A 72,089-nucleotide genomic window follows, 5' to 3' on the forward strand; every position below is an offset into this window, starting at 1 on the left:
GCTTCCAGGAAACAGTACAGGCTGTAACGTGAAGTACGGATGGATTGCAGGACAATGTTATCTAGCAAACTTGCAGGCTGTGATGTGGGGTATGGATTGATGGCATAAACTGTTACCTAGTAACCGTGCAGACTGTGATGTAAGATATGGATGGAGGGCCGTAAAATGTCACTTGGCAAACAATAAGGATGTGATTTTAACTATGGGTTGATGGCCAGACATAGTTATCAGTAACTGCGCAGGCTGTGATGTGAAGTATGTTTGGATGGCCAGGTGATTTTACCCTGTAACAATTCTTGCTGTGATGTAAGGTATGGATGCATGGCCAGGAAGTATTACCTACAAAATTGAAGGTTGTGATGTGAAGTATGCGTTGATGGCCCGAGAATGTAACGTGGTAACCGCGGAAGCTATGGTATGAAGGATGGACGAATGGCCAGAAATTGTTACCTACAAGACATGAAAGCTATGATATGAAGTATGGATGGATGCTCAGACAATGTTACCCAGAAATTGTTCACCACAGGGGGTGTGACCCAACCAGGCCGTTAATTCTGCTATTTGACTACTGCTATGCCAATGAATTGGCAGAAAATTTTACAGAGAAACTGTGCAGGCTGTGTTGTGAAGTATGAATGAATGGACAGACAATGTTACCCAGAAATGGTACGGGCTTTGTTGTGAAGTATGAATGCATGGACAGACAATGTTACCTAGAAATTATACAGGCTGTGTTGTGAAGTATGAATGCATGGCCAGACGATGTTACAGAGAAAGTGTACAGGCTGTGATGTGGAGTATGGTGGATGACCGGACAATGTTTCCAAACAACCGTGCACTCTGTGGTATTACGATGAATGGATGGCCAGAAAATGTTACGTAGCAAATATTAAGGCCGTGATGTGAAGTATAGGGGATGGCCAGACAATAATACCTGGCCACCATGCTGGATGTGATGTGAAGTATGGGTGGTTGGTCAGAAAAGGTTACCAAGAATCTCTACAGGCAGTGATGTGAAGTATGGATGGATGACCAGACAATGTTGTCTACTAACGGTGCAGGCTGTGATGTTAGTTATGGAAGTATGGCCAGAAAATATTACCTACCAAACGTGAAGGCTGTGATGTGGAGTATCGATGGATGGCCAAAAAATATTACCTACCAAACTCGAAGGCTATAACGTGAATTATGGTTGGTTTGCCAGACAATGTTACATAGTACCTTTGCAGGCTGCGATGTGAACTATGTATAGATGGTCAGGAAATGTTACCTAGTGTAATACAGGCTGTGTTATGAAGTATGGATGGATGGCTAGACAATGTTGCCTAACAAACGTGCAGGCTGAGAATTGATGAGCAGAAGATGTTACCTACCAAGCATTAAATCTGTGATATGAAGTATGGGTTGATCGCCCGTAACTGTGCAGGCTCTGATCTGAAGTTCGGATGGATGGCCAGAAGATGTCACGTAGTAACCGTGCAGGTTGTGATGTGAAGTATGGGTGGATAGTCAGACAATGTTACAAAGAAATTGTACAGGCTGTGATGTGAATAATTGGTGGATAGTCAGACAATGTTACAAAGAAATTGTACAGGCTGTGATGTGGAGATAAGATGGATCGTCAGACAATGTTTACATACAACCACGCAGTCTGCGAAGTAAGATTAGAATGGATGGTCGGAATATGTTACCTGTCCACAGTGCAGATGTCAATGTCAATACTGGTAAGTATGGGTTTTAAGGACCACTCTACCGCCCACACGTCGCACAATACACGGACACCTTACACACCATACCTCAATACGGTAGCATAACAGCCTTCCTCTCAGGTCTACGAGCAAGTGTTCAACGCCTCACCGCTAGAACATTGATCTTAGTCTGTCATGAGACCGATGATGGACGGCCGTGACTGAGAGACGTACAGAGCGAAACTTTGATTTTCCTACATAGAAACGTGACACCAGTTTTAAACAATTTGTAGGCGGAAAGCTCAAGACATGTGTACTTCATTACAAACTGAGCTATTATTAGTTCTGAGGAGATGTGTTGCTTGCAGAGGAATCTCGCAGAAAGTACCGTTTGCTATTTAGCGAAAAAGCAACTTTGAAAGTATTTAGGACCTGTCTGCTGTGTATACATTCTCTGTTACTGCGGCGCACAAGGTTGGATTCATAAAAATTAATTGTTTCCCTTTAAATAGAAATATGTAACAATTCATCACAGCGACACAAAGACCCCAGATGTCAGAGATTATCTTGTGAAAAACGAAAATGAATTCTAAAGATCGAGACCGCAGCCCTGAGGAGCTGCTCTGTTATCCGGCTCACCAGACCGCCACCAATAGTCGCACAGTAGATCCATGCAATTTTTCTCTCTTCAGAATATCGCAGTTGTTTCTGGGGTCGCTGTTTGCTCTTGGCTGGAAGTTGATCCTGTTGCTCCACAAAGCAAGATCATCTGCTTGTCTTCAACTAGGAGCTGGATCTAGACCTGCAATATTATAGACGATCCCGCTAGAAAACAGCTGTGTTCCACTGAGAGTAATAAAATCCTCGGTTTCCATGAGACTAATGGTTCAGGGCGTAGCGCTAATATCACCACCTGTGTCATGTGATGTGTCGTCTTTGCTGGGAATGCTGAAAACTGCACACTCGGACAAAATCGGACATTCCAGAAACTGAAAAGGCACGACGTGACTGTAAATACATTAGAAACTGCTTCCGAAAACAATGATGTGCTTCAGATAGAAGTCACTGCCTTCGGACACGTTAAGCAGATGTTAAAGTGAAATATCCGTCAGAACCGAGTTTTGTGGCTGGTTAAACCTCTGTCCGGAATGTGTCTCTGATCACAGTTCCCCGCAAAACCACCGTAAAGCTCTACTTCGGCATCTGCTCAAGATGAACCATTTCCAGAAGAGCTAAGTAACATTCAGGTTCACTAATTCTTCAGTGACAATCCGACAGAAAGTCAGTGCTGAAGTAGAAGACGTTGGTTTTACTTTTGTTACAATAACGACACACAACAATCCTCCATCTGTGCTAAGCGTGGAAACTCTGCTTCATGGGGTGGTGGTGGTAGTGGTGGTGGTGGAGGAGGAGGAGGTTGTGGTGTTGGACGTGGTGGTGGTCGTGGTGGAGGTAGTTATAATTTAACCACCCTCTATTAACACTAAACAGAAGTTAAACTGATAATGTAGAGAAATGAAGGTATCAGCGAAAGAAAGACACGGGCCACGAAGCCTTGAAAATGAAAGATACCGCTGGCTCCGATACCTAATACCTAAGGGGTCAGAAAATAACTAGTGTTGGCCAAGGAAGGTGGGTATGACAGATGAAAGTGAGGAGAGCTCCTAAAGTAAGTTGAAGCAGTGCTAGAACTCAGCTAAGTGTACAATGGTCGTCAACCAGCGATCCCAAATCAAGAACCTCTAGGGCTCCTTTTAGTCGTCTCTTACGAAAGGTAGGATTAACTTGGTTGTTATCAATCGCCTCCACCCACAGGGGGTGTGACACAACCAGGCCGTTAATTCTGCCATTTGACTATTGCTATGCCAATAAAAATTGATGAGTGTCCTTTTAGTGTCAGACGTACATTGCCCCGCAGAAGCTCAAGAGGCTGTAGCAAAGCTGCAAAGTGGAAGTCTGTCAGCTTAATGATAGAGAACCATCCTAAACCCAGCAATGTTCAACGTCAAAAAGACGGTACAAAATTATTCTAACGAGAACATTGCGAGAGTTCAGTCAGTGGAACTGTGCATCTCAGTACCGGCTTACTTAAGCCTAAACACATCAACCCAAAAAGGAAATATAATTCTCCCGCATGACCACTGTCTACCTGAAGGTCAAGGAAAGGCTTCCTCAGGTTCCTCAAGGCTCCATGGAACCAACTGAGTCAGTAAGTGGCAGGAAAACGGAACGACAAGACCAACAGTTCTAACTTAGTTTTAAGTAGAAAAGTAAAATAATTTCATCTTTTTCATCATTGAAGAGCCCTCACTTTGGGAGTCCTGCAGATTTCAGTGATGCAAGCAAATGATTAGGCAATTTGCTGAATTTAGGTTGTGCTACTTTTGACTTGAAACCTGAAGTACGTAATTCGTCTTGGATCCCCCGTAGTTACACTGGAGAACTTTCCAGTTGCGTTCTTTCTCTAGCTCTTCAATGTAACGCAAACTCAGATAACATCACCATAGCAAATGGATCGTGACCATTTGGCGATAACAAAGACAGTCCGAAGTGTCGAAACACGGCCTGCCTCATGGGAAAACTGGCCGTAATTTTCCAAACGCCAAGTGATTGCGGGTCTGTTGAAAACAACGCTGGATTTCTTACAATGGGAATTGCAACTGCGGCAGAGCAAACAAGTGTTTCATCCTCCGGCATCTCTCGCAATTAGTCAGATGACCAAACATATAGCAATTAAACACCTACGGCCTAAAGGATTCGAGATGGCAGGTATAGTATGTGTCTTCCGTGACGGCACATTCTCCATCATCGCAAGTGTGGGCAGAACTCCCGCGTATCGTCGGAGTACACAATTCACCTACTCATCTCCATCTCCCGTCACTTTCGGCAGGTATGTTGAGTTTTGGCTATAAAGCGCGAGGTTGTGGCACACCATCTCAGGCGCCCTTCATGGAGATGGACTTGAGGAGTGCAGCAAAGCGTCTCCTGGGCCGTACAAAATCATAACCATTTGAGTGACTGATCAACAGCATATGGCGTAAGGGCACTGGGATTCCAATTGCCAAGCCAGGTAAAGATTATGCCCAACAAATGGCCTCTGAAAGCTGCCTGTAGGGATGGATAATGGAAGACTTTTGCGGGCCTTCGATGAGCGAGGTTTCTTGACGTGTGTGACGGTCTGCCGTGGATCACAATTCAGGGGGCTGCTCCTCGGCAGTAGCACTTAGTCGCCGTGTTTTATTTTTACCTGGGAAGGTCTCAGAACGGTACCTGGTGGTATTTTCACCATAAAACAGGGGGGATTGCGGGGACTTCATGTCCCTCATGCGTTTTCCGGTTCGTATATTACGTTCAAAATCATGGAGATCTTTACTGAATGCCGCTCTGTTCGCAGTCGTTCCATCGCTGTACGTAAACTGTCAGCTCTACATTTGAGCTCCAGAATGATGACGGTCCCTGAGTAAAGTGTCGAACGAGTCGAGAGACAGTAGAGAAAACCGCAGTTGCACACTTCTATCAACAATGGCGTGAAACCTCAATGCCCAATACATATGCCAGATGGTCTTGTATTTTTAAAAGAAGGTAACCGATAACATGTCTCATAACTTTGTTGTTTTAAGGGAAAGCTGAACGTTACGTGTCTGATGAACTTACTGAGTTTCAGGGACGGTAGAACATCATGTGTCTGGTGACCATGTTGTTTTTAAAGGTTGGTAGAGCATTACATTTCTGATGACCTTGTTGTTTTTAAGGGAAGGTAGAAGATTACATGTCTCATAACTTTGTCGTTTTAAGGGAAGGCTAAAAATTACGTGTCTAGTGACCTTGTTGTTTTAAAGGAAGGAAGAACATTATGTGTGTGATGACCTTGTTGTTTTTAAGGGACGTAGATAATTGCATGCCTGATGACATTGTTGTATTTAAGGGATGGAAGAACTTTAGATGTCCCATGACCTTGTTGTTTCTAACATAATATAGAACATCACATGTCTGATGGCCTTTTTGTTTTTAAGCGAAGGTAGAAAATTACATGTCTCATGACATTGTTGTTTCTAACGGAATATAGAACATGTCATGTCTGGTAACCTTGTTGTTTTTAAAGGAAGGCAGAACATTACATATCTGATGACCTTGCTGTTTTTAAAGGAAGGCAGAATAGTACATGTCTGGTGACCTTGTATCTTTTGAGGGAATGTAGAACATTACATGTCCGATGACCTTGATTTTTTTAAGGAAAGGTAGATTATTTGATGTCTGATTACCTTATTGTTTTTAGAGGAACTTAGAACATACACGACTGATGACCTCGCTGTTCTGTAAAGTTTCCCTGTAGTTAGTGTTGAAACAGGGGAAAGAACTTCACGACTCATTAACAAGTATCTTTATTGTACACCAACACTGTACATGTTCACAGCGGGATCTCGCAGATGAAGGGCTGGAGTTGTGCACAATCGGTGTTCAACAGCAGACCTTTGACGTAAGCAGCGGCGCACTTCCTACCAGCACTGTTATCCGGTTCACCAGGATACCACCAACTGCTGAGAGCAGGCTCACCTGAAACACAGGACACAAGTGTCGTACACTCGATCCATAACACTTTATCTTTCTTCAGGTTATCCCATTTATTTCCGAGGTCACTGGAACACCCCAGGCTCATTTTGGTTTTCGCCTCAGATTTACGGCCAGATGGACTTCCTGACAACACGCGCATTTCTGGATGAAAATATCAACCCAGTGTAGAGCGGGATTCGAACCTCAGCCTTCAGGACCCCCAGTGGATTTGGGAGTTAAGAAGAGCATCCACGTTATCCCCTGTTTGTCGTAAGAGGACACTAAAAGGTCAACCACTGGATCTCACTTGAGACCGTGGTTTGACGACCACGGTTCCTCTAGCTGAGCCTGGCATTTTCCCCACTAAATTCTTATCAGGCTCCTCTCTCTTATCTTTCTTGTGCGACCTCTCTGGGTCAACACTTGTTCTAGTCCGACACCGATGTCCTTGGGAGTCTTTCATAATCACGACCGTCGTGGGGCTTCTCTATCTTTCCGGTACCTTCAATGTTTAGAAGTGCCGGACCGCTTCTCATTGGTGTTAATAGAGGATGGTCTCCCAGTGGTATTCCTATTAAAACAATATTCACTGATCTACTTGACTGCACTGTTAAGCCACCAGTAATCTTATTCTAAAAATAATTTCTTTTGATGGCAACAACTTACCACGTGAGCGGTTCGTCAAACTGGTATTACATATTGCTATCATGAAGTCAACCAGGTCCGTGTAAATGAGATCGGAATATGTTCACAGATCCACGAATTGGAGCAATGTCAATTTTATGTACGCTTTTCACAGGCAGCTGAAGCACTTTGTGGAAATTTATAAAGAAGTCTTGGATGTTATCTCGTGCTCCAGTTTTCAATCCGATAACTTTGATGTTACGAAGCTGGTACTTCATGTCGATACGCCGTGTGCTGCCAGTCAACTTCTTCCTGCACCTGGATTCTATTACGTGCATTTCCACATTCTGTTCCGCTCTTCTATATTGAATTGTATTCCCTATCATTACGCACCGCGGTATTTCAATTCTGATTTGATGTACTTATTCTTACAATTCTATTAATAAATAGTCTGTCCCTTATAAGACACAGTCATCGCTTTCGGTATATTTTCAACATTTTCAAGTTTCGTAATTCTTATTCGTGTGTTTTGGGGTTGCGACAACATTGTTGTTTTATTTTCCCGATAAGTACGACCCCGTGCGTAGAGACCATAGAATACATCCATGGTATTCCCTGCCAATCGTAAGGGGATAACAAAATGCGCCCAATGAGCTCTTCATTTTGGAGCGTGACTTAGTGACCGTGGGGAAGTTAGCTGAGTCCTGGCATTACTTCCACATAATTTTGTCAGGCTCCTCACTTTCATCTATCCTTGGTTAACTCTCGTTCTTGTCCGACCACGGCGTTATTACATTTTCGATACCTGAGGAGACTTTCATCTCCCCCTTCCCTTTCTTTAGCCGATACCTTCATCTCTCGAAGTGTCAGAACTTTTCATTCTTTTGCTCCATTAGTGGATGGCTGCCCAATTTTAGTTCCTCATAAAATACAAATACCACCATACCACATTCCAGTAATTAAAAATAGTAATAAGTAACAAATGCCGACATGAAATATTGATCAAGCTGCCTCAGAGACGATGAAGTCTTGTCGCTATAACGTACCACAGTGGTTCGAGTGATTGAATAGGCCAGAGAAGAAGTTGAAGTACATGCTGATGCTCCTCAAACCAAGATCAAATCCACTATGCCTGGAGCACTGTCGTCTGAAGAAGTTGTGGCAGTGCCTTGTTATACATCTGTTGACCTAAAATGTCCACTTAGTAAGAATCGCGCCGTGCTGTCAGAAACTCACAACATTATAAACTACTAGTGCTGTACGACAAGTAATTGGAAATAAGAACCACACATGTTAATGTATTTATGAAACAAAAGACAGATAGTCGTTACCCCTGGAAGTACTGAACGTTGAAAGGCATAACAGTCCATAATGATAATGTATGTATGTATGTATGTATGTATGTATGTATGTATGTATGTTAATAGTCTTTAATATATACTATGGAGATAACATGGTTTGCATAGTGCGAATGATCCATTCACTGAGAGATAGTATTTAACACTTAACAGTTCGAGATCTTGTAATGTGTAACTGGTGCCAATGATTCCCGTTTCCTCAGTAACTTTGTGTAAGGCAACAGAAGAGCCGTTCTAGCTGTGCACATCATCACACGAGGCAATCACTTCGCAGAAGTGATCGTCTGTCTATAACTGTGGAAACATTCTCATTATTTCAATATCGTCCTGAATGACAAACAAAATAAGGATTTAATACATGAAAGATCTGGTCAAGGTTCCTCACAGCCACCGATCTCTAGCACTCGGCCTGCTGGTAGCACCTGCATATCGTAACGTGCCATCCTGTGTTCCACTGAGTAACATCAGAGATAAACAAGACTCCTTCATGCGATGGTTTTCTAGGAGGTTCCTTCCCATCTGTAATTTTTCTACTTTCATTGAGCACGCCCACTGACGAAACTATGCCCATCCCGATCTGTCACCCGTAGTACACATTTTATAACAGACACAAACATATCTAAAGTCAATACAAACCAGTGAACCACCCAAAAGTCAGCCAAAGTGAAGCGATGAGAATCATAATTGCGATGAACGAAATACACAAAGGCACAATGCAAATATCACCCCAGTGGAGTGATAGTGTCCGACTGTACTTGTTGGTGGCTGCAGGGAATACAGTGATCCGAAACGTGCAAGTCGCTGACTCAAAGAGAAGCGGAAATTGTAGTAGCTGCAATAAGGAAGCTGAAAAGAGAGCAGAGTGAGATTCACAACAAATTCGAGCACTTACTTTTATTATAACTGAGAAGAAACGGGAAGGAGATGGCTTCAAATATCACAAAAAATAAGAAAATTCAAGCGCACCAGAAAGTAGAAACTGCTTCGTGAGTCGATGATGTGAAGGTGAAGAGAGCAAATACATATGTATCGATTAGTTAACCTGAGCTCAAGTGAAGACACCGCGGTTCACGGCTAGACGTCATCTGTTCAGAAGAAAACATTTCCGGGAACACATCACAGAGACTATTAGAACAGCGAAGTTGGCTTTGGTCGTCTTACTATCGACGATGGCACTACTTGGTCTGAGGTTCACGAGGTTCCGTAGTCGTTATCAAGGATATGGATGACATTGCCACACAACTTTCATATGTCTCTGAAGTGTTAGCATCTCAATTTGTAAATTACTGTTCACGTTCGAGTAGAGAGAGACACCATTGAGTTCTTGGCGATTACGACGAAGTTAGGAACACTACATATCTATTATACTTTCACGACGAGACATGTGGGCACTTTTAATTTAATTAATTAATTAATAAGAGCATACAAATGCACATAGCGAAGTGTGGGTGTTTATTCTCTGGTATAATATAGTAGTGTTCTCTTGCGATTCTTGCAACAGGAGGAGTTTTATTTGTCACACAAACTACACGAAGAGTCCTTGTTGGGTTCATTGTATTTCGTATCCTTGCATATTCTGTGGTGGTATCCACTTCTCGCCAGGCTTGTCAGTGCAGAACGCACGTCGTGGTTTCCTTTTGTCCATCCTCTATCAATCATGGCATCTGTAGAGTAGAAATTCTCTTCTACATTCGTCCGCTTGTCTCGTCGGAGGGTCAATAATTATTTTCTTGGCTGGTTAAGTGACATCTCAAGTCCTCATTGAAGGAGGTTTCTCTTGCAGGTTCATACGCAAGCCTTGAGGGCGCTTTTTTGATATTGCGAGGGCTCATTTTAGGAAGCGGACTTTTACTTTTTCTATTGTCTCTAGAAATTCCCAGATCAGTTCCAAGTCGTACGTGATAATTGGTACTATTTTAGCGCTGAACAGAGTCATAGCTCTTATCGCTCTTTCCCTGATGTGGATCCTGTATGACGTTCCTGATGTCTCTAGAGTTAGTCCTAAGTATTTGTTCCTAGTAACATCTTGTCTTCGGTCGGTAACCTGCCCCTCTTCGAAAAACCATATGTATACTTTTTCCTGGTTTATGACGAATTTGTTGTTTTCAGCTCAAATGTTCAGTTTGTTTAAGGCTTCTTTAAGGTCATTTTCGGTCTACGAACCTAGGACCATGTCATGAGGATACATATAGGGCGACACCGATTTCAGATTTTCAATGGATTTTCTGCGTCAGATGTAGCAATGCTAAACAGGAGGGGCTAACAGGGTCACCTGGAATTACTCAATTTGTTTGAAGGATTTCTTTTGATATACTTATCCCGTCGTTTATCGCTACATTGCTTTGTGATAGGAGTTTCCTATGAGTTTGACAATTGCCTTGTCTTCTATCATGGGGTCCATACTGTTCTTGTCCAACATGTCGAATGCCTTTGTAAAGTCTGTGAAAACTGTACAGTATTGGCCTTTGGGGTGTCTTAGCCGCCCAGATGTCTTCTTGTAGACATTTTATAGCCTGTGAAGGTGATCGTTTCCTTCTTAATCTGAATTGATACTCTTATATTTGATGGTCAGTGAAGTTCGTTTGTCCTTCTGATATTATACTCCAGAGCAATCCCTCGTTATGAGATTGGTTTGTCGGCTTGTCCCTTCCTTTATATCATGTCTTTATTCTAAATTTCCTCCAGTCCTCGCAGATTTTTCCGCTTTGTAGACATTTGCTGAACAAAAAGATCTATATATTTGCAAGGTGTTGTGCACTTCTTGAGACCGAGGAATCCTAATTCCGATCGTCTGAAAATATGATTGCATTATTTAAATAAATAACTTAATAAACTCAACTACAAAACACACCAAGGAGTTTCTCAGCGGAGGTTTACGAACACTTGGTCTTTGTCCACTGTGAGATGCATTCGGTACTTCTCAAAATCTGGTTTCCGTTTTGTCCTCACAAGAAAGTTTTCAGCCCACACAATAGAGAACAGCTCTCCCACAACAGGGAAGCCATCCGGCTGTAAAATTGTGTGGCCCCACCAGAGAGTAGAGATGACCTCCTATGTGTCTCAGGAGGATGTGATGACCAAACAAGTGCGGTTTTATCCCCACCGGAATTGTTCATCTTCTCTGAGTGCAAACGGTAAGGACAAGGCCACAAATTCTACCAATCAGAAATGAGAAAATCTGCGACAAAACACGGAACTGCGTTTCTGCATTTGAGACTGAGATAAATCAGCATCTTGGAGGAATATAAAGTTCTGGCTATGATGTAAATGAGACCTGGTAATCTGGCAATCTAGAAGTTGTAGCTTGCTGCTTGTGAGAACTGTTTAAGTCTGCGAGGGCTCCTCAAACATTTTCACGTGTCGAAGTAATGACATTCCTGCTCTGGCTCAGCTCAGTAATATCAATGACGCTGATAACGGTGATACGCGTATCCTTCTAGGTAATTCACGGCGATATATATCCTGAAACAGAGACAGCATTTACGTACGGTCGTCATCATTCAAAACCGTTCGTTATAATTATATAAAAATATTGTTTTCGAGATCATCTGAGCGAGTACCGAAAAGTACATTCTAGCCGTGAAAATGGAAATATGGATATTCTAAGCAAGTTTCTGGGACTTGACTCACGAATTACTTCAAGTGATTCAGAGAAAATAAGGAAATGTTTAGTAAGAAATCGGTAAAACACAACGTCAACTATAAATAGAGATCGGAGTAACTGAGAGCTGCTGGTGATTGGTAGTGTGTGTGAAAAAGAGAACAATAAAATATGACGACAGGCGGTACATTTAAACAGGAAGCTACACATTCTTATTCACTCGGGCTGTTTGTCTACGAGCTTTACCTGTAATACTTATCGTCGCACATGAGTGTGTTGGTGATCAAGAAACACCCTGTACCTGCTAGTTGGTAGTAACATTTCTCACAACGAGAACTCCATGACGAGCAAATTTTATTAAATAGGATGTGCATCACTAAAGGCAATACACTTCTCCTACGCGATGCAGGAGCATTCGCACCCGTTTCCCAGGTGATCGACCGTCTAATGGTGAGAGATATTTCGAAGGCGTTTTTGACGGCTGCTTCGTTGTTGAACCTCTTTCGTGTCCAACCATGACCCCAGGGTATTGTTGTCGTGTGAGTGACTGCAGTCACGTCCTAGTACTTGAACTATGGGCAACGACTGAGGGGACGAGTTAGTGGTACTCAGAGTCGGGAGTAGTATTGGGCACCTCGGACATATACTGAGTCATGGTCCTCCTTGAGTCGGGAGTAGTATTGGGCACCTCGGACATACTCTGAGTCATGGCCCTCCTTGAGTCGAGAGTAGTATTGGGCACCTCGGACATATTCTGACTCATGGTCCTCCTTGAGTCGGGAGTAGTATTGGGCACCTCGGACATATTCTGAGTCATGGTCCTCCTTGAGTCGAGAGTAGTATTGGGCACCTCGGGCATTCTGAGTCATGGTCCTCCTTGAGTCGGGAGTAGTATTGGGCACCTCGGACATATTCTGAGTCATGGTCCTCCTTGAGTCGGGAGTAGTATTGGGCACCTTGGATATATCCTGAGACATGGTCCTCCTTGAGTCGAGAGTAGTATTGGGCACCTCGGACATATTCTGAGTCATGGCCCTCCTTGAGTCGAGAGTAGTATTGGGCACCTCGGACATATTCTGACTCATGGTCCTCCTTGAGTCGGGAGTAGTATTGGGCACATCGGACATATTCTGAGTCATGGTCCTCCTTGAGTCGGGAGTAGTATTGGGCACCTCGGACATATTCTGAGTCATGGCCCTCCTTGAGTCGGGAGTAGTATTGGGCACATCGGACATATTCTGAGTCATGGCCCTCCTTGAGTCGAGAGTAGTATTGGGCACCTCGGACATATTCTGAGTCATGGCCCTCCTTGAGTCGGGAGTAGTATTGAGCACCTCGGACATATTCTGAGTCATTGTCTTCGTTGAGTCGAGAGTAGTATTGGGCACCTCGGACATATTCTGAGTCATGGCCCTCCTTGAGTCGGGAGTAGTATTGGGCACCTCGGACATATTCTGAGTCATGGTCCTCCTTGAGTCGGGATTAGTATTGGGCACCTCGGACATATTCTGAGTCATGGCCCTCCTTGAGTCGGGAGTAGTATTGGGCACCTCGGACATATTCTGAGTCATGGCCCTCCTTGAGTCCGGAGTAGTATTGGGCACCTCGGACATATTCTGAGTCATGGCCCTCCTTGAGTCGAGAGTAGTATTGGGCACCTCGGACATATTCTGAGTCGTGGCCCTCCTTGAGTCGGGAGTAGTATTGAGCACCTCGGACATATTCTGAGTCATGGTCTTCCTTGAGTCGAGAGTAGTATTGGGCACCTCGGACATATTCTGAGTCATGGCCCTCCTTGAGTCGGGAGTAGTATTGGGCACCTCGGACATATTCTGAGTCATGTTCCTCCTTGAGTCGGGAGTAGTATTGAGCATCTCGGACATATTCTGAGTCATGGCCCTCCTTGAGTCGAGAGTAGTATTGGGCACCTTGGATATACTGTATTCTTCGTCATGGCCCTCCTTGAGTCGGGAGTAGTATTGGGCACCTTGGATATATCCTGAGACATGGTCCTCCTTGAGTCGAGAGTAGTATTGGGCACCTCGGACATATTCTGAGTCATGGCCCTCCTTGAGTCGGGAGTAGTAATGGGCACCTCGGACATACTGTATTCTGCGTCATGGCCCTCCTTGAGTCGGGAGTAGTATTGGGCACCTCGGCCATGTTCTGAGTCATGGCCCTCCTTGTGCTCAAGAGGCGAGGACTATACAATCAACCGTAGGTCGCTAACCTGTCAGAGGAGAGACTCTCACTTGGACTATGTGTAAGTAGATGAGCAGCCTGCTTCACATAATTTACAGACCTGAGAATATTTTAAGCAAACCTCCGGGAGTAAAGGATTTCCAATTAGTTTTGACAGTGCAGGATTCTTTGGAAGCAAAGAGGTGAAGGAAATTATATTCGATATTAATCTATCGACCCACAGTAATGGGGAAATCATAACAAATAAAGTAGAAATGGGCGAGTTAGGAAGAGTTAGGAAATAATGATATTTCGGCAAGCGGTGATAATGAGGAAGGGATAGGAGGAAATCAAATGCTTTTAACAAGTGTTGAAAAGGGATGGGCAGCGTGTGGGTTACGGAGGGAAAAAGGAAAAAAGTAATGTTTTGGATTAATCTGGTAAACTCATAGTACTTCCGAACAGATAATGGTACAGGTGGAAGGAATATAAGAGGAAATATTCATCTTGACGTCGCGAACAACCAAGCTGACAGAGTAATAAAATGAGCCTGGAAAGTTAGTCAAGGTCCTTCTGATTTGACGAAAGCAGTAATTGTACCTATTTGTAAGCAAGAGAACTGCTAGAACCATCAAGGTACTTCAACGACACTGATGATGGTGATTCCTTCGTGCACCGGGCAAGGTATTCACTAGTATTTTTGGAGGGAGAAACCAATAAATGTCTTATACTGTGTTGGATGAGACCAGTGTGGTTTCAGACCTCAGAGGGGTTTTCATGGTCAGGTCTTCAGTATTCGTCACATAAGTAAAAAGTGCTATGATATGAATAGCAAGTTTTGTTTATGTTTCGTAGATCTAGAGAAGGCATATGAGAGAGTACTTCAGGGAAGGATGTCAGCCACACTGGGAGAATATGGGATTAAGCCTAGATTATTGGGAGCAATAAAAATCACTTATGTTCACATTGAAAGTGGATGGTAGAACGAGTTCTTGATTCAAGGTACTTACAGGGGTGGGATATGGCTGAAATCTTCAATGTTGTTGTTCATAGTTTACAAGGATCATCTACTGGAAGGTATAAAGCGCCAGGGATGCTGAAATGTCGTAAGCATTTTGGTGTTAATGGCAGACAGAGCTGAAAGCCTGCAGTCTAATTTCTTGGAAAATAAAATAGGTGCAGTGAGTCCGGCATTAATATTGGCATTACCATGAATAAAGGGGCTCCCTGGCCGAGGCGGTAAAGGCTTACTTGGTTCGCCCGGAAGGACGTGGGTTCGAATCCACGTTAGAAAGTCGTACAATTTAGGAAATTAGATTTCTACTTCCGGAGGTGCATATGGCCCTGAGGTTCACTCATCCTACACCAAAAATTAGTACCAGGTTAATTCTTGGGGGCAAAGGCGGCCGGGCGTAGAGCTAACAACTCTACCCCATCAAGTGCCGAGGTTACGAATAGTGGAAGCCTTTACCTTCCACCACTCCCAGGGCCTTCGTGGCCTGTACGGAGATGTCTTTGCTTTTTTTTTATTGCCAAGAAGAAAGTCATGTCAGTGGGGAAGAAAGTTCCGAGAACTGAATGTCAGGTCGGAGATACAAAACTGGAACTTCTCCCAGGAAGCAAGGTGCAGCATAATTAATGCAGTGAGCTCTGGGATGGAACGGTCTGTTTTCAGGAAAACTTCGCTGTGTGGGAGTGCAAGCTGGTTGGACTGGATATCTCGTCCATACGTTAGTTGTAATATACATTGCAATAACGAGAATGAAGTCTAGAAACACCGGGTGGGAACAATGACAGGAAGGTACCCAGAATGAGAATATAAATGCTACGTGATGCATAAGCTCCATTGATGAAGCGGTACACCGGTGTTGGGGTCGCGTGAGGTGAATGGAGGCTGATGGGTTACCTGCGAGAATAACGGAGTCAGCCATCGAGGGTAAGAGCAGTAGAGGAGATCAGGACTCAGTTTCTAATTATTTAAAGGCAAGAGGTGTGGAACCAAACGAGGGTACAGCAGTCTATAATGATGATGTCCCTACCACGACCCCAGTGTGTCCTACTCTCTAGTTGACGTCCGTGATAAACACGCACGCCTTGATGCAGCACATAGCCTACTCCTGTCAAAGAACACCGAGAGGTCTGCTCAAGGATTAACGTCTCCCTCCTACAGATGAATGTCCTCATACCCTCACTTTACGACTCTTTCCCTTCATTTAGACATAAGTAATATTATTCACTTTATGTTCCAGTAACTACATTCGTATGGTTTGGGAGACGCCAACGTGCCGGAATTTTATCCATCAGGGTTTATTTTATGTCCCAGTAAATCTACGGACATGAGACTGACATACCACCGAACTGAGCGAGGATCGAACCTGCCAAGTTGGGCTCAGAACGCCAGCGACCTACCGCTTGGGCTACTGAGGGCAGGACTTCTTCATTCCTCCCCTGATTATAGGCAATACGGTGTGGTCGTCAGCCAGTGACATCGCTAACTACAGCTAAATGTCGGCTTCTGTTGTTTAATATGACAAATGTCTTCCGTCCGACATTCGGTAATTCATGAGGAGAAGAGAGCTAGAGAGAACTCACCTTTCACAGACACCCAACGATCTTCACCTTCGGGCCTGTAAACTCCCATCCAGGGGCTCCAGATCAGACTCTCGAACATTGTAGGGACCACCTCGCTTCTCTCTCGTTCACTTTCCAATACCATGAGATCGCCTCCGTCTCTCTTGCACTGCTCCCTGGCGTCGCTCCAACTCTTTTCTTCACGATGCGTCTTATAACAGTTGAAACCTTCAAACAGTCGGTAACCTGTGGGCAGATAGAACATCACACGTTTATATTTTAGACCATCCTACGAATGAAAATGACGATGCTTCATTATTTGTCGTACTCTTCGATGCATGATATGATCAGGAGACACCGTAGCGTACAGAAGAGGAGTTAATGAACTGAAGTGAAGGACGTGAGGTACGATAGCGGAAAAGGAGAGGGTGAAACGCGGTGCCGACATGCAGCCTACTTCGCTCATAAAGCAGCAAGCGATTTGCTCATGGCTCAACTTCGCCCTCACTCTAAATGAGCAATGTGGTGAGGTTTGTAATGAATCCAGGCTTTTGTACGCAATCCACCAGCACCTCTCCCACCCGGCTGGCCAACATTGTGATGGTGAAAATTGTTTCGACCAACGGGACGCCTTAAGCATCTTGCCCAGCAGGCGGACCAGTGCTTCTATCTACGTGATAAACTGATTTGTGCAGCTCATTTCCGGAGCTGGATCGTTCGGAGTATTTTCGAGATGATTTAGCTGACTTGGAAACAGCCGTCTCTCTTCGTATTCTGGAGGTGTGAAAAATTAATAATCAAGGAAATCACCGTCGTATTTCCTGTACTTGGTCATGGATACTTAAATATGTGTGGCGCGTCTGAAAGTGCCCAGTTTTCTGCTGAGTAACTTGGACTGGAAATTGGACATATTAGATTCTTTATGTTGCCGGATATTGCTAACGATTTCCATAACATTTTATTCTACTGGCTACCATGTGACTTGAAACCAATGATTCCTACACCCGCCTGCTCTAATTGTATGATGATATGAATTAGAATGTTTGCAATTATATCACCAGGGGTGACGTTCATTCCAGCACGCATTGCTTTGGGCTGGATCCAGCTGAACACACAGGGAACAAACATGAAGCCAGACCATGATATGCCAACTGATCTTCATTTTTCTGAGATAAATGCTTCCTAGTAAGAAAACCTTCACTTGTAACGATTCACAACTAAACATACTTCCTTCTGTAAGCTTTAGCTCGTGTAATATCAACGTCCATGCTCCTTCCTCCACTCAAACATTGCACTATGGCAGCAGTAGCACGATCATTTAAGGCCCTTCACTCAAATGAGAGGCAAAGTGGCGGTAAGTCGTGATGATTAAGCGGTGCCGAAAACCACTGGGATATTTTGTTTTGAGAATCCAAGGCAATGCATTCCGTTCTTAACTTTCAGTTTATATTTCTTGAACATTGTATAGAATATAATTATTTCCTATTCTTGTTGACTTATGTTCAGATTCGGGATTTTTATAGTGACATCTGTCCGCGTGGATTGCTCCTTCTCTGGAGAGTTACGTTTCCTAACTGTCCTCGGGAGAAATTTCATCGATCTCCGTAAATTACTTTACTTTTACCAAGAAGTAATGCTAAAAATTGATATTACACATAAAAACAAATTATGAGTCGGATATATGTCCTTTCCTCGGACAGCCTTCTCCCACTGCTCTAAATGGCTACCTGAAGATGATCGGTTATGTGTACGAAACATGCGGCAGTGTCTTCAAGCGCAGTAAGACATAACTCAAGACGCACTATGTATTAATGACTACCTCTTGAATTTCGTTGCATTTCCCCTGTTTTTTGCCACCTCAATTTGCTCACTATTAATAACTCTGGAGCCGCCTAAATCTACATTAATCATTCACTAGAGGGGGCTTTTCTCCAACTGAAAAGTTTCTACTATGTACTGTATTTCCAATAGTTGCGAGCAATAGAACCACTAGAATGTGGTCCACATTGGATTTCTTAAAAGTGAACGACATATTACTAACTTCATCATTTGTACAACTTTGGTTAAATGACACGAGACATTATTTTGCAATATTTTAAAAGTTAAATCTCAGCGGTTGGCAACACTCCATTTATGAGTATTTCTACCTCATTACGCCCTGATAAGTCACAAAATGCAGCTGTTTTGTGTTGGCCTGCGAGGCCCATGTTATACATTAGTGTAGAATAAACGAGCACTCACACAAAACAGGAGCACATATGACAGTCAGTAAAACTGAGAACATCAGCACTGATCAACGGCATCCACACTTTGGAAGAACCGCCGTTCTCAGGACGAATTATGAGAATACTGTGAAAGAAAACAAAGGCCAAGTCATACTGTCTTAGAACGTCCTGAACCCGCACATATTGTGCCACTCATCGGAAAGGCATCTGCAGTTGTACCAAGTAAAGTAATAAGAGTTACCGAGCGCAAGAGGTAAATGGAGAACTTCTGCTTGACCACTGTCTACCTCAAGGTCTATAAAGAGCTTCCACATGTTCTCCACGTGCCCAAGGAACCGCGAGGGAAGAATGGAATAACTGACAGAGAGATGACCTATAATTCAAACTTCAGCAAGTTTTCTATATAAAAAAAACTTTACAAGATTCACGTGTCTCTTGATTTAATATTTCAGAAAAATGTCTTGATAATTATTCCTTTCATACGTAATATTGATCATCTTTATGTTTGTGTCCTTCAGATTGGAAGATGGAGGGACATACGTCACTGGTGTGTAACCATTGAGGGTTCTGTGGTAGGGTGCATGTTTTTACATAGAGTAACTCTTCTTAGCGAGATCTAAGCAGTTATCTCCGTTAACGTTATGTTCACTAAAAATGTGATGTAAGGGAAGTTGTAGGAATTAGAAGTTTTGATCGATTCGTTTACGTACAAATTCATCTTAAAACGGATAATAGCAGAGGTGATACTTAGTTGCAGTCCTGTGAGATGCTGCGTCCATATCACATCGCGGAGACGTTACAGAAGGAACAAAGCAGTCATTTTACTTTTTTGATAGCACAGCAAATGGGAGACATCATTAACAACGGGTTTCATGATTTTTCAGTCAGAGTGTTGTACTGTACCGTAGTTCACTTTCTGTCCGGGTTAACTCCGTAGTGTAGCGGTTCAAGTGTGCCCATGCTTTCTTCCCACTGCTTTGAGAAATATAATGTTGGCAGGACTGCCGATATCTAGTTAAATATGCTCACCTCCATTGGGAGTGCTGCTGGAAAGAACTGCAAGGACACGAGTTCCCATTACTTACCACATTCAGCACCGTTACGTGAACTGAGTCTTGGAGTATTCCATTGCAATCTGCTGTTCGAGTGCTAGTAAATAAATACGTGGAGTTAGCAGCTCCCTTACATCATCTAGAAGCTGAGGAGGGAGAAGAGCCCACATCCAGAGTTCAGCACATCATGGGGGCTGTTTGCTAGGTTGTGGACGTATTGCATTTCACTTGGAAACTAAAAGTAAGGAAGTGTGGATCCCTGGTGGTTCGTATGGGGTAGTTTCTTGTTTGCTTTCCTCCCACACAACATTACACAAACTCAGATAACGTCACCCTAGGAAAGTGCCATAAACGTGTAAAAGGTACCATATGTACACACCCAGATATTTGTGTCGTGCAGAACTAAGGAGCCACGGAATCACCTTGGGGGATTTCGAACCCATGACCTGTATAATACAATCCTACAGTTGTTTCCACGTGATAGTAACACCGGTTCGCGTGTGGGGCTACGATACGTCGCTCAGCTATGGAACACTCACCGGGTCTCGCCTTCACTCTCGTTTCTCTTCCTACAGCAAGTTTATCATATTCTCTTTACTACAAGGAGAGCGTAGGTCCCTCTTACACCATTCACGGATAATCTGCTTAACTCACCTGAATGAGGGCATGACTTTGGTTTAGTAGTAGTTGTTGTAGTTGTAGTGGGTGTAGTAGTAGTAGGTTTGGATGTAGTATCTATAGCTGGTGTAGTATTCGTAGAAGTACCTGGAACAAAAAACGCACGAAATAATTAATTTCTGGTAAACAAAAATCCCGAAAATCTATCAGAGTCTCTGTAAGTAAAATCCGGACATAATTATTTCACGGTCACAGCAATGTCTGCTTCAAAATACAGTTATGTATAAAAACAGGTCTGTACCAAGTTTTGGTAAAAGTATGTGCTTCTCCCGTCTTTTAAATGTTCGTTGTTATCGTGTGGAACATTACTCTTTATGATAATGCTGCTCCAGATCGGTGTATTTGGTTTGTTTTTTCATTCTTGAAGGTGAAAGAAGGTTACATTTTAACTTAGATCCTTCTACACAGAATGACAAGCTTAAAACCTATAAGGTTTATTTTGATTACTAATGAAGGTAATTTCAGTTGATATCACTACATATTGCTGTATTTTCAAAGCTTGGCTATAAAGCAACGGGAATATTACATCTTAGGTCTCCTTTACTCAGGGCATTCATTCCAGCTGTCAGTTTTACCGACAGTAACCTTGGTTTTACAGCAAGCTCTAAATCGTCTCATTTATAACTGATGCCACGTAAATAAGTTATGAGTATAAAATCAAAAATTTAATATTCGGTCTGACCTGAAAGAAAATGTGAACATAAATTTCCGAGTTCTGAGGTGAGGAAATGTCTGTAACTATAGGACATGGTTCGCTGGTGGTGGCGTGTATTGGAAGTCTTCACTGGAAACTCCCATAGGAGAGTTACGTGTGAACCATTCTGTTTGGAACACAGCTAACAACATATGCCCTGCTCTTGCTGTCCTGCAGTAGTGAGACGATCACCGTATGATCTGACACTTGGTGAGGGAACCCTGACAAATAGGTACCATCCCAGCATTCACCGAGCAGTGAGATGTAAGGATCTCCCACAACTTAATGTTGCTTACGGATACTCAAAATGCTAAAAACAGGAAACATTCTTAGATTTTCAACCTTCAAAGGAATTTAAAATTTTTGATACAGCCCGAGTACCATATTATAACCTTCCTCGTTGTTTAAAAGTCAGGGACAGCTTAAAGTGAAAGGAAATCATAAATCTTACTCAACAGGTTTAATTCCGGTAGAGTGGTCTTACAGGAGATGAGAATAAGGTCTCTGAACATTTCAAACTTCTGGGTATAGAAGTTCAGGGACGAAGGGATAACAATATGCAAGTTTGTTCCTTCCAGCTCTCCTTCAGAGCAACACTCCTCGCTCATTTTTAACCACAAAGGAAAAAAAAAAACCGAACGAAACTGTCGCCAAAAGAAAGGCAAGAGCCACAACGGACAGGAAACTGAAGGACCCGCTACACCAAGAGACCAATGGAAGTCCACCTCTGTCTGTGAATTGCAATTAATGTACATACTAACATTTTTGCTACAATCACATTATACTCTCTGTCGTTATCCACATCTGATCAAATATTTCCTCGTCTGCATCAAGCCAACCATGTCAGTAGGCCTACACCCTGAATATATCGCTTTCTGAACACGTTTTTCAAGTTTAACTTTTTAATAGATAACACATTCTTCTTTCATTCGTATAAATACTCCCCCTCGTATCCATTGCATCCTATCTGAACAATAAACACTCCAATTCCGGAAGAAATTTCCGCATCACTTACACACACACATGAACTACAAATCTCACTCCCAGTCTCACACATACCTACTCCTTAGTTTCATCTAAAGTACCCCTTCACTCAATATCCCTCCTAGAAAGTATCCAAATAATCATAATCTTATCTCCCTTCAGCTTCATAACAAGATCCCACTCTATGTCGGTAGTTATTCCTGCTTGTCGTACGTTGTTCGTACCAGCATTGAAACTACCACACAATCCTTACACTACTCTTTCGTCAACTTCTGACTTAACCTAACTCCCCTACCTCGGTTCCCTTTCCTCCACGCACTTCTCCCGAGCCTAACTATAGAGTCCTCAATGACCAGAGCCTCGACCCCACCCACCTCATTAGATCCCCTCCCGTACTACTCTCCCTAATCTTCTTTGATGTTCGCAGATCCTACTTCATCCTCCATTTTCTCCTTCTCTTGATCCTCTTTCACGCCCTCTACTCTACGTTTCCCTTTTCTCTGATCTCCCTACTACCTGTAACACTTTCAATTCCCCCTCTTTCCCTCTGTGTTTTACCAGCGGTGCCTCACAGATACTCTAGTGAAAATTCCCCTTGTCTTGATCCCTTTTCCCTCAGTTTCCTTCCCCTGAAAAAGTTAGCGTACCTGTCTTTCGGAACTTCCCCTCCCATCGCACCCTGTACATTGTTCCTGTTCTCCGTCGAAACCCTAAGCTTATCCCATATTGTTATTGTTGGATGCGCTTGAGAACGGTTGGCTGTTGAGAGAGCTCTTGCATTATTGTAGTGATAAAGTAGTGAAAACCTATTGAAATAGCTTAATTTTGTGTATATCTGATTCATTTAGTGCTGTTTATATAGTAGTGTTTAGTGCTTGTTGGTAGAAATTGGGAGTAGTGATATTTATTTAAATTTTGTAACAAGTAATTCAGTTGGCATTCAGTAAATTACGTTTTCTAGGTTAAGTAGGCTAGCTAGGTGTACCTTGTTTCGAATTTAGGTTTAGGAAATACTTTAGGTAATAATATTAACTTCAAAAATATTTGTAAATATCTGTAGGTTCGTTGGTTGTACTTACAAAGGCAGATTATCATAAGGAATAGTACCGTAACTTCTGCAGCAACTTCTCCGGTATTTCGTGTAGATATACGTTCAAACTATCGCGAAGGTAAAAATTTACTACATTAAAAAACACGATACGCCTGTAAACTTCCATTTAAAAAGAAGTTAAAGAGATTACACGGTAATAGTTAACAGTCTTTGTATTGTTATTGATTATTATCGTTCCTCATATTCAAATATTGCATTGTTGGCTACAGTCGTGAACAATGGGTGTAGTGTAGTCAAGTAAATATAAATAAAAATCAGCTGACCTTGTATTCCATTCATTTGTACTTCTGAGTAGGTAGTTAGTATCCGTAATTTATATTTCGCTCCCTCGATCTTTCATTATTCATGAGCGGTTAGCTAATAATAATAAAGTTCATATATCCCAGTAATTGCACTTCAAGTCCCTGGAGTAGTAGTAGTTTTGATATAAATATTTGAGAAATTATTGTAGACAACTTCGTATTTTTCAGTAGGCCTAATTAAGGACACTTTTTTTTTCTCCGTCCCGTGGAGTAGGGAAAATAATAGTAATCCACCAGCTGTAATAAACACATAAGCCACATTTCAGTAGAATTGTAGTGAAGATAAGGTATAATATATTAGATAGTATCTTGCCAGTTATATTCGTGTTTTTCTTCGTGTACGGCAATCCTTTTGATACTTAAGCATTTAAACAAACGCAGTGTAGTGTAGTGTAGATACATTGTAGTATAGATACAGTATATTTAGATAGTGTCGTATCTTGCCTGCTATATTCGTGTGTTATATTTCGTGTGTATCTATTAGACCGTAATACTAATAATAATTTGTCTAAGCATTTAGCTTCGTTGGTAATCTTTGAGTACAGTAATTCTTGCAAATTTTATTTCTGTTGTGCTTAGTAGTGACATACGGTACGGTACCGGTATCGTAACTAGGATACGTCTGAAAGTAGTTTAAAAATTACTGTAGTGTACTGCACATTAGTATACGAGTAATATCCTATTAGAATTTAGTATGCTTATTTTATTATTGTAAAATATTTGTGTAGTACTGGTGTAGTAGAGGTATCCGTAGAAACTGTTACAAAAATACTGTTGTTGAAATTAGGATAGGCTTGATTGCAGTTTGGAATTGTGTAGTTCTTGTGTATTACTTTCGATATTCGGTAATTAACAGCAGTTTTTATCCTGTTAGGGGTTGTAGGATAAAAAAAATAGAGCACGACTAAGTAGAATTCTAGTGTAGTCGTATATTAATTACCTTATTGTTGTGTACTATCCCAGACAATATATCCCTCCGTTCATTTCTTTTTGCAAATAAGTTATTTTATTTTTTTATTTAAAATTTTTTCCCCGTAAAGAATGGCTAAGGAGCGCGAGTGTACTTATTGTGGGTGTGGTGAGGCATTGAGGGGTATGAGGGAGGAGTTGGAAAGTTTGAGGGAGATAATTAGGATTCTCACAGAAGACAGGAAGGAAGATAGGACTCCCTCAAACAATGTACAGGTTACAGTAGGTGTACAAGAAGGAGGGGAAGGAAAGGGAGGAAATGTAGAAGACAGGTGGTCTAATGTTCTAAGGGGAAGGAGATTGCAGGATAAGGGCTCTATTCAGGATCAGAATTCAGGACAGGTGTCTGTGCGAAATCGGTACGAGTCACTCCAGGTAGAACAACAGAGGGAAGATGACGGACAGGGAACTGTTGCTTAGATGTGTGGAAGTAGGAGGAAGGGAAAAGGTAGGAAAGGGAAATGTAGAGTAGAGGATAGGAAAAGACAGGTGGAACGGGGTCATGGGAAGGAGAAAAGGTAGAAGGAAGTAGCTTCTGCAGCTATCAAGAAAGATAGGGCTGACCAGGAGGGGAGGGGATCAAATGAGGTGGGTAGGGTTGAGGCTCTGGTCATGGGGGATTCCATCGTTAGACACGTGGGGAAAGTGTGTGGAGGAAAGGGAACCAGGGTAGAATGTTATCCAGGAATTAGGTTGAGGCAGATGTTGAGGAAAGTAGAAGAGAGGGAGGAGGGGAAGGAGAAGGTGTTAGTGTTTCACGTTGGTACCAACAACGTAAGGCAAGCTTATATACGTACCAACATAGTTGGAGATGTGTGGGATCTGGTAAATGCAGCACGGGTGAAGTTTAAGAAAGCGGAGATTGTTATCAGTGGGATACTGTGTAGGAGGGATACTGACTGGAGGGTGATTGGGGATTTAAATGAGACTATGGAGTGGGTATGTGGGAAACTGGGAGTGAAATTTCTAGATCCTAATGGGTGGGTAGGAGATAGGGATCTGCGCTCGGATGGCCTTCATTTAAACCGCAGTGGTACGTATAAGTTAGGAAATTTGTTTGGAAGGGTAATAGGGAGGTACATTCAGGGAAACGGGATGGCCTAGGGAGCGGTGATAAGGGAACAGGGAACTGGAAATCAAGTAGGGATGACATAAAATTGTTAGTGTTGAACTGTAGAAGTATTGTAAAGAAAGGAATAGAATTAAGTAATTTAATAGATATATATTTACCAGATATTGTAATAGGAGTTGAATCATGGCTGAGAAATGATATAATGGATGCAGAAATTTTCTCACGGCACTGGAGTGTGTATCGTAGAGATAGGATAGGAATGGTGGGAGGGGGGTGTTCTTTCTGGTGAAAGAAGAACTTGTAAGCTACGAAAAAGTTAAAGATGAGGCACATGAAATTATAGGTGTAAGGCTCATTTATAAAGATAATAGGCAACTTGATATATTTGGAGTGTACAGATCGGGAAAGGGTAGCACTGACGCGGATTCAGAATTATTTGATAGGATAGTCAGCTATGTGGGAAACGACATGGAAAGAAATGAGATTGTAGCGGGAGATCTGAATTTGCCAGATGTAAATTGGGAAGGAAATGCGAACGACAGGAAGCATGACCAACAAATGGCAAATAAGTTAATATGGGAAGGACAGCTGATTCAGAAATTGATGGAAAAAACCAGAGGGAAAAATATCCTGGATGTCGTGCTGATAAAACCAGATGAGCTCTATAGGGAAACTGAAGTAATAGATGGTATTAGTAATCATGAAGCTGTTTTTGTGGTAGTTAAAAATAAATGTGATAGAAAGGAAGGTCTTAAAAGTAGGACTGTTAGGCAGTACCATATGGCTGATAAAGCAGGCATGAGGCTGTTTCTAAAAGGTAACTATGATCGGTGGAAAACCGTGAATAAAAATGTAAACAGACTCTGGGATGGGTTTAAAGAAATTGTTGAGGAATGCGAAAACAAGTTTGTACCTTTAAGGGTGGTAAGGAATGGTAAAGACCCACCTTATAATAATAGAGAAATAAAGAGACTAAGAAGGAGGTGCAGACTGGAAGGAAATAGAGTTAGAAATGGCTGTGGAAGTAAGGAGAAATTGAAGGAACTTACTAGAAAATTGAATCTAGCAAAGAAGGCAGCTAAGGATAACATGATGGCAAGCATAATTGGTAGTCATACAAATTTTAGTGAAAAATGGAAGGGTATGTATATGTATTTTAAGGCAGAAACAGGTTCCAAGAAGGGCATTCCAGGAATAATTAATGAACAAGGGGAGTGTGTATGTGAGGATCTTCAAAAGGCAGAAGTATTCAGTCAGCAGTATGTACAGATTGTTGGTTACAAGGATAATGTCGAGATAGAGGAGGAGACTAAGGCCAAAGAAGTAATAAAATTTACATATGATAACAATGACATAAGATAACATAAGATACAAAAGTTGAAAACTAGAAAAGCGGCTGGAATTGATCAGATTTCTGGGGATATACTAAAGACAATGGGTTGGGATATAGTACCATATCTGAAGTACTTATTTGATTATTGTTTGGCCGAAGGAGCTATACCAGATGAATGGAGAGTTGCTATAGTAGCCCCTGTGTATAAAGGAAAGGATGATAGACATAAAGCTGAAAATTACAGGCCAGTAAGTTTGACATGCATTGTATGTAAGCTTTGGGAAGGCATTCTTTCTGATTATATTAGACATGTTTGTGAAATTAATAACTGGTTCGATAGAAGGCAATTTGGTTTTAGGAAAGGTTATTCCACTGAAGCTCAACTTGTAGGATTCCAGCAAGATATAGCAGATATCTTGGATTCTGGAGGTCAAATGGACTGTATCGCGATTGACCTGTCTAAAGCATTTGATAGGGTGGATCATGGGAGACTACTGGCAAAAATGAGTGCAATTGGACTAGACAAAAGAGTGACTGAATGGGTTGCTATATTTCTAGAAAATAGATCTCAGAGAGTTAGAGTAGGTGAAGCTTTGTCTGACAATGTAATAGTTGAGAGGGGAGTTCCTCAGGGCAGTGTTATCGGACCTTTATGTTTTCTTATATATATAAATGATATGAGTAAAGGAGTGGAATCGGAGAGGCTTTTTGCGGATGATGTTATTTTCTATAGAGTGATAAATAAGTTACAAGATTGTGAGCAACTGCAACGTGACCTTGAAAATGTTGTGAGATGGACAGCAGGCAATGGTATGTTGATAAACGGGGTTAAAAGTCAGGTTGTGAGTTTCACAAATAGGAAAAGTCCTCTCAGTTTTAATTACTGCGTTGATGGGGTGAAAGTTCGTTTTGGGGATCATTGTAAGTACCTAGGTGTTAATATAAGGAAAGATCTTCATTGGGGTAATCACATAAATGGGATTGTAAATAAAGGGTACCGATCTCTGCACATGGTTATGAGGGTGTTTAGGGGTTGTAGTAAGGATGTAAAGGAGAGTGCATATAAGTCTCTGGTAAGACCCCAACTAGAGCATGGTTCCAGTGTATGGGACCCTCACCAGGATTACCTGATTCAAGAACTGAAAAAATCCAAAGAAAAGCAGCTCGATTTGTTCTGAGTGATTTCCGACAAAAGAGTAGCGTTACAAAAATGTTGCAATTTTTGGGTTGGGAAGAATTGAGAGAAAGAAGAAGAGCTGCTCGACTAAGTGGTATGTTCCGAGCTGTCAGCGGAGAGATGGCGTGGAATGACATTAGTAGACGAATACGTTTGAATGGCGTTTATAAAAGTAGGAAAGATCACAATATGAAGATAAAGTTGGAATTCAAGAGGACAAACTGGGGCAAATATTCATTTATAGGAAGGGGAGTTAGGGATTGGAATAACTTACCAAGGGAGATGTTGAATACATTTCCAATTTCTTTGAAATCATTTAGGAAAAGGCTAGGAAAGCAACAGATAGGGAATCTGCCACCTGGGCGACTGCCCTAAATGCAGATCAGTATTGATTGACTATTGACTACAGTTGCCTGCTCTTCGTTTGTGCTATGATCGTCCAATCTCGTCTTAAGCTCCATAGTGTAACGGTTAGCGCAATTACTTGCAATTCAAGTGTGCCCACCCTTTTATACCCACTGCTTTGAGAAACTTAATGTTGGCAGGACGACAGGTATATAGTTAAATATGCTCACCTCCATTGAGAGTGCGGCTGGTAAAAACTGCACGCCCTCAAGGCAAGGACACGAGTTTCCATTACTTGCCTTAAGCATTCTTCTGTAACCCCACATTTTAAAGGCCTCTACTCACTTTCTCTGCTTAGCATGTTGCTATCCCATGCAGTATCTCGTTTCAGACAAATACTTCCACAAACGACGGCCTGAATAGTATATTCATGGTGAGTAGAATGTTTCGTCCTGCTAGCTTCTCCTGTCATTGGTTATTCTACTTCCTAGTTCCCCAAATTCCTCCCCCTCCTTAATCACTACAATCCCTAGTCCAATATCACCTGCTTCACCTTACTTTATCTACTACATTCCACTGCTCTTATTTAGTATTTCATTGATTTCCTCCAGAACAATGACTACTATTGCCTGCGCTATATACACATTAAGATATAGTAGAGGCAGACTACACACCTGCCCGCTCGCTGGCGGATTGTTGCTTCCATTATTCTGACCACTACAGTTTCTATTATTCTTCGCTCCCTGTAATTAGTTCCAATCCTCTCCGGAATATCAGAACGCGTTTTCCAGTCTCCTATATCGAACAGGTAGGAGACTAACACGAGCACGCTCCCTAGCTGATAACCGCCCACAAACACTGGGGTCCTACTGCTTTGAGTTAAGGTATACCGAGTGTGTATGAGAGTTTCATTACAACACTAGCTCTTACCGTGTACTGGTCGATGTACAGTAGTCACCGAAACAAGCTGCTCAACTTCACTGCTATCACATGATCTTCTTTCTTGGTGGACATTCACGGCTAATTCCCATTGGTTCTCCGTCGATGTGAATCGCCGCGTATCAACCTGTAACGAAGATTGCAAACCTTAGACATAGAAAATTATAGCCTACATTTAGTTGACAATCCACTGTAATTCCAAGGTCGATATGGAGCACGCATTTGGAACAATCCTGCCTCATCACACTCGTGATTATTTTTTATTTTTTCGCACGTCACAAGAAATGCCATTATGCCCATCTACGACATCACACAACGATGATTGGTTTTTTATTGGACGGTTCGCCGTAGCATAGAGTGGTAATTGGAGACATGTTGTTTGTTCCTTATTCTTAGACATTACTTTGAAAATCGCAGAGTCATTTTATTCAGTATATTGTTCGTGTGTTTATAAAGCACGAGTTGTCGGGTTTTCTGGGCATCATCCTCCTGCTGTAAAATTTGACAACATGTCCAACAACGACGCTTCTGAAGTCTCATGACCAATGTTGCGAGGTAACTCGTAACTATGTCGAGAATTAACTTTTAAACATTAAATAGCATTTGGTGTTCGGTTGCTCTGCGTAGCTGTGAAATATTTAAGCTCACCAAGCAGACTGATGACGTACTCTAAGTCCTCGATAATATCTCCTTAACACAGGAAATACCAATTTTAGAAGTTAGGAGTGGAGGAAATCAACAGCAAATCACAGATAACAGAGAGTACTTGTTATCATTCCAGGCAGTTTAGCAGTAGATATAGCCTGGCTGGACTACTTCTTACAGTTCTAGGCAGTGTAGCGGTATATATCACCTGGCTTATGGCTCGAAGCAGCGTAGATGTAGATATGACCTGGCTGGACTACTTCTTACGGTTCCAGCCAGTGTAGAAGTAGATATGATCTGGCTGGAATACTTAACATGGCTCCAGGCTTTTTAGCTGTAGATATGATCTGGCTGGACTACTTCTTAAGTCTCCAGGCTTTGTAGCAGTAGATATGACCTGGCTGGAATACTTCTTAAGGCTCCAGGCTGTGTAGTAATAGATAAGACTTGGCTGGACTACTTCTTAAGTCTCCAGGCTGTGTAGTAATAGATATGACCTGGCTGGACTACTTAACATGGCTCCAGGCTTTGTAGCTGTAGATATGACCTGGCTGGAATACTTAACATGGCTCCAGGCTTTTTAGCTGTAGATATGACCTGGCTGGAATACTTAACATGGCTCCAGGCTTTGTAGCAGTAGATATGACCTGGCTGGAATACTTCTTAAGTCTCCAGGCTGTGTAGTAATAGATATGACCTGGCTGGACTACTTCTTAAGTCTCCAGGCTTTTTAGCAGTAGATATGACCTGGCTGGAATACTTAACATGGCTCCAGGCTTTGTAGCAGTAGATATGACCTGGCTGGACTACTTCTTAAGTCTCCAGGCTTTGTAGCAGTAGATATGACCTGGCTGGACTACTTCTTAAGTCTCCAGGCTTTTTAGCTGTAGATATGACCTGGCTGGAATACTTCTTAAGGCTCCAGGCTATGTAGTAATAGATAAGACTTGGCTGGACTACTTCTTATGGATCCAGGCAGTTTTATTGAAAATAAATATTTATATAAAGAATGAAGAGCAGATAAAACCTCTTGGCAGATATGTAAGATATGTCCAGACCAAATCATGCGTTCGTCCATGATAACGCTGAGGTTCTTCACTTGTGGTACAAAAGGAATTGCTACATTCTGAAGGATTACTCTCGGCAATGAAAGTTTATTAATACTTGCCATTTGATGTTGATAGCCTAGAAGGATCACTTGTGACTTTGTAGGATTCACTTGAAGGCCGTTGGCAGCAGGCCTTTCACTAACAGTCTGTAAGTCAATGTTTAGTAAGTCTGTATTTTCCTGAAGGTCTTGCGCTGTACAGTCTGTGTAGAGTTGAAGGTCGACAGCGTACATGCAGTATTTGCAATGTCTTAAATTCGATGATACGCCATTCACAAAAAGTGCGATAAGAAAAGGTCCGAGTACAGAGCTTTGAGGGACTCCTCTATTCACGTGACGCCACGAGGGAACGATTACATTATTAGCTTTCACACATTGTTGACGTTCGTGAAGATAGGAATGCATGTATGTATGTATGTATGTATGTATGTATGTATGTATGTATGTACACGCATCATGAGAAGTTCGAAGATGAGTCACTACAATCTAGGCCAGGGCTGTCCAACGTTCGTTGCTACGCGAGCACATTCACATGATAATTAAGGGTATGCGGGCGCCAGGTACGATTCCACTAATTCGACTACTGTTATCGGTACTACAACGACTATATGATGATGATAATAATAATAATAATAATAATAATAATAATAAATCTAGAATTAAAATTATATGAAAATATATTTACTCACATAATTAATGTGAAATCTAGCACTGCATGCTCGCTGCAAGTTGAGGAAAGTCTGGTGTGTAACTGGAACAGGCTGCTCTTAACGCGTCATCCAGGTGTGAGTCTGTCAGGCAGGATCGGTATTTGCTTTTTATTATGTTCATAGTCGAAAACGCGACTTCACAAAGATAGGTTGAACCAAAACAAGATTGCATCTTCAGAGCAACACTGCGGGTAATGGGATATTTTTTACCGTCCACCAGAGTCCAGTAATTGCCACATGTTGCGTAGGAGGATTTCAAAGAAAGGTCTGACTGAAGGCTTAAAATTTCCATTTCTAATTCTTCAGGATTATAATTTTCGAATATTTCACACACCCTCCCTCCAAGCTCACAAACATCAACAGAAGCGAAGGGATTATTGACAAACATGATCACTGGTTCAAGCATTGAAAACTGGCTAAATCTGCTACCAAATTCGGACCCAAGAGTTTCAAGATGTTTAGCAAGGGACGAAATATCACGCTTGCCGCCATTTACTGTATCGGCCATAGATTTCAAATTTGGAAAATGTGAAAGGGAATTTATATTTAAATGGACAATCCATACCTTAGGTTTCTTTTCAAATGCATTGAAAATACTTATCATACCTGAAATATTATGATCTTTTCCTTGCAATTCGAGATTTAACTAATTTAATTTTGAGGTGATGTCTGCCAAGAATGCTAATTCGACTAGCCAAGATATATAATCAATTCGTGATAATATTTCCCAGGAGATGATTTCATAAAGTCTCGTATCTCATCCAACAGGCAGCAAAACCGTTCGAGTGTTTCCCCCCCTACTAAGCCACCTTACGTCTGCATGAAGGATGACGTCACCATACTCCGAATCTGACATACTTAAAATATTTCTGAACAATCGATGACGAGTAGATGACGATCTTATATAATTCACGATATGAGTTACAATTTTCATGACATGATCGAACTTTAAAACATTTGCGCATAAAGCTTCTTGGTGAATAATATAATAATAAGAAAGAAATTTTGGAAATGATTCATCCTTAGCGCAAAGAGAAAGAAATCCGTTATTTCTACCAGTCATAGACGGTGCCCCATCTGTTGTTATAGCGACAAGCTTTGACAGTGTAAGTTACTCTCTTTCGTGAATTTAACGAAAGCATTAAATATGTCTTCTCCCCTAGTACGTCCATGAAGTGGCAATAGCTTGACAAATTCTTCCTTTACTGTAAAATCATTAAAAACCATTCTAGCAAATACACACAACTCAGAAGTGTCAGACATATCAGCAATTTCATCAAACTGGAGTGAAAAATGTTCACACGATTTCAAATCCTGATGTAATTGAGATTCCATATTATTAGAAATATGTTCAACCCGCCTAGCAACAGTTTGGTGAGACAACCGAAGTCCTTTGATTGAAGATATCAATTCAGATTTATCTTTGTGAGATTCGAACAGAGATTCAGCGGCATTTAGCATAGCTTCTTTCACTACTTCCCCATCACTGAAAGCATTTTTCCTTTTAGCTAAGACGTTACAAACTTTGTAAGAAGCTATTGTCACGTTACGCGTTTGCTGAACTGGCTTCTTAAACGCACATTGTTGCAATGCTAATTTAGATTTTAGGTCTTTCACTTTGTGTTTTCTTAGTTCAGAATTAACAGGAAATTCAATGTCAAGTTTTTTGTGATTAGTCAAGAAATGTCGTTGTACATGACTTCTTTTAGGAACAGACACAATAAACACACAGACTTTCCTTTGTTTTCAATAAAGCAATACTGGTCCTCCCACTCACTGTTAAAGTTATAATTTCTTTGCCTTTTAGCCATGTTAAGAAGAGTTATGTTTAATGAAATATAACTGATTATAAACTGAATAATTTAAAGTTTATATAGTAATGAAAAAAAGCACACGAAACATGTTGAATGTACAACTTATCACAACACAAGGCACTCAAAACGTATTCCATAAGCCCTGTATAAGCTCACAAGTAATACTGAATGTTCGCCTGAGAGCTAGGAACTGGGAACATTCCAACTGCAAGACTTTCATAAATCGTTTGTTCATTGTTTACGGCACAGCTTTGTTGGGATTAAAGTTACTTTGTGGGCAAATTGGGTGTTCCATTGTCGTCCTGGTGAAACTCTGTCATGGTAGGTAGTTTATGGCATTGCAATCAATTGAATCATAAGGAAGCGGTTCTGTTTGGCAGAATAAATATGTGGCTATATTTGGCTCCGTGAGTAGAGAGGGCCTTATACCTAGCGCTAGCCCCCCACCCCCTCACAGTGAGAGGTTTGTGGAGGATTTCCCTTTGTCGCAACTACTTACATGTCGAATGGCTTTCTTTCCGAACCTTTCTTCTATCTCTTCACTAATTGCGGACACGAGTCAGTTAGGCCTAGATCACATTTATAACTTACTCAAAGCTCTTTGTGTATTTGGAGGTACGGATATAACAAATTTCCTGACTTTGAGGGCGGTATTTTTAAGAGAAAAGTAAAAATATTTATTGAAATGCAAAAGTATTGTTTTCAAATGTTAAGTAAAATTTAATTTGGAAATTAATCGCGAAGGGCGCCATAAAAGGGCACCTCGGGTGCCATGGCTCCCGCGGGCGCCGCGTTGGACAGGGCTGGTTCTAGGCTGTAAATAATTTTATTCACGCTGAGTGAAAGTAATGATAGTTTAGGGGTTGGCCCAAAACTTAATTCTCAAATATTTATATTATTATTGGTCCTATCGATAAATACTGCATAACTAAAGTTTCATAGAATTAAATTTCCGATCATTTCTGTCATACATTTTTACCGTACCAGCTGTGATAACAGAAATATTCATGAATTTGTATTTTTGTTACTGAATCCATATCAACGCCGAGCCACGAGAAATTGGGTTAGCAGGTTTTAATGAAAATCGGTATATAGAGTTGGGAATAAAAAAGCTACAGTCTAAGCTGGATGAAAATGTATTCTACGGGGAGGTGCCTGAAATTTAATTTTTAAATACGTATGTTATTGGTGCTGTCGAAAAGTACTACGTAAGAAATGTTATAGAGAGTACAATTTCCGATCTTTTATGTTTCATTCAGTTTTACCGTACCGACTGTGATAACAGTGGTATTTCAGAGTCGGAAGAAAACTAAATGTGAAAGCCTTAAATGTCGAAAGCGCATAACATTGATCAGCAATATCATTACATTGACCATTGTTTGTTGTGATGTTCTTTGTCCCTTATGCTGCCACTCATATCCGATAGATGGGATTACTACTGTGAACCGAGTATAACAGACTGACTGAATATCGGCTGGAAATAGCTGGGTAGTTTGAAATCTTTCTCCTTTAGCATGCCATTCCTTTGGTTCATCCATTTTCTGATACTGCTGATACGTAACACACTGGTTCAACATAGTATTCCACCTGTTCGATTTCTACTATGACGCGCTGTTTTGATTGAGCAATTGCACACTTAGGCCTAAGGCAGAGGCTTACTTATTAGTAGTAGTAGTAGTAGTAGTAGTAGTAGTAGTAGTAGCAGTAGTAGTAGTATGACCTGGACTAGAATGATAATTAGGCCTATTCCAAATTATAACACCACAATTCACTAAATAACTCAAACTTCAACGCTGAAAAGAGCCGTTTCTTAAGAAAAGCTTCTCCCTATTCACTTTTATTAGATTCTACATTCATTTTATTCCAACTTAGCAGTGAAAAGGGTTCCTCCTCTGGCTTGGACGAGAAATTTTCCTCCAAGTCAGTTAGATTTTTCTGCGGCCAGTGTAGTCTAACTCCTTTTCTAATACTGGCTTTTCTTCTGCCTGCTTGATGATTATTTTTGTGCTTTGGTTCAGATACAGTTGATTAAACACCCTTATATCCTTTCAGTCCAGTCCTATTTTGCTCATAGTTCTAGACAGTAGTTCCCAGTTCACATTGTCAAAGGCATTTTCTGAGTCAATGAAGGTAAGACAAGTTGTTCTATTCATTTCAGTCCTTCTCTCTACTAACATGCGTAAGGCCAGAATTGATTCTCTTGCTCCTCTGCCTTCTCTAAATCCAAATTGGTCTTCTCCAACATACTTACCTCCTGTTTATTCTTCTCTTGACCATATGAATGTGTATCTTGGAGCCATGTGTTAATATTGAAGGTGTCCTATAATCGGTGCGGTCACCTGCCCTTCCTATTTTCTGTATGGTAATGGCTCTGCATTGTGTGAAATCTTCTGCCACGATTCATCTTTCGTAGCATTCAGTTATTACTCTGAATAATTGGTCTTTATGTTGATACCTAAATGTTTCCGTAATTCTCCAGGGATATCATCAACACCGATTGTTTTCCTACATTCAAACCCCGAATGGCATGTTAAAATTCATGTCTCATGATTGGAGGACATTGCATTTCTCGTCCACACTCATTGATGTCTTTAATTTGATTATTTTCATTCTTGAAGTCCTAATCACCGTACAGTTCTTCCATGTATTGTTTCCAGCGAGCACATATCTTATCGTTGTCTACCAGTAATATTCCTTCTTTATTTTTTACTACTGGAGATTTAGTTCCAATTTTGTAGTGAAGGGCACTGATTTTCTTATAAATTTGATCCTGTTATCCCTTTTCCATACTTTCTTCTATCTCTTCCGCAAAGCTTTTGGTCCATTTCTCTTTTCCTCTTCCGCATTTTGTTCTAATCTGACTTTAAGCCCTTAACTGAAATCGTCTTTTGTCAGGTGACTTCCACGAGTACCTCTTCTAAGAGGAACTTCAAATAATGTGTTTGTAATAACCATATAATTTTTACTGCAGGAATCTACCGAAGTTTCACCTCTTGCATTTCTTTCCCCCAGAGCAAAATTTCCTACTGTCTTGTTGCCTGTACGGGATCCCACAATTGCATTAAAATTGCACTATTAATTTTCGCCATCTTTAATCGGTCGCTGCCATGGTAGGTACAGAAAATATTATCTGACCATTTTCTTCGTATTATAAGTCCCACTCCATGCTTTCCTCTTTTCTCTGCGCAACTTAAATTACTGTAATCTCATCACTGTAGAACTCTCCATTTCCTTTCCATCTTGCTTCACGTATATCTAATACATCTACCTCATACTTCCTCATCTGTTCTTTCAGTTCATCCAGTTTTCAAGCTTTCAATAGCGTTCGTACATTCCATGTTCCAACCTCCATGGCGGTTTTAGTGCGATTTCGCTTGCTAATGACCTGAGAAGCGCTCTTACCTCTCCTGCTAGATCTTGGGTTCCGAAATCCATGATCAGTAGTCAACGTTTCCTCATTAATGTCAGCTCCCATTGTTTGCATTCTACTTGGGATATCCTTAGGATCTTTAATGGAGTGATTTCCCGTTGCCTTCTCCATTTCATGCCGTTGACCAATATGTATAGGTTCATCCGCCTTTAGGGGCAATTTCTCACTCCAAGGACACGAGAGAGCCGTAACCTCAATTCGTTCATCCACCCCCGGAGGAGGCTGTTGACATTCAGGGTGGTCACTTATATCGACGGCCACTCTGTCCCCTTTTAGTCGCCTTTTACGACAGACAGAGGTTACCGTGGGTGAATTCTAACCCACAGCCCACACCTTACAAAAATGAACTAGAGTAGACACGATCAATAAAATATTCTACAATATGTATTTCTGATCAGTAGTAACATTTTGTGAGAGATGATAATTTAAATTCCTATAAGTTATGCTTAATACTGGTTACAAGAGATGGCTTTATATTTGGGGATTTATCAGGGACCCGAAGAGCAATATAAGCGAAAAGCAGTAGACCCCTCCAGCCGTCCTCAGTGTTCTCTGAAATGCACCGCTCTATTACGTGACGTAAACGAAGTACTGAGCACCTTTGAGAATATGGCGCAACATATGTATATTTTCCTTACACGAAGTCAGTTTCTCATAGAAAGAATCCCGTGTTTTCGTTATCGTACCGTCTCCTTTAATAGGCTTATCGGGATGATTTGGGACCAATGAATACGAAGACCTCTCGTAACTTTTAACAAATTTATCGCAGAGGGGACAGGTTTATTAACTAAGCGCACATTACGGAAGAAGTTTGCCAATTTCGTAGTAATTCGCACGGTGGGCACATTCACGAGTCAGAAGTGCTAGTAAGATCCTGAACTTCCACATCAGAGATGCCACCACAAAATCCTCGAATCCTCGAATGACGTATCTCACAGAAAAAGTAATACATTGGATCTAGCGTTACCTAATTTCCTACATAGACGACAGACAATTGTTCGTTACCTTCTGTCTGACACACACAATAACAAAGAACAAGTAACTTAAACGTTGAAAATCAAACTGGAAATATACGATGCTTGAATACTAACAAAACATGGCTGCCGTACCTTATTGGTGTAAAGGACACATAGGTGGTGTTAACTAACACAGTATACCTTTCAAGGAGACATTTTACAATCAACGACAAACAAGAAACTATAACAAGGTGGCTGTCGTCTTGTTCGCAGCTAAACTTAAGAATATAGGGGAAACATTGTCATGAAACCTGAGCCATGGACGACAACAAAATCACATATGTAAAACACTACCAAACTTCGCAAACAGTCGGCGAACCCAAAGAAGCACAATTTGGTTGATTTCAATACAGAGATTGCTTGACTGAAATCAATGGCCAAATCCACAGCCTCCTTAGACTAGAGTCTGTGAGTATTAATTCTGCTAACTACTAAGTCCTAGCGTATCCGGTGACCATGTCGGGAACAAGCAGGCTGCTTGCCTTGGGGCAAGCCGATTACGAAGAAGGCAGATATAATTTAAATCGCTTACTACACATGTAAGTAATTGCTTCTGCTATGGGATACTCCACTGCTATTTATTGTCTCTTCTTAAATCCATTAGTGGTTAGCACATGTAAATCAGGTTTTGGTTTGATCACTGCCTTTGTAATAAACAGGTCGTACTGTCGAAAGCGCGCCAAACCCATCAGCTGATCAATTTAGGTGAGCAAAGCGAATGTTACAAGTTGTATTTGCGATTGTAATTCATAAGGATTGGGAGGATTCTGTGGATAATTGTGACTGTTAAAACGCTTAACTTAACATTTAAGTTTATTGAATGTTTCTTCTTCAAACTTATCACATCAGAGTTTACGTAGATAACGAGACAGTAGAGGAGCAAAGACAGTTCACCTCCCGGAAATGAGTCAGCACCCGAGGTGTAGTAGTGTAGCAATGAGGTTCCAATGCGAGGTCAATGACCCCTAGTATAGTAGGTGAGCAATGTCGATTTGCGGATTTTGCATAAGAGAGCGACTCTAACCTCACATTCGCTATCTTGAAGGGCCTAACATTACTTTAAAGACTAGTTACCCTTCCCGACGCCTAAGAGAGCGAGCCTAACCTCACAACTGCCATCTTGAAGGGACTATCCTTAGTTTTACGGCAAGAAACCCCTCCAGAAGACAATTGCACCAGATGGCGGCTATACACAGCTCCTTATGAGACGCCATAGGAGCGCTTTGCGCTAGATGACGACTGCACTTATCAGACGGCCTAGGAGTGCTTGCGCAAGATGGCGGCAGCTCTTATGAGACGACCTAGGGGCGTTTGCGCAAGATGGCGGCTGCTCTTTTGAGAGGGCTTACAGGCGCTTGTGCAGGATGGCGGCTATACATAGCCTCTTATGAGACGGCCTAGGGGCGCTTACGCTAGATGGCGGCTGCTCTTATGAAAAGGCTTAGGGACAATTGTGCAAGATGGCGGCTACATATAGACGGCTTAAGTGCGCTTGCGGAAGATGGTGGCTATACACAAGCTCTTTTAGAGGAAGCTAGCTGAGGGGGCTACTGAGCAAGATGGCGGCTATACACAGGCTCTTACGAGACGGCCTAGGAGCGATTGCACAAAATGGCGGCTATACACAGGCTCTTGTGGAGAAAGTTACCGAGTATGGCCGATTACACAAGCTGGCGGGTGTACATGGCCCTTTTTGGAGAAAGATGAAGGCTATGGGCGATTGCGCAAGATGGCGATTATACATAGGCCCGGCTATACGTGGTCTCTTATAAGAACATCTAGTGCCATAAGAAATAAATTGGTTACATTTAAGCAGTCGAACAAATTATCGGATATACATGTTACTTGAAATTTCGGTTCGGAAATATACTACTTCAGTCTGTTGGCATGGGTAATAAGCATGTAGCTCTTGCGGAAGGGGAAATTAAACAGAACGCCTAGTGCCATAAGAAATACATTGATTACATTTAATCCCCGAGCACTCGAACAAATTATCAGAAAAACATGTAACATGAAATTTTGGTTCAGAAATATACTATTTGAAGCTGTTGGCATGGGTTATAAGCATTTATCTATTGCGGAAAGTGAAGTAAACAGTTCGCGTAGCGCTATAAGAAATACATTGCTTACATTTAAGCCCCTAGCAGTGGAACAAATTATCGGATAAACATGTAACTTGTTATTTTTGTTCGGAAATATACTATCTGAATCTGTTGGCGTTATAAGAATGTGGGTCATGCTGAAAGTGAAATAAGAAATACATACCTTACATTTAAGCCCCTAGCATTCGAACAAATTATCGCATAAACATGAAACATGAAATATCGAAATTATCAAATTGCTCGTGGCTGTGTTTACAAACAAAAGCACGTAGAATTTCAAGTTTCGCGCACCCACGTGACTAAGGTAGCACCCATGAGGATTTAGCCCCATCAAGATGCTCTCTTATTTAAAGATGGCCGCTGACAGCTGTCAAAAAAAGCACATGGCTTTGTTTACAAACAAGATAACATGGCTTTGTTTAAAACAAGTGCACATGGTTGTGACGTCACGGTCACGTGGTCATTACGTCATGGGGTCAATGACATTTGGCCGGGGTCAATGACCTCGGGTGCTGACGCAGCAGGAAAAGTGCTGACGCCGAGTGTTTGGGAACCCCACTGCTCCACTACTCAAAGGGGAACGGAAATAAATACATTCTGGTGTGTGTAGATGGCTTCACAAGATTTTCATGGTTGTTTCCGACTAAGCTGGCCACCGCTCAGTCTACTATTTCGTATCTTAATACTATCTTTGCTTCTTTTGTTCCTTGTCAATATATAGTTTCTGATTATGCTAAGGCTTACACATCCAACCTATTCCGAAAATTCTGTTTTGACCTGTCTATTTCACATGTAACAAGTTCTGCTTACTACCCTCAACCATCTCTGGCTGAGCGGGTTAACGATCGGCATTGATCGCTTTTCATCACGAAGATCATTCCAGGTTACCTTCTGCTTTAAATTCAGCTGTTCATGAGTCACACTCGTGCTCCATGGTCACAGGGGACTCGTCAGGGTCGGGAATTCCTCCGGCACGGGGACTGGGTGTATGTTCATTGTCATCACGAAGCGCAGGTCGCCTAGGGGTGTCACACCAAGTGTCCTCGGACACTCCCGGCACTAAAAGCCCTGTCTCTCCCAACACGCCTCTCTCTAATCTTTGGTCACTTGCCAGAGGCAATAGATCCCGATATTATTAGAGATCTACGGAAAAAGGCTAAAAGTAACCTTAAAGCTTCTCGTGAAAGGGTTAGAGAAAGGTATGATCGTGGTGGGAGTCCCACCAATTTAAAAGACGGAGATCAGGTTATGGCAAAAGAATTTGTACCTGCGGGCAAGCTTGCCCCAGATTTCATGGGCCATGTGTTAATTGAGATTTCCTAACACCTGTCACGTTATTGGTCAGCAACCCAGCTACTGAGAGGATAATTAGGGTTGACCTTTTTCAAGTGCAACCAGTGTAAATTCCACACAGGCCACTAAATCTTGGCAGTAAGAGAAGATTGTTTTTCTTTCATAATTTTCTGGAATTTTAAAATTTATTAGGTAAGTTAGCATTGTAATATGGAGGCCTTCTGCCCCGACTATGAGGGAATTATCTTGTAAACCTTCCCCTCTATTAAATATGTGCCTGTTGGTCATGTCCTGGCGGCCATTACCTAGCCCCCCGTCTCCAAATTCCGGCCTACTGAGATACTCATCCTCATTTATCTACATTATTTAATAGATTTTTTGTTCTTTGATATTTCTATATATAATGAATATAAAAATCACGAATAGTGTTTTCTAAATATATTTTAATTTCTAATTTCATTCACATATTGAATATGTGACATTATGCTATTTTCGAAAAGTAATGAATATGTAAGGACATTTTCAGAAATAAAAAATCAAATTATGATGACGTTGATGATGATGATGAATACAAGAAATAAAAATGCTACATTGTTTTATTTTTATTTTTGGTCTTATGAAAGTTGAATGTGGTATGAATGTCATGGCTGAGTTTGTTGGTTTAGCACCAAAAATGTATGCATATGAGACAGAAAATTCTCAATCTCTAATAAAGGCAAATGGTGTAAGTTCAATCCCAGGTAGCTAGTTACAGTTTCAACACTGTCGTAATGTACTGGCATCTACAAATGCAGTTTTTTTGTGGACAGATGAGAATACCATCACACAGACAATCATGTTATTACTACTGAACAGAACAAATGTTCATTAATTCTATTTGAAGATAAATGTCAGTGAAATAGTTATTCTCTTACGAGTGTACCATAGGTGTACAAAACGTATAGGTGTTTGTTATGCCTTGATATTTTTATGTGTATAATATTCATGAATATTTCATTGTTCTAAATACAATAATTATGTGTAAAAAGGGGAAAATTATCTAAAAATATTATTACATCATCATTCATTTTAATATTATATTTTTAATTTCTATAATCACGATGTAAAATTATAAAAAAATATATTCTCTATATTTTTTTACATTTCACCTAACCCGACCCCTCTTTATTCATCTACCACTCTCTCCTCTTTTTTATCTAACATAAAACCTGAGTAAATAATTGCAAAACTTGTGCCTCACATGTTATCAGGAGGTGCAGAGGACAACTCTATACCAGATTGATGTTATAACAATAACGTAAGTATATCTGTGTCACTATTGTATTGTTATCACGTAATTATAATTTATTAAATTTGTACCGGGAGGTACAACCCAACGCCGCGCATTCAAATTCAGTGCCTAAACGAACTCCTCTATTGGTAAAACAATGAAACTGAAACTACACCAATTTAGAACTTTACTCAGAAGATGTCACTACAGAAATATGATGGAATTTTGTTAGTATGAAGTTTCCTAAACTGACTGAATTTCTACTAGTTTTGTTTGCTATGCATCAAGAAGTTTAGACATTCTTCTACAGATGGCACTACTAAAAACTATGGTCATGCACCCTGGTGCAAGGTGGAAGAATTTATCATTTAAAGAAGTTTTGTATTTCTAGGTTTTTTAACTGATTGATGTTCATTTGTTTTTGGGTTGGCAATATTTCCTTTTGATTTCCGCCAGTTTTGAATCTAGCCAATCCCTAATTTCTGTAATTAATTTTCAACCTATCACAGGTTTCTTGTTCGATTTTGAGTGTTACTTTTTGAGTTGACCAATTAAACCTTCCCTGAGGGTTTATAAACTGCAGCTTTTCACGTTTCTTGGCCAATTGATCGTCATCTTACTGAGTGTGAGTGTCAAAGCAGGAGACAGGTGGCCTCTTTCATTGTTCAACAGAACATCTACAAGGTAATGGCCACATAACTTCTTTCTTTCTTGCTATCTCCGCAGTTTAACCCGAGGGAAAGGTCCGACTCTCTTGTTATGTAACAAACTTTTCTAAAATGTAAATCTTCTTCGGCTAATGTGAAAATTTTCAAAATCTTTAACTCTAAATCTGGGATAGAGAGTGAATTACCCTCTCGAGCTCCCCTTCATCTTGGTTTGGAGTGACTACGTTTTTCTCTCACTGCTTTGCCTACTGTAATGTGTTAAAGTAATTTCTATACGAGTCACCTCAGTAGTTTGGGAATAGCCCCTGTTTCATTGGCCTAGAGCCCCTTAGGTTGTTTTAGCGTTCATATACAGGAGTGCAAGTATACGCCTCCATTCATTTTGTGGTCGGGCCATTAATTTATTCCACGAAGGCCCAGTAGGTTGGGTATTTAATACCCCTTTAGAAATAATTTCCATTTCTAAATGGTGGTTTGAGAGACCCGAGATTGATGTAATGTTGCCTCGAGTACGCTTGGAAACCTGAGAGCCTGTCAGCTCTTCTTCAAAGTTTTGTAATTGTAAAGAGTGCCTCTGGAAGGCTAGATACTGAATTTTGGAGAGTAAGTGCTCTTGAATTAGGGGATTTCTGCCCTTGAATAATTTGTGCTCTTTTGTAAATTTGAGCTGGGGACTCAAGAATTTTAAAGCGAGGGGCTTGAAGCTCAGGACCTGTTGAATTCACTAATATTGTATTTTCCTTGACTTGTTTCAAAATCGCTAATTGTACCTGTTATGTTGTTATTTGTTAATTTTTGAAATTCTAAAGAAATATAATCTTTGTTAAAGTTTTAAATTAATTTTGACACTGTTGTTAGATCCATTCAAGCCCGCACCTTCTTTCATCACCTCTGCGTTCCACGGGTAACCCCAGAACAAAATTAGTTAATCTAATCCTCTTATCCGTTATTCATTGCAAACTAGACCGGGGAACATTATTAGGTAGCTCTTCATTTGTATGAATAACAACATTAGGATTTCGCTTTAAAACTATGCGCTGTGAGGATAGCTCTCACCTAAATGGAGTCGAGAAATTCAAAATGCCGCGCTACAAGAAAAGCACATGACTAAGACCCGTCAAGGTGATAGCAGTGAGGTTAGGGTTCATTTCCATTTTGAAAATTCCGAACACGTGGCTAAGTCCCGTCGAGATAACAGCTGTGAGGTTAGCGATCCTTCTGGAGGGGGCATGTCGAGAAGGGTAGCTAGCCTTAAAACTAGGCTCCTCTGACCTCTAGTGAAAATGCTGATGCCGTTATCATTGTTTTAGAACCCGCCTTGCCCTATTATTATTATTATTATTATTATTATTATTATTATTATTATTATTATTATTATTATTATTATTATTATTATTATTATTATTATTATTATTATTATTATTATTATTATTATCTCCGTATTTGTATTAATGCATACTAATTATTCATTGGGTACACTGAAGAGTAAAACCCTCGAGCTTCGACCGCGTCAATCACACTTCAAACCTACTTAGATAATATAACAGAGACCTGACTTACGAGTTGTGATGCGATTACAGTTGGCAATGATCTTGCCTGTTATATTAATTCAACATTAGTGAATATTTCATAATTAAAAAGTACAGACACATTATGTCCTTGCATTGCACGGGTCGGACCGAGGAAACAGTTCACCACTTTGCGTGACGTCATAAGAGCAACAGAAAGGCCTGTATATCGTGGAGGCAGTGGTTTGATGCACTATAATATCAAGTACCTATCACAAACTGTATTACTGTGGTTTGAAAGTTGGGTTAAATTCGAATGGCGCATGCAAACATTTTGAATACAAAGACTAAGAAACGTGTATTTATAACATAAAATATTATCCATCCAACACAGAAGCACAACTCTGCAGTTGAGAATATACGGTACCGTTATCATCCAATGTCCACTGGCGTTCTTGCAGCCTTGCACAGACACGTCCAACTTCGAGCCCACAGACGATGCACAGTGATCTGCGCTCGCCAGTGAAACTGCTAGCATCAGGAGCAAGAGAACCTGGAACACGTACAAAGCTCAACTGTTAACTATGACTGAAATGACAGCCTAAAGGAGGTTTTGACAGAAAATTTGGTACTTCAATGCAGAACACTGATTTCGGTTTTATCTATCCATCCTCAGACAAACAAACACATTACCTTAGATATTCAGCCCAGTTTGAAAACGTTGATGGTCAGTTAACAAAACAGAGCGCAGTATTTACCTGTGTAGTATAATCGTCTGTTTCCCTGTGCAGTTATATGTATTCTGACAAGCTTCATGAACTTTGTCCTAACTACTTATTAATTATCATCATGAGAGCTTCATGAACTTTGTCCTAACTACTTGTTAATTATCATCATGAGAGCTTCATGAACTTTGTTCTAGGTATATGTTAAATAATCTGACCATTTCACATCCCTTGCTACACTTTCTTCCTGAGGTGGCCTATATTGCTATAACGGAGTAAGACTACAGCGCCATCTAGTTCAAGTAACTATTGTGCGGGGAACTCGTCCTGTGATAATCTCTTACTGAACACTGATTGCAGTTACTTCCACGGAGCAGAGAGCGTGAGGTGCACGGGGTTAGTTTTACCTGGTTATCCTCTCTATATTAAGGAAATCAAACACCAGGGAATAAGCCCTACATAAATCTTACCCTAACAATTACATGCTTACTATAAACGTCGAAAACTTCCCGAGATTCACATAGTTAAAGTTCTGCATTAGCATGTTCATTAGCTCATGTTCAGGCTGCTGCCTCGCCTCCTCTCACTTAATCCGCGTCTATCAGTACAAGAACCCTTAGCTCAAAAATTCACTCTTTAAATAGGGTAACAGCCACTGTTTCTGGAACGATTTATTTTTATGCATTTCGATTGGATAATCTATTTCATATTATATAATTTAAGAGCTGATTAAATTGTTGACAGATTTGATAACTTCTGAATGATTCAAAGAAAAACTGACTGGCGATAGGTTACCCAAGTTCCATATAACAGTTTCCTTTCAGAATGATAATGTGCTTTCAGCAACGGGAGCAATAAGAAATCGATTATAGGGACATTTGTCCCGGAAAGACAAACTACTAGAATATCTGTCGTTTCAAGGTATTTTACACAGGTGACAGCATATACAACTCTAAGAGGCCCCAATCTCGAAGCAGAGAACATAAATGCCAGTAATACCTACAACTTTTTCTCTAGTATTCTATCACACATATTCTCTAAATGTGCCGAAGTTGGATATAACTACCTATTTATCTCGGAGCACTTCCCCAGTTACTTGGCTGTTTGCATGAAGGAGCTATACCAAATTAATTCAGAGTCTCTATAGTATCCCCAGCTTGACATGTGGGGCGCGGAATTTGAGGAAAGTGTTCTTTGTGGTTATATTGGACACATCTTCAAAATTTCAAACTGTTCTGATAGAAGAAAATTTGTGTTTAGGAAAATTCATTTCCGTGAGGGCTCAAGCAAGATATAGCAGGCAAAACCAGTACATTGGAGCAGGTGGAGCATTATCTGTTCATACTAGGATTAAGAGTGGATCCTTCAAGGCAATTTTACTGGACGGCGGTGTTTCCTGGTATATTAATTACTGTGTCGATGCCGTAAAATTAGTACATGTGGTTCACTGCAAGTACCTAGATCAGCTTCACACATCTCTTCATATGGTTATGGGTGCATTTAGGAGTCGCAATAAGGATGTACTAGAGGCGTATAAGTTATTTGTAAGACACGTTCAGCGTGTGAGAGACTCACGAGGATTACTTGACTCAAGAACAACATGAAAGATCCATAGGAGAGCAGCGCGATTTGCCCTGGGTGACTTCTGACAAGGAGTAATATAATGAAAATATTGGAAACTTCGGGCTGGGAAGACTTGGGAGTAAGGAGACGCACAACTGAGCTGTAATACATTACTTCACGGACACTCATATTACACACACATAACTCTATACATGGAAAATATCTGGGATAGTGTTTTAAGTGTTATGTCTGCATGACCTAAGCGCCATCACAGTCCTGGGTCTGCGGCCTCTTAGCACACTTTACACGCCAATTCTGTGAGGAAGGAATGCTGTAGAAATAAACTGACGATATGCAGCAGATCTTGCTGAAAGTGGTGTGAGGAAAGCCATCAGCTACAGAGAAATAAACAAACACTCACCAAGAGAAGCGACATCCTTACGAGTTCTGACAGTGATATCATTCGCTCTGGCTTGCTATTTATTTCATTGACTTGAGTGTTAAGAAAGTCCCGCATGCTGAATCCAGCCAGCTCGCTTGCCGACTGGATGACCTCTCCAACCTTCGACGTCATATTCCGATAACCGAGCGGAGATTTATCACGCAAAAAAATTATCTGTGCGAGCCTGTAACAAAAAACTATGCATAAAGACCAGATTTTAACAAATCTCTTGCATTTTGTGACCAGAAGTGTTACATTTATTAAATAATGAGGTAACAGTTAGTTGAACTTTATGTTTGGTTCGATAACTGTGTAGGCCTCCAGTGAGCTGAAAAGGAGGTAGAAAATTATTCAATGTCGACATTCTTTCCCAAATTTCCTGTTTTGTGGCCTTGTTAACGAGTTTTAGAGTGCGGCTCAAAACAATATTTGTACCCTAAACGAACAGCGTCTTTGTCTGTGAAGTAAGTTTCAGGTACAAGCACCAAGGTCGTCGATGTTCGACGAGAAGTTGGAGACTTGATTACCTGTTTATGGAACATTAACAGGAAGAGGTGCGTGTGGAGTTTAGTAGCTAATATTACACGTAAAACGGAAGGGCCTGTGATGAGAATCTTCAACGGCACAAAACGGGAAGACCTAGGGCTGTAATAATGATATCAGTTGCTACGACAGACGTGAATACTTTCTGAAGCTTTCTCTACGTGCGTAAATCTTGATAGCATTTTCATATATTTCGGTTAGACCGTTGTACTCGTGTTGCGGCTTAAATTCATTTTGTTCACATAAAAAAACACCCTTGTGCCCGACGATGTCATTTCCGAGATTCTCGGCAAGGTTTTTGAGGTACGACTGCCGCGTTTAAATGACAACAACCACAGCAACAGAGGATGGTTCGATTTATTATTATTATTATTATTATTATTATTATTATTATTATTATTATTATTATTGGGAATACCCGTGGAACAGAAAGAGGTTAAAGAAGGTGCTGGGGTGAATGGATCTAACTACAATGTCAAGAATTGAACTTAGAACTTAAACTGAAGGTTATATTTTCAGAACTCAAAATAACAATTTTTACAGGTACAACTAGCAAACATAAAACAAGATTGTGAAAAAATCCAAGATTCAGAACCTTGACACCTTGAGCTTTAAGCCCCTAGCTTTACATTTCCTGAGCTACGAGCTCAAATTTACAAAGAGCACAAATTTACTCACGGGCAGAAATCCCCCAAATTCATGGAGCACTTGCTCCCAAAATATAATGTCTAGCCTTCCAGAGGCACTCGTTACAATCACAAAATTGAGCAAGAGCTAACAGGTCTCAGTTTCTTCTAGCCTATTCAAGGCAATATCCGAAAATTACAATCACTCGCCATCAAGGTAAACTTACAAATTTGAAACGGGGTTATCTTGTACCCAACCTATTGGGCCTTTGCGGAAAAGAACAGGTTAAGTTAATGGTCCGAAACACAAACTGAATGGAGGCGTGTACTTGCACTCCTAGATATGAACTCTTGAAACCTAAAGGGCACTAGGCCGATGAAACATGGGCTATTCCCAAACTACTGAAGTGACTCGTATAAGGATATATTAATATCTTATGTAAAGGAAGAAAAACAGTTAGAAAACGTAGTCACCTCAAACCAAGATGAAGGGGAGCTCGAGAGGGTACATCACTCTCTATCCCCGATTTGCAGTCGAAGATTTTATGAAGTTTTTACATTAGCCGGCAGAAAGTTACATTTTAGAAAAGAAGGTTACGTAGTTAATGATTCGGAACTTTCCCTCGAGTTAAGCTGCGGAGTTAACAAGAAAGAAAGATGTTATATCGCCATTACCTGGTAGATGTACTGCTGCCTGACGAAAGAGGCCTCCTGCCTCCTGCTTTGACACACACTCTTAGTAAGATGACAATCAATTGGCCAAGAGACGTGCAAAGCCGCAGTTTATAAACCCTCAGGGAAGGTTCGAGATCTTTCACGAATGAACCCTGCCACACCCTCTCAATTTATTGGTCAATTTAAAAGTTACACTCAAAATCGAAGAAGAAGATTGTGATTGGTAGAAAATTAATTACAGAAATTAGTGATTGTTTGGACTAAAAACTGGCGGAAAGAAAAGGTAAATATTGCCAACCCAAAACTAAATGACCATCAACCATTAAAAAACTTACGAATACATAACTTATTTAAATCAAAAGTTCTTTCACTTCGCACCAGGGTGCATGATCATAGTTTTTTGGGTAGTGTCATCTATGGGAGAATGTCCAAACTTCTTGATGAATGGCAAACCAAACAAGTAGAAATTCACACAGGTAAGGAAATTGCACAATAACAAAATTCTTATTTTACTGGTGACATCTTCTGAGTAAAGTTCTAAGTTGGTGTAGTTTCAGTTTCACTATTTTCCAATAGGGGAGTTCATTTAGGCGCTAGTTTTGAATACTCGCCGTTGAGGTGTACCTCCCGGTACAGACCTCCACCCCCCCCCCCAAGTGTCCTTCCTTGGGGTGACCCAGAATTATTTTGAAAAAATTATTTCCAGTTGAAGAAAATTTCTAAGTCTTTTTGTTTTTGAAGTAGATAGTTGGAAACTTGTTTAACTTCAGTTATAGAGTGTCCTTGTTGTTCTAGAATATTAACAACATATTGACAGTTTTGAGGCTAGACCTTCCGCCGCTGCCGATACCCAGTTGAGGTCGCCCGGACCCCTCAGGTACCCTCAGATACACCTCTCCCGCTACTATGAGAGGGGTAGTCGTGGTGATGTTAGAAGTATATGTGCAGTCCCCAGATGAGTTGGCGGTAGTGTCATCGCACTTCAGCCTTTGCCGGGAGATGGACTCTGGCACGCCGTTCACAAGGAGCCTTCACGGGAGTGGAGAGGGCCCTTACCCCTCTTCAGTTGCAGTACGGCGGCGAACGGCTGAGGGGGCACTTAAACAATAAGATCTCGGCGACAGAACTGTGTAGTAGTAGTAGTAGTAGTACTTATTCACTCATTATGTTGTTTACATATTTACAGAAATCTGTGTCTTATATACATAACTCTTCTAATAACATTGTTACTTGAGAAAAATTAATCTTGTAACTAAACCACGTATATTACAGAAATAGTAGGATTACTGTTAACATATTAATACTTAAAATAAATTTTACTTGTAACTATCTGTTGCACACATTAAATAAAATATTATTATTATTATTATTATTATTATTACTATTATTATTATTATTATAACAAAATCACACCAACTTCAACAGAGTCGAGTATATATCAGTAAAATACCACGTAAGGTGAAACCTTGTGTGTGGTAATTTAGAATATTAATTACATAGAGAGAAATATATTTTTAAATGATGCCTGAAGTACGACTATGTGTATGAGTAAATGATGGATATGATCAACAGATCATGGTGGTGCATCGAATAGAAATTGGATATGGTGACGTGAGTAGTATAATACGACAGTTCGGCGGCCTCCTCCTCCTCCCGCGAAAAATTTGAATTTTGGCGGGAAATTTGAATTTTGGCGGGATATTTGAATTTTGGTGGGAAATTTGAATTTTGGCGCGAAATTTGAATTTGTAAACAAAGCCACGTGCTCTTTGACAGCTGTCATCGACAACAACGCATCGCTAACCTCACTGCTGCCATCTTGACGGGCCTAAACCTCAGTGGTACCAACCTAACCTAACTAGCGCGAGATTTGAATCGGTAAACAAATCCACGTGTTTTTTGACAGCCACGTGCTTTTTGACAGACAACAACGCATCGCTAACCTCACTGCTGCCATCTTGACGGGCCTAAACCTCAGTAGTACCAACTTAACCTCACAAGCGCGATATAAACAAATCCACGTGTTTTTGACAGCTGTCATCCGCCATCTTTAAACTACAGAGCACCGTGCTGCCCTCTTTATCGCAGTAGCTGCAAATTCGTCACCTGTCATCGGCAGTGCTGCCATCTTGGTGGGTCTAAACCTTAGTGGTACCAACTTAACCTCACTAGCGCGAGATTTGAATCGGTAAACAATTCCACGTGCTTTTCTGACAGCTGTCATCCGCCATCTTCAATCTATAGACCACAGTGCTGCCCTCTTTAGCTACTTACCTTTGAAATGTGGTGGTGGCAAATTCTACGCGCTCTTGTTTGGAAACAAACCCATGTGCTTTTCTGCCAGCTGTCAACCGCCATCTTTAATCCAGAGAGAACAGTGCTGCACTCTTTAGTTGAAATGTGGTGGCAGCAAATTCCACGTGCTCTTGTTTGGAAACAAACCCATGTGCTCTTTGACAGCTGTCATCCGCCATCTTTAATCAAGAGAGCACAGTGCTGCCCTCTTTAGCTACTTACCTTTGAAATGTGGTGGCGGCAAATTCCACGTTCTCTTGTTGGGAAATAAAGCTACGGGCTTTTTTGACAGCTGTCGTCCGCCATCTTGAATCTAGAGAGCACCGTGCTGCCCTCTTCAATCAAGAGAGTACAGTGCGGCACCCTTTTATCTAGACACCTTTGAAATGTGGTGGCGGCAATTTAAAATTGTATCCAGCAGCCATCTTTAATCAACAGATCACCGTGCTGCTAACTTTATCGTAGTAGCGGGAAAACAGGAGCCATGTTTAATCTACAGAGCACCGTGCTGCTCTCTTTAGCTACATACCTCTGAGGAGGGCAATTCGAACAATTCTATTTGACAAGCTGCCATCTTTAATCTACAGAGCATCGTGCTGCCCTCTTTACCTACATACCTTTGAAATGCGATGGCGGACAATTTGAAAAATTCTATTTGACAAGTTGTCATCTTTAATCAACGAAGCATCGTGCCGCAATCTTTAGGTACATATATTTAACATGTGGTAGTGGATAATTTTGAAAAATTCCGTCAGCTGTTATCTGCCATCTTGCATCGCTTACAACAGTGCTGCTATCTTTACGGTACTGAACCTTATCGTGGTGGCGGTGGTGGGAAATCTAAAATCTACATGCTTTTTTGACAGCTGACATTCGCCATCTTTAATCATGAGAGAACCGTGCTGGTATCTTGCGGGTAATTCCGTCTACTATCATCTGTCATCTTTAATCAACAAAGCATCCTACTGCTATCTTTAGCTACATACATTTAACATGTGGTGGCGGTTAATTTGAAAAGAACCTTCCGTTAGCTATCATCCGCCATCATTATTCAACAGAGCATCGTGCTGCTATCTCTAGCTACATACATTTAACATGTGGTGGTGGTAATTTGAAATTCTATCTAAGTAGTATAATACAGGGATTCTGCCGCCGCCTCCGCCTCATGGCTCCCAGGGGCCCTTCCGCCTCCGCCTCACGGGGGGCCCTCCTAGAGGCCTCCTCCGCCTCCGCCTCCCGGGGGTCCTTCCCAGAGGCCTCCTCCGCCTCCCGCGGAAATTTGAATTTGTAAACAAAGCCACGTGCTTTTTGACAGCTGTCATCGACAACAACGCATCGCTAACCTCACTGCTGCCATCTTGACGGGCCTAAACCTCAGTGGTACCAAATTAACCTAACTAGCGCGAGGTAAACAAATCCACGTGTTATTGACAGCCACGTGCTTTTTGACAGACAACAACGCATCGCTAACCTCAGTACTGCCATCTTGACGGACCTAAACCTCAGTAGTACCAACTTAACCTAACTAGCGCGTGGTAAACAAAGCCACGTGCTTTTTTGACAGCTGTCATCCGCCATCTTTAAACCACAGAGCACTGTGCTGCCCTCTATATCGCAGTAGCTGCAAATTCGTCACCTGTCATCCGCATTGCTGCCATCTTGACGGGCCTAAAACTCAGTGCTACCAACTTAACCTCAGTAGCGCGAGATAAACAAATCCACGTGCTTTTTTGACAGCTGTCATCCGCCATCTTTAATCTATAGAGCACAGTGCTGCCCTCTTTAGCTACTTACCTTTGAAATGTGGTGGCGGATAATTTGAAAAATGCTTTTTGACAGCAGCCATCTTTAATCTAGAGAGCACCGTGCTGCCCTCTTTAGCTTGATACCTTTGAAATGTGGTGGCATGCAATTCCACATGACAGCAGCCATTTTTAATCAAGAGAGCACCGTGCTGCCCTCTATGTGGTGGCGGCAATTTGAAAAATTCTACATGCTCTTGTTTGGAAACAAACTCACGCGCTTTTTTGACAGCCGTCATCCGCCATCTTTAATCAACAGAGCACAGTGCTGCCCTCTTTAGCTAGATACCTTTGAAATGTGGTGGTGGCAAATTCGACGTGCTCTTGTTTGGAAACAATGCCATTTGCTTTTTTGACAGCTGTCATCCACCATCTTTAATCAATAGAGCACTGTGCTGCTATCATGCGGGCAATTTCGTCAGCTGTCATCCGCCATCTTTAATCTACAGAGCACCGTGCTGCCCTCTTTATGACATGTAGTAGCGGGCAATTTGAAAAGTTCTGTTAGCTGTCATCCGCCATCTTAAATCAAGAGAGCACCGTGCTGCCATCTTTAGCTAGATACCTTTGAAATGTGGTGGCGGCAAATTGAAAAATTACACGTGCTCTTGTTTAGTAAACGAAGCCACGTGCTTTTTGACAGCTGTCATCCGCCATCTTTAATCAATAGAGCACTGTGCTGCTATCATGCGGGCAATTTCGTTAGCTGTCATCCGCCATCTTTAATCCACAGAGCACCGTGCTGCCCTCTATGTAGTAGCGGGCAATTTGAAAAGTTCTGTTAGCTGTCATCCACCATCTTTAATCAAGAGAGCACCGTGCTGCCATCTTTAGCTTGATACCTTTGAAATGTGGTGGCGGCAAATTGAAAAATTCCACGTGCTCTTGTTTAGTAAACAAACTCACGCGCTTTTTTGTCAGCTGTCATCCGCCATCTTTCATCGCAAACCTCGGTGCTACACTCTTTAGGTACATACCTTTGAAATATGGTGGCGGATAATTTAAAAAGAAAAATTGTACAGGAGCCATCTCTCGACGCTAATTGCACAAGATGGTAGCTATACATGACTCCGTAAAGGTGCTTATGCAAGATGGCCGCTATACATAGGTTCTTATGAGACGCCCATGGGATGTTTGCGCAAGATGGCGGTTATACAAGGCTCCTTATGAGACGCCCTAGGGATGCTTGCGCAAGATGGCGGTTGACTTATGAGGTGGCTTAAGGGTCCTTGCACAAGATGACTAGAGACGCAATAAGGATGCTTGCGCAAGATGGCGGACGCAAGATGGCGGCTACACACGACTCCTTATGAGACGCCATAAGGGTGCTTGCGCAAGATGGCTGCTGCTCTTATGAAGAAAGCTAGCTTAGAGGCTAACGTGTCATGCTAGTTTGATTCATTAAATTTGGGGCTTAAATGCAAAATGTTAAATATCTCGAAAACGGTGCTTCGTAGAGCAAAACGGACAAAATTTTTTCTGCCGAATACCTCGGTTCGCAGTATGAGGAACAAGAAAAACATAGTCTAATGATGAGATCAACGGTTCGGTTCCTACTTAGGCCCTTTGGCATTCGCTCTGTTTTAGTTTGTATTGAAGCAAGTCTTCGCAACATGATCAGGTCTAGCTATGGTAGAGAGTATAACGTGCCGTGCAGGTTCGATTCATTAAATTTGGGGCTTAAATACAAAATGTTAAATATCTCGAAAACGGTGCATCGTAGAGCAAAACGGATAAAATTTTTCCACATGATACCTAGGTTTGCAGTATCAGGAACAAGAAAAACATAGTCTAATGATGAGATCGACGGTTCGATCCCTACTTAGGCCCTTTGGCATTGGCAGCTATCTAATTCTACAAGATGACGGGTATACATAGCTTCTTATGAGACAGCTTAAGAGCGCTTGTACAATATGGCTGCTGCTCTTATGAGACGCCCTAGGGGTGCTTGCGCAAGGTAGCAGCGACAAGACGGTGACTATACACAGCTCCTTATGATACGGCCTAGAGGTGCTCACACAAGATGGTGGCTGATCTGATGAAGAAAGCTAGCATTGCATCGTGCAGGTATCTTTACAGCACTAAACCTCATACCTTTGAAATGTGGTGGCGGGTAATTTGAAAAATTTTACGTGATTTTCTCTTAACAGCAGCTATCTTTAAACAGTAGGGGCTATACATAAGCTGTTAAGGCCTCCTCTGATGTCAAGTTTAAACCTGCATCGGGATAGCTAGAGTAAGCACGTGCTGCAGTGATGACGTCATTATGCATGTTTAGACTCGCAAATCACTAAAGAAACATAACAAGACTAGAATCGAACACCGCACTCTATGCCGTTAACTTTATCATGTGATCGGAACATTGATTGAAGTGTTTAGAACACTAAATAAGTAGAACCAAACACTGTACTCGATACAACATGTATTTAGAACATGTCAGGGGATACCTTTGTTCTAAGAAGATTAGGTTACCGTACATTCCTTGTAGAGCTAATAGGCTAAAGGGCTAATGGGCTAATGGGCTAATGGGCTAAAGGGTTAAAGGGCTAATGGGCTTAAGGGCTAAAGGGCTAGGGTGCCTCTCCTCCCTTTATCCAGGCTTGAGACTGGCTCTACAACTAGAGGCGGAGTTAAAACCCTAAGGAAGGTAGAATGTTGGGAAATAATCTATACGAATATAGCTACTCGATCGACTATATACTACAGATGGATGACTTAGGTGAGGGTAAGCGCTTACTTAATAATACCTATACGACGTAATTCATGCTCTATTTCAAAAATATCTTCTTTGTACTGTGTGTAACCAGCATCATGATAGGCTCTAGCAGTTGTAAACGTTTTACGAGTACGTTGGGGTCTTTACAGTATCTTATATCTACATAGGGTAACAGAGGCTTGTTGTGAACTTTGAGTCTATATGCAGACAGTTGATGTGTAGGGACTTGTTTTGATGTAATACGTGCTTCAGCAGTAGCGTTTCTAGGTACAAACTTAACTTGTTTCGATAGCGATGAAGCGTTGAAATTTCCTTCCTCTTTACCTTGCATCTCTTCTTGAGATGTTTGCACTGCGACAGAACGTGTAGTAGGCTTAGGAAATGAAGTAAAATCATCAAGCTGTAATTGTAATGAAACATTAAGATTTTCTTCTTCTTCTACTTTCCCTTTACTACTGTTTCGATCAACATCATTATCCTTATTATCATAATCATGATCTTGCCTCTCTTTATCTTGAAGTTTGTGCTTAGTAACAGAACTTGCAGCGGCCTAGACAACAAGGGAGAATTAAAAATCTCTCGCAGAGGTGTACTTTTTAAATATAAATCAGTGTTCGCTGGAATATGGTTGAGCTCTTTGTATTTTGTTCCCGATGAAGCTACATTACACGCGGCTTCATGACGTTGAGCGTTGTATGCGTTCTTGAACTCTCTTCTACAATGTTTGCATTGAAAAATTGTCCTACATGATATCTCATACGTCTCCTGTGATAGCTTCGGGAAAATGCTTTTCCACACTCTTCGCAAATATACTTAGAAATAGGTTTCTCCATGACGGACTTTTATCTTCTGCTAACTGATTCTTCTTTGAATCTACTTGACATTTGTTACTCTCTACTTCGATGATGCGAACAGCTTAGCGATTAACAGTAAACTAACACAAAAGCGTATAACCAAGGTAGCAACAGTAAGATTTAAGCCCATCAAGATGGCAAGAGTGAGGTTAGCGACGTTCTGTTGTTGGATTTTAAATACCGCGCTATAACATGCATAAGGTGGCAGCCTTGAGGTTTACTGCCGTAAAGGTGGCAGCAGTGAGGTTAGCGACGCTCTATTGTCCTTCAATGTGAGGTTAGGGTCCGTCAAGAAGACAGCTGTCAAAAAGTACGTGGCTTGGTTTACTAAACAAGAGCACATGCAAGCTCACGCGTATTTTTTGCTGAGATATCATGCTACTTCCGTTCGCCAGCTATAGCGGAAACTCGCAGTACTGCGTCTATTTCGTCTTACAACTTGGAGGAGACAACATGTGTACATATAATTTATGATCTTTCATCCCCCTATTTTTTTTAAAAACATGTAAGTATGTAGTATCTCGCAACATTCTTATCCGTGTGTGTGTGTTCCGAGAAAAAAAGAGTAACGTATCGTAATGTATTTGCAGTGTGACCGAGCGAGTTGGCTACGCAGTGTGCTTTCTTGATTTTCGCATGACATATATCAGTGTATTTGCAATTACTAAGCGTCTTAGCAGTGCGGTGAACGAATTAGATACGCGGTATAGATTTTTTCATTTTCGCCCTAAGCAAATCATTTGAAGTGTTGCCGAGTTAGCTATTTTCGATTTTCGTACTAGGCAAATCATTAAAGTTGTATCGTTTACTAAGCGAGATAGCTACGCGATATGTGCACAGTGTGTTTTTGATTTTTACACTAGGTAAATCATTGAAGTTGTACTTTTGCTCTGAACACATCAAACAATGTTCTAATCACATGTTGTATCGAGTACAGTGTTCGATTCTAGTCTTGCTATGTTTCAATCTAATGTTCTCAGAACAAAGGTATCCCCTAACATGTTGTATCGGATCACATGTTAAGGTTAACGACATCGAGTGTAGTGTCCGATTCTATATCCCCTGACGTGTTATATTGAGTACAGTGTTCAATTCTAGTTGTTTAGTGATCTGAACACATCAGACAATGTTCTAATCACATGTTGAAGTTAACAACATCGAGAACAGTGTTCGATTCTAGTTGTTTAGTGATCTGAACACATCAATCAAAATTCTGATCACATGTTAAGGTTAACGAAATCGAGTGCAGTGTTCGATTCTAGTCTTGTTATTTTTCAATTTGATCTTCTTAGAACAAAATTATCCTCTGACGTATTGTATTGAGTACAGTGTTCAATTCTAGTCTTGTTATGTTTCAATCTGATCTTCTTAGAACAAAGGTATCCCCTAACATGTTGTATTAAGTACAACGTTCGATTCTACTTATGTAGTGTTCTGAACACACCAAACAATGTTTTAATCACATGTTGAAGTTAACGACATCGAGTACAGTGTTCGATTCAAGTCTTGTTATGTTTCAATCTGATCTTTTTAGAACAAAGCTATCCCCTAACATGTTGTATTAAGTACAGTGTTCGATTCAAGTCTTGTTATGTTTCTTTCGTAATCCGCAAGTCTAAACATGCATAATAATGTTATCGCTGCACACTCTTGCCTTCGCGATGCGTGTTCGATAAAGCTATGCCTTGACAGAGGAGGTGGAGGCGGAGGTTGTAGGGGAGGAGGAGGAGGAGGAGGAAGAGCAGGAGGTAGAGGAGTTGTCGTATAGTAGATGAGGGGTTAGGTTAGCGAATGCACTAATGTTTAATGATGATAGCTAACGGAATTTCAAATTATCCGTCACCACAATACAAAGGGATAGCAGCACGGTGCTCTGTTGATTAAAGATGGCATCTAGATAGAATTTCAAATTACCACCACCACATGTTAAATGAATGTAGCTAGAGATAGCAGTACGATGCTTTGTTGATTAAAGATGACAGATGATAGTAGACGGAATTACCCGCAAGATACCAGCACGGTTCTCTCATGATTAAAGATGGCGAATGTCAGCTGTCAAAAAAGCATGTAGATTTTAAATTTCCCACCACCCCCACCACGATAAGGTTCAGTACCGTAAAGATAGCAGCACTGAGGTAAGCGATGCAAGATGGCAGATAACATCTGACGGAATTTTTCAAAATTATCCACTACCACATATTAAATATATGTACCTAAAGAGTGCCGCACGATGCTTCGTTGATTAAAGATGACAACTTGTCAAATAGAATTTTTCATATTGTCCGCCACCGCATTTCAAAGGTATGTAGGTAAAGAGGGCAGCACGATGCTCTGTAGATTAAAGATGGCAGCTTGTCAAATAGAATTGTTCGAATTGCCCTCCTCAAAGGTATGTAACTAAAGAGGGCAGCACGGTGCTCTGTAGATTAAAGATGGCTAGTGTTTTCCCGCTACTACGATAAAGATAGCAGCACGGTGATCTGTTGATTAAAGATGCTGGTGGATACAATTTTAAAATGCCGCCACCACATTTCAGATGTATCTAGCTAAAGGGTGCAGCACTGTGCTCTCTTGATTGAAGAGGGCAGCACGGTGCTCTCTAGATTAAAGATGGCGGATGACAGCTGTCAAAAAAGCACGTAGCTTTGTTTCCAAACAAGAGAACGTGGAATTTGCCGCCACCACATTTCAAAGGTAAGTAGCTAAACAGGGCAGCACTGTGCTCTCTTGATTAAAGGTGGCGGATGACAGCTGTCAAAGACCACATGGGTTTGTTTCCAAAAAAGAGCACGTGGAATTTGCTGCCACCACATTTCAACTAAAGAGTGCAGCGCTGTTCTCTCTGGATTAAAGATGGCGGTTGACAGCTGTCAGAAAAGCACATGGGTTTGTTTCCAAACAAGATCGCGTAGAATTTGCCACCACCACATTTCAAAGGTAAGTAGCTAAAGAGGTCAGCACTGCGCTCTATAGATTGAAGATGGCGGATGACAGCTGTCAGAAAAGCACGTGGATTTGTTTACCGATTCAAATCTCGCGCTAGTGAGATTAAGTTGGTACCACTAAGGTTTAGACCCGCCAAGATGGCAGCACTGCCGATGACAGGTGACTAATTTGCAGCTACTGCGATAAAGAGGGCAGCACGGTGCTCTGTAGTTTAAAGATGGCGGGTGACAGCTGTCAAAAAACACGTGGATTTGTTTATCTCGCGCTTGTGAAGTTAAGTTGGTACTACTGAGGTTTAGGCCCGTCAAGATGGCAGCAGTGAGGTTAGCGATGCGTTGTTGTCTGTCAAAAAGCACGTGGCTGTCAAAAAGCACGTGGCTTTGTTTACAAATTCAAATGTCGCGCTAGTTAGGTTAAGTTGGTACCACTGAGTTTTAGGCCCATCAAGATGGCAGCAGTGAGGTTAGCGATGCGTTATTGTCGATGACAGCTGTCAAAAAGCACGTGGCTTTGTTTACAAATTCAAATCTCGTGCCAAAATTCATATTTCCCGCCAAACTTCAAATCTCCCGCCAAAATTCAAATTTCCCCCAAAATTCAAATTTCCCGCGGGAGGAGGAGGCCGCCGAACTGTCCTATTATACTACTGACGTGATATTCTCATTTAGTTATTTCTTCAATAACAGTTTTATTATTCCTGACAAATGATGTAAGACACTTCAGACTTATTTTCTGATTTAATGAAGTAGTTTGTAAAGAACCGGACAGGACATTAAAGAATTTTGGAGTGAAGTACAAGAAATTGCGCTTTGTTATGCTAAGTTTGGGTTTGTATAAGGTACAATGGTGGTACATCTTACTGCGTGTTGAATATTCATGTTTGATGTTCTCAATTATATTTTTGTTTTTGTTAATAATATTTGTATATTTCAAGGGCATAGAGCTGTTTTACATTAAATATATTTGCTTCAGCATATAATTGACTACTTGTGTATAATTTTCCTTTCTGGTACATTATTCGTAATATGAGGTTTTGAACAACCTGTATTTTATTGATTACATTTTTGTAGGCTCCTCCCCATGCTAATATTCTGTAGCTAAGAATAGACTGAACTAATGCGTAATAAACCTCTCTAAACAATTTCATACTGGATATGTATTTTAAATTGTGAAATATATAAACAGTTATTCTGATTTTCTTTCTTAAATCGGTGATGTGACTTTTCCATTTCATGTTCGAATCAATTCATAATCCCAAATACATAACATTACTTACTTTATAAATTTTGTAGCAGTTACAAATAAATTTACAGTTGATGTTGTGTACAGTTAATTCACTAAAATCGTTCCGTGTATCTATTACTGAAAAATTCATATTTTTTTCTTTTTAATGTTTAAAAATAATTCATTATTATCCAACCATGCTTTAACATTAAGCAGTGCTCGAGTTGCTCTCTGTCTGACGAGATTCCAGCTATCACCCTGTATATAAATGACTGTATCATCTGCATATGTTACGATGTGCGTATGTTTGGCATTTTCTATTGTTTGCTCTAGATCATTAATAAATAGAATAAACAATAGTGGACCTAATACTGTGCCTTGTGGGACTCCCTTTATTATCTTCATCGGTGCGCTTAGATGTTGATTAATTTTGACATACTGTATTCGATCTGTCAAGTAACTCTCAAGCAAATCCAGCACATTACCACTAAAGCCGTATTTTTCCAATTTCTGGAGGAGCAAGCGGTGTGACACACTATCGAATGCCTTTTCAAGGTCGAGAAATATCCCTGTGGAGAGCAGAGAAGAATTAAGGTATTCATATATATTTTTTTAAGGTGGATATAGCATCAGTCGTTCCGAGATTTTTAATGAATCCAAACTGTCTGGGTGAAATTATCCGGTGTTTTTCTAAAAATTTGTAAATATTGTTCTTTAAGCATTTCTCGAATATTGTTGATATTGTTGTAGTTATCGAAATAGGTCTGTCATTTCTAATGTTATAAATATTTCCAGACTTGTGAAGAGGTTTTACAATTGTTGTTTTAAGCAGCTTTGGAAAGTAACCTAAGGTGAAGGAATCATTGATAATATTCAGCAACGGTTCCTTTAATGACTCTGTTTTCTTTAATAATTCGAGCCGAAATATTGTCTATTCCTACAACTTTGTTTTCATGTACTTCACTCAAACATCTCTTCAGAAACTATTATCTTACCGGTGCAAGTTTGAGGGTTGCGAGCGATATTTAACGTGGAGTCGGAAATCTGTCTGTGATGCTTTTCTTTCTCAGTGGTTTCGTTAATGAAATAATTGTTAAATTTATTAGAAATATTTATGTCATCTTTACAGATTTCTCCTTTATATCTGATTTCCTTAATCTCTTCTTTTCTAACTGACCTTTGTGTTATTTCATTGACTATGACCCAGACCTTACTCCGGTTATTTGAATTGCGATTGATCAGATTCTTATAGTACTCAGTTTTCGTTTTCAAAAATAGATCATTTAGTTTGTTCCTATATTTCCTGTACTGTTCTTTAACTTCCAAGTTATCCTTTAAATATTGTTGATAAAGTCGGTCTCTTGTGTGAATAGATTTCACCAAACCGTAAGAAATCCATTCTGTTCTTTTAAATTCCTTTGATTTCAATTTAACAGTGGACAGGCTCATGCAGTTTTTACTCGTATTCACGAATTTATCAATTTTGATATCTAAATCACTGCTGTTTAAGATGTCTCTCCAATTTATTTTACTTAAATGATTTTTAAGCTCAAAATGATCTATTTTAAAACAGTTACGTCGAAAATTTGGTATATTATTTGGGATCGAGGCATTTTGAACGTTGAGACTTACTATTATAGGATAATGATCTGAAATTTTACTTTGAGAGATGATAGACAGAATGTCGTCATTTCTCAACCTACTTTTAATCAAAGCATGATCAATACAGGATTTACTTGTACCAGATACTTTCTTGTAACATGTTGAGATATTCGTCACAGTCGTGTTCATTTAAAAGTTCTATATTTGTGTCTCCTATTATCAGTTCGGTTTCAACATGGCATCTATCTTGGATATAATGATCTAACGCAATGAGAAACCGCTGTTTGTGATATTCATGTGACCTATATACTCCTGTAATAGCTACTTTCTTGTTGTCATAGTTAATTACTACTCTGAGAAATTTAAAGTCATCATACTCAATAATTTCCATTTCGTGCTCCAAACCATTTTTTGTCATTAATACAACACCATCACATTTGTTAACTGAACCCTCATTGTAATAAGATTTATACAAGGCATGGTTACGGTATTTACATTACTCAGTGTCCAACTTTCTGTTAAAATTATGACATCGAACGTATGATCATAAGCTTTCAAAACAACGTCTAAAATTTTCTTATTTTCCCTTATGCTTCTAATATTAGTATGAAAAATTTCTAATATACTTTTCCCTTCCGCATGCTTCTGCAAATCTACTCGTGCAATCTTTAATGCCCCTTCTCGTCTCTGAAAGAGGTTGGTATGTTACATAATCATCTTATAAACCTATTCTGACTATTTACAGGAAAAGGTGATAGTCAGCTGTTAGTTATTACTATGAAGGAAGTTACTGTAACTACGGAGTTTGTACAGAGGGTTGGGACAAGGTCAGTGTCCAGTAGGGTACCGTAATTAACGAGCTAGTGAAGGTCACGCAGCTACACGACAGCCGTTCAGCCAAACAGAGTGGAATGAAATAGCAGTGGAGGGAAGAGTGAGAGTGAGAGAGAGAGAGAAATAGTGGGAGGGAGATGTGTCCTAGAAGAGGACACAAAACTCAATACAAAGGGTTACTAATGGGTTTGTAAGTAAACACAGGTTAGATATGAGTAAGCTTATGGAATATCACTCATCTGCGTAGCGCGGTGCATGCTGCCGTCAGGGGTCTTAAACAGGATAACTCCATCACTCGTTCAGACATTTTTGACGCCGAACTTGAAGATAGCCGCCTTCAGAACCGTCAGCCTGGCTGATGTAAGGTCCTCCCGGATCGTGATACGATATCCTTTTAAATGCCTTTTCTTTGCGAATACCTCCTTCCTGGTGCGATAACTTGTCATCTCCACGATAATAGGCCGGGGTTTATTACCAATTTTAAGCCCGACTCTGTGGCTCCTGTCAATATCAGTCAATTTTATACCGGCGCCAATGTCACGTGCAACATTTAATACTAAATTTTCCGTGTCCTCATTTGAAACCTCCGGAATGCCAAATATGCGGAGTTATTTCTACGCTGATATTGTTCCAAATTATCATGATTTGATTTCACTTCCGCTTTTAGTTCTGCGAGTTCTTTGTCTCTCTTGGCAATCTGATTCTTTAGGTCCTCACATGCATTTATATTGAACTGCACAGATTCCTCTAGTCTCTCTAACACACACTCCGTAATTTTGTCTACTATGGTACTCACAGTTAATTCCACGAATACCTTAGATTGAAGTGCCTCTTCTATTATTTTCCTCACGGTGTCTTCTGTTGGGTTGGCACTCCTGCACTCTGCCTGCTGTTGATTCTTCTTCGTTCCATTTCACTATTACACTCATTGCACGGCACTCGAACAAAGAACGAAATAATTGTTGATAGTACTTTATTCCACGATACAAATAGATGCACTGTGCCAAATTACGGCACTGTCGCAATTGTTTACACCTGCCAAAACACTTAAATTTCACGAGCTTAAACTCACGCGTGTTACTCGTATGGCATCTTTTGCCTGACTTGCAATATAAAAGCATGAAAATGCAATCGAACTTCATCTGGAACGCTCACTATTCCACATTTACTTCTGTGGATCTGCTGAGGCCCTCTACGTTTACGGGATGAGTACCCATCAATCAACTGTCGAGCTATGCGAATGCGAAAACCAAGTTGATCAGCTTGCTTGTGATTTAGTATCCAGAGTGTTGGCTAAATCAGATACGAAGTAAAACAACCTGTGCCTTGATAACTTTCCTTCGGTTGATCGAATCGGTCACCAAAATTAATATCCATTCATTCATCGTCCTCACGTTTTGAATTGTGATCAGTGGATGTTTTGGGGCTTTTAATTTGTCATATCATTTCGTCTCTTTTCGTACCATTGGGGGCCGATGACCTAGGTATTAGGCCCCTTTAAACAACAAGCATCATCATCAGAATGCTAGATTACCGGCCACTGATTCACCCACAGAAACGGCATCTTCCATAGGAAGATTCAGTAGCTCGAGATTTGTGGAATCAAAATTTCTCTCTTCATCTGAAAGTTCAAAGGAAGGGACAGGTGTTGTGGCACTGGACGTAGCAGATATATCAGGCACTTGTAGCTCTTCTGCTGCACCCTCATTAGCCTCGGCTTCCGAATCCCCTTCATCCTCAGACAGTCCATGTAATATTTCATTTATGTCATTCTCAATCAACAACTGTAGAATAAAAGGTATGTATTAGAGGTATGAAAAAATTGCGGGTGCATATAACATTACACATACGATTACAATATATTTTTATTTGCTAGTTGCTTTACGTTGCACCTATGACGACGATGAGCAGGAAAGGGCTAGGAGTGGGAAGGAAGCGGCCGTGGCCTTAATTAAGGTACAGCCCGAGCATTTGCCTGGTGTGAAAACGGGAAACGACGGAAAACCATTTTCAGGGCTGCCGACAGTGGGGTTCGAACCTACTATCTCTCGAATACTGGATACTGGCCGCACTTAAGCGACTGCAGCTATCGAGCTCGGTTACAATATTTTAGGGAGCACAGTTCATCTACGTTGTTTTCCACAAACAGTCGTAATGGTGTGTATTTATGCATGATATGTGAAAATGCAGATTAATGAATTTGTAAATATCTGTTATAAATATTATGAATGATTCTCACACGTGAACAATACTCAATTAGTATTAGCTTCACAAAATCTGTTAATAAATACGACAAAGTAACAGGTTATGAGGGTACTGTATATTTTATAAGTACATTTAGACATTTTCCAACATAAATATTCATTCAGAAATAAGACACTATAGTAATAAAAGAACACCCAAGAAATGTGCACGATGTGGTCTGGTAAACACCGACCTCATGACACCCACAGTTCATTGGGTAAAATACATCCCACTAAGTGAAACGCATATTACAGTTTACATTTAGTGGTAAAATACATAAATTACACATCACAATATTGAGAATTAATCACACCTTCATAATATACACAATAGGCCCACCTTCGGCATCTTGCCGCACCATATGAGTAAATTCAGACATTGGACCAAAACACATCAAGCTGTCTTCCATTACTGTTGTCACAGGTCCATAGATGTGTGCAGTGTTAGACTGATCATTCTTCGTGCAGTTCTTAATAATTCCGCCAGAGTGCAGTACTATCCTTAGGTGGGTCAGATAAATCCCAATGGATTTCTAAGCATTTAAATTTAGTGGGACCTATACATCCCACCAAGCCAACGGGTTAAACCACTGGATTATATAGGGTTTTTCTTTGAAACTCTTCAGAATTGAATGAGGATTAATATTTTGTGTGAATCTAGAAAAGTACTTATTTTAGTAGTGGTGTTTAATTAACATTTACAATTGCTTTTTGAGTGGGGCATGCGTGGTATCTGGATTACATTACCGTCGGTTGGTCACCAAGGAGTTCATGATTTAAATTCCAAGCAATGCATGTTAATTTTTGTACTGAAAAGTGGTTTTCTCAAGAAAGAAGAACTTTTACAGCTTATGGGACAAGATGTGTTATGCTTTCTGCAATTGTAAAATCTTGGTTGTTCTGTGACATGAGATTATGCAAGTTTGTGCTAATCTTAGTTAATTTTGTATTTTAGTGATATGTCATCAGTAGAATTTTTCTTCCGTTTCTTTTATATATCTCAAATGAATGGTAATAAAGATGAACTGAAGGAGTGTTATTGTCTAAAAGACAAACTGTATGAGGCATTCTCCTTTCTCAGTCCTACCCAAACCCTCTTTGCTTTTCGGATCAACATCTGTGATTTTCCATACTTCTGGACTGATATCGCTGCTGATCAACACGATCATGTTCCTTTAGAGAAATGTGTCCCATGCTGTGTGTTGTGTTGAAATGGTCTTAATATTGCTGATATGTTCTGGGGATGCCACAAATGTCTACCTTCTCATGAAACAGCTGTTACTCTCCAGCATGAACTAAAACTCTTGATATTCCAAATGCTTAATCCAGTCACCAATGGCAAACTCCAAGTGAAACCTTTAGGAAATGCAAACTTTCGATAACTCACCTGCCCTTCTGGCCCTATTCAGCTTCCTAATCTCTACAGGGGAATGCACCGTCACAAGCCAATAAAAGTGAAGATTGTCAAACGGTGAACGCAGGTCATAAAATCCAGAAGAAGTTCAGTCACTTGTATGAAGCTCGGCGCAAACCCTTGAAGAGTAGCACAACACACGCAATGTCTGGCACTGTGCCTCAAAATGTTTACGAGAAGAGGTGAACAATGCAGGCTGGTTGACTGAACTGCTGTTCTGTGTTGGTATTGAATAAGGTGGATCCAGAATAATTTCCTTTCAAAGTTGCTGTATTACAAGACGAGTCGCAAAATCTGAGGTAAGTATTGCATTCAATAGGCTTTAAATTTAAGAAGATGAAAGAAACTATATTGTGCTTAAGAGGCTGGTGAACCTGACAGCAGAGAATGAATAGATCTGTCCTACTTTTTTATGAAACTTGTATCCGTCCATCATATACTGTAATGAAGTTTCGGACAGCGTCTTTGGACAGCGCAGGTCAGAGAGAGATCATATGCAGGTAGTGAGAAAAGGTTTGGACTATGCATGTTGAGGTAAAAAACTAAATGAAGGTCTATAACTTCATCACTTGACTTAAAAGCAGCTTGTACCAAACATGTCAGATGTGTCATAATGATGGACAATGTGTTGTACTACACCCATCAGATTAATGAAGTACCTTCAACATTTGGCAGGAAATACAAATTAAAAGAACTGGCAAATGGTAGATTGGAGCACTGTGAAGCACCTAATATCTACCCGTTACTCAAGGATAAAGAGCGCATCACCGCGTTACAAGTGAGGAATGGATAGCTTGAAGAACTCCTCATACCTGTTGGTAGTGACAGTTATAGAGTACTACTATACTGCATTGAGATCACATCTGAACAGGATAGTCATTACTTCATATGCTAAGATAGAATCTCCTTTTCTTTAATTGTATTTGTACAGTAAATTGTCCTAGTGTTAACAGCCGGCTATGGCTCTTGCGCTTCACTATATCGGTAACGGCATCCCCTCTTATACTCGCCCTGCTGCCACACCAGCTGATGGAACTGGCACTTACATTGATCTCTTGGCTTCAAGGGTATTCCTTCAACTACCCGACACTCGGAGTAGGGTTGCTGGCAGTATGGTCTATTCCATTACCATAGGGAGATCTCATCCTGTGCGTATGAAATGGTTAAGAAAATTTAAATATTCTTCTATCGCTTTTTCCCACACCTGTGGTGCCGCGGGTGCGAACGATGTCGCACATGTGAACCTGGCCCTGTTTTTCGGCCGGATGCCCTTCCTGACACAACCCTATATGGAGGGATGTAATCACTATTGAGTGTTTTCTGTGGTGGTTGGTAGTATAGTATGTTATATGAAGATGAAAGTGTTGGGACACACGCCCACTCTCCCGGCCAGAAGAATTAATCAGACGCTATTAAAATCCCCGGCCGGGAACCGAACCTGGGACCCTCTGCACCGAAGGCCTTAACGCTGACCATTCAGCCAAGGAGTCGGACTTAGAAATTTTAAATATTATGATATGAAAATGAATTAAATATATGATTAGGCCTCAAAAGAAGATTAATATTACAAGAAATAGATTGATAACTAAAATATATGTATACCAGACAAAGACAATGTTGCAGGAATAATTATAGCATTAAAATACACAGACCTATAATAACAAATTACAGTTACAATCTTCTTGTCATAATGTGATGACGGGGCGAGTTCGCCGTGCGGTTAGGGGTGCGCGTCTGTGAGCTTGCATCCGGGAGATAGTGGGTTCACATCCCACTGTCGGCAGCCCTGAAAATGGTTTTCCGTGGTTTCCCATTTTCACACCAGGCAAATGCTGGGGCCACGGCCGCTTCCTTCCAACTCCTAGGCCTTTCCTATCCCATCGTCGCCATAAGACCTATCTGTGTCGGTGTGAAAAGAGCAACTAGCACATAATATGGTGTCTGTAAGTGACATTAGGACCTCAGGTAAAGAAGTACGGTAAATATCTGATGTAGAACAAGCACTCGTTTGAAGGAAGCAGGCAAGCAAGTAAACAAAGGAGTCCTTTTAAGGTCGTTATCACATAATCTGTTTAATTTTATTTGGCTGAATATGGCCGTCCGCCTCTGTGGTGTAGGGGTTAGTGTGATTAGTTGCCATCCCCGGAGGCCCGGGTTCGATTCCAGGCTCTGCCACTGAATTTGAAAAGTGGAACGGGGTCCACTCAGCCTCGGGAGGCCAACTGAGTACAGGTGCGTTCGATTCCCACCTCAGCCATCCTGGAAGTGGTTTTCTGTGGTTTCCCACTTCTCCTCCAGGCAAATGCCGGGATGGTACCTAACTTAAGGCCACGGCCGCTTCCTTCCCTCTTCCTTGTCTATCCCTTCCAATCTTCGCTTCCTCCCGCAGGGCCCTTTCCATCATAGCAGGTGAGGCCGCCTGGGCGAGGTACTGGTCATTCTCCCCAGTTGTATCCCCGACCCAGAGTCTGAAGCTCCAGGACACTGCCCTTAAGACGGTAGAGGTGGGATCCCTCGCTGAGTCCGAGGGAAAAACCGACCCTGGAGGGTAAACAGATAAAGAAGAAGAATATGGCCACTAAGTAGCTGAAACTAGTCCAAGTCTGATGTAATATTATTTACTTGTATGGAAAAGGTGAACCCTCTTGTCAATTTATTCCTTGTGATTGCACTTCAGTACACAATATATATATGAAATTTATAGCTTATAAGAAGATTAATATATTGATATATATATATATTAATATATATGTGGTACAGTGCGGTCTGTATGGAAAACAATCGGAATCTGGTCAGTACTAGATGTGTGGCCTATGAGCTGTTGGCTAGATAAGGAGCAGAAAGCAACTGGCGACCCCACCGCAAGTACACTCCAACTCAGAATGCCTCTGGCCTAAGTGGGGGTATTGCCTGCAATGCTTAAGGCACTTGTACTATCAGAAAGGGTGTAGCAGTAAGACCACTGAGCTCTAATATATACTGGAGGTAGCACTGCATGATGGAAAACCGTGACGACAGAGTTAGCGGTCCGCCATGACAGTGAACGTATGTCTGTCTCTCTCTTACTCGTGTCCCGTATATAGTCATGCAAACATTACTGGAATCATAGAAAAATATTGGCCTTTTTAAACCACTATTATGAACGAATATTTTCAAATTTAAACGACTTGATGTTTTTATAAGTTGTGACGAAAAAAATTTAATACCGAAGCGGTTTGTTAAAATTATTCGTTTAATCTGAATCTGGTGTGAATGTACCTTGAAGGTAAACGGTAGTAAATAGTCGCATTTGAAAAAGCGGAAAATAGCTTTTCATTACAAACTTTGTGTTATTACACTTTTCTTGGGTACTAATAATTGAATTATCTTTAGGCTGTCTTAAGATTCTTTAGGCCTGTACCTGTGTTAACTACTTGCAACCAACTTTATGTGATCGCCCAACTAGGCAGGTTCGATCCTGGCTGTCCGGTGATATTTGAAGGTGTCGAAATACGTCAGCCTAGTGTCAGCAGATTTACTGGCACGTTAAGGAACTCCTGCGGGACTTAATTCCGACACCTCGACGTCTCCGAAAACCGTAAAAGTAGTTAGGGGGATATAAAAACAATAACCTAATGTGGTCAGCACACTTTTGGTAATGACTATAAAATTTGGTTGTTTGTTCTATTATTATTTAAATTTAAATCTTCCAGTAAAAAAGGGAACATTTTAATCTTCATATGTTTTAATAATAATAATAATAAATTTATTGGTTTTACGTCCCACTAATTACTTTTACGGTTTTCGGAGACGTCGAGGTGCCGGAATTTAGTCTCGCAGGAGTTCTTTTACATGTCAATAAATCTATCGACACGAGGCTGATTTATTTGTGCACCTTTAAATGCCACCATACTGAGCAAGGATTGAACCTGCCAGGGAGGGGTCAGAAGGCCAGCGCTTCAACCGCGTGAGTCACTCAGTCCGGCATCTTAATATATAATGTTGCTTCACATTACATTACACTCCCAATGTTCGTGGCCCTTGATATTTCACAAACCCTACCTCCCTACGGTTAAATGCCCTTGTCCAATATAAGCATGTCGTATCTGAAAGAAATATATGAGAAAAGTATTTTCTATACAGTATGGGTCAGGGATTAAAAAACATAGATAGACGTACCTACATAGTTGTGGATATGTAGGATCTGGCTATGACAGCAGAGGAGAAGGTACAGATTCTGATTCCCTGAAATATATGTCCGAAATGAGTTAATTCATAATTCCAATATGAATGGATATGATAAGTTTTCTAGCAAAGTCATTCTTGATTGCCAGCATTTCACCCCAGTGTGCCAATTTGGGCTCATCAGTTGGTAACTAGCACACCTACCAAGATGCATGGCTAATGCATGTAGTGGAGGCTATCTATTCAAGTTTTAATTCCTCCCCTACAGGGTGAGACAGGCCACCTAGTACGGGGGGGGGGTTAAGGTGATGTGTTAGATGTGGGGGAGGGTAAATAGAGATGATAGGAGTGGGAGAATGGATTGTTTGCGTCTTAGCTAGGGAGTCTTGTGGTATACACATT

At 40.9% G+C, this 72,089-nt stretch overlaps 1 protein-coding gene across 1 annotated transcript; it reads right to left on the minus strand.

The window, feature by feature from the left end:
* Nucleotides 1-6,056: 6,056 nt before the first annotated feature.
* Nucleotides 6,057-47,746, minus strand: LOC136886611 (hemolymph lipopolysaccharide-binding protein-like). The gene is made up of 6 exons (XM_068230527.1): nucleotides 47,729-47,746; nucleotides 45,447-45,572; nucleotides 29,447-29,582; nucleotides 20,506-20,616; nucleotides 16,596-16,820; nucleotides 6,057-6,242 (listed from the first exon to the last, which is right to left on the minus strand). Exons 1-6 carry the CDS (start codon nucleotides 47,741-47,743, stop codon nucleotides 6,097-6,099), a joined length of 759 nt encoding a protein of 252 aa, XP_068086628.1. The 5' UTR covers nucleotides 47,744-47,746; the 3' UTR covers nucleotides 6,057-6,096.
* Nucleotides 47,747-72,089: the final 24,343 nt, after the last annotated feature.

Source organism: Anabrus simplex, chromosome X, assembly GCF_040414725.1.
Source record: "Anabrus simplex isolate iqAnaSimp1 chromosome X, ASM4041472v1, whole genome shotgun sequence".
Classification (NCBI taxonomy): domain Eukaryota; kingdom Metazoa; phylum Arthropoda; class Insecta; order Orthoptera; family Tettigoniidae; genus Anabrus; species Anabrus simplex.

What these genes read in the sequence shown, in the direction of transcription:
- LOC136886611 (XM_068230527.1), bottom strand. An exon ending in AAAGTCATGCCCTCATTCAG is followed by an intron (nt 16,821 to 20,505) that starts GTGAGTTAAGCA and finishes ATCTGCCCACAG; the next exon opens with GTTACCGACTGTTTGAAGGT. An exon ending in TCGTTGGGTGTCTGTGAAAG is followed by an intron (nt 6,243 to 16,595) that starts GTGAGTTCTCTC and finishes CCTGTGTTTCAG; the next exon opens with GTGAGCCTGCTCTCAGCAGT.